Source organism: Myotis myotis, unplaced genomic scaffold (assembly GCF_014108235.1).
Source record: "Myotis myotis isolate mMyoMyo1 unplaced genomic scaffold, mMyoMyo1.p scaffold_m19_p_16, whole genome shotgun sequence".
Taxonomy (NCBI): Eukaryota; Metazoa; Chordata; class Mammalia; order Chiroptera; family Vespertilionidae; genus Myotis; species Myotis myotis.
This window is the reverse complement of record NW_023416320.1, coordinates 135,656-201,329: the sequence shown is the minus strand read 5'-3', so window position 1 is coordinate 201,329 and position 65,674 is coordinate 135,656. Positions and strand designations below refer to the sequence as shown.

At 67.4% G+C, this 65,674-nt stretch overlaps 7 protein-coding genes across 11 annotated transcripts in view; 1 reads left to right on the top strand and 6 right to left on the bottom strand.

The window, feature by feature from the left end:
• Positions 1 to 13,233: 13,233 nt before the first annotated feature.
• On the bottom strand, positions 13,234 to 16,931 carry ARC (activity regulated cytoskeleton associated protein). Of its 2 annotated transcripts, none has more exons than XM_036337617.1 (3): positions 14,976 to 16,931; positions 14,605 to 14,732; positions 13,234 to 13,946 (listed from the first exon to the last, which is right to left on the bottom strand). In XM_036337617.1, exon 1 carries the CDS (start codon positions 16,711 to 16,713, stop codon positions 15,493 to 15,495), a length of 1,221 nt encoding a protein of 406 aa, XP_036193510.1. In that variant the 5' UTR covers positions 16,714 to 16,931; the 3' UTR covers positions 13,234 to 13,946; positions 14,605 to 14,732; positions 14,976 to 15,492. The 2 variants fall into 2 exon arrangements, with proteins under 2 accessions (XP_036193510.1, XP_036193509.1); XM_036337616.1 differs by having other exon boundaries at positions 14,605 to 14,729.
• Positions 16,932 to 23,719: 6,788 nt separating this feature from the next.
• JRK (Jrk helix-turn-helix protein) lies at positions 23,720 to 29,973 on the bottom strand. Its single transcript, XM_036337574.1, has 2 exons — positions 29,921 to 29,973; positions 23,720 to 28,663 (listed from the first exon to the last, which is right to left on the bottom strand). Exon 2 carries the CDS (start codon positions 28,230 to 28,232, stop codon positions 26,580 to 26,582), a length of 1,653 nt encoding a protein of 550 aa, XP_036193467.1. The 5' UTR covers positions 28,233 to 28,663; positions 29,921 to 29,973; the 3' UTR covers positions 23,720 to 26,579.
• Positions 29,974 to 34,879: 4,906 nt separating this feature from the next.
• On the top strand, positions 34,880 to 39,239 carry THEM6 (thioesterase superfamily member 6). Its single transcript, XM_036337572.1, has 2 exons — positions 34,880 to 35,964; positions 37,919 to 39,239. Exons 1-2 carry the CDS (start codon positions 35,452 to 35,454, stop codon positions 38,030 to 38,032), a joined length of 627 nt encoding a protein of 208 aa, XP_036193465.1. The 5' UTR covers positions 34,880 to 35,451; the 3' UTR covers positions 38,033 to 39,239.
• A 1,383-nt stretch (positions 39,240 to 40,622) lies between these two features.
• On the bottom strand, positions 40,623 to 42,403 carry LOC118670558 (ly6/PLAUR domain-containing protein 2-like). Its single transcript, XM_036337573.1, has 3 exons — positions 42,209 to 42,403; positions 41,133 to 41,252; positions 40,623 to 40,913 (listed from the first exon to the last, which is right to left on the bottom strand). The coding sequence occupies exons 1-3, from the start codon at positions 42,267 to 42,269 to the stop codon at positions 40,687 to 40,689; spliced, it is 408 nt and encodes a 135-aa protein (XP_036193466.1). The 5' UTR covers positions 42,270 to 42,403; the 3' UTR covers positions 40,623 to 40,686.
• A 2,806-nt stretch (positions 42,404 to 45,209) lies between these two features.
• LOC118670626 (ly-6/neurotoxin-like protein 1) lies at positions 45,210 to 47,652 on the bottom strand. Of its 3 annotated transcripts, none has more exons than XM_036337736.1 (4): positions 47,526 to 47,652; positions 46,549 to 46,744; positions 46,304 to 46,405; positions 45,210 to 46,106 (listed from the first exon to the last, which is right to left on the bottom strand). In XM_036337736.1, exons 2-4 carry the CDS (start codon positions 46,598 to 46,600, stop codon positions 45,910 to 45,912), a joined length of 351 nt encoding a protein of 116 aa, XP_036193629.1. In that variant the 5' UTR covers positions 46,601 to 46,744; positions 47,526 to 47,652; the 3' UTR covers positions 45,210 to 45,909. The 3 variants fall into 3 exon arrangements, with proteins under 3 accessions (XP_036193629.1, XP_036193631.1, XP_036193630.1); XM_036337738.1 differs by having other exon boundaries at positions 46,549 to 46,833; positions 47,526 to 47,627; XM_036337737.1 differs by having other exon boundaries at positions 47,402 to 47,539.
• A 4,495-nt stretch (positions 47,653 to 52,147) lies between these two features.
• LY6D (lymphocyte antigen 6 family member D) lies at positions 52,148 to 54,049 on the bottom strand. Its single transcript, XM_036337571.1, has 3 exons — positions 53,930 to 54,049; positions 52,957 to 53,055; positions 52,148 to 52,636 (listed from the first exon to the last, which is right to left on the bottom strand). The coding sequence occupies exons 1-3, from the start codon at positions 53,979 to 53,981 to the stop codon at positions 52,404 to 52,406; spliced, it is 384 nt and encodes a 127-aa protein (XP_036193464.1). The 5' UTR covers positions 53,982 to 54,049; the 3' UTR covers positions 52,148 to 52,403.
• Positions 54,050 to 60,820: 6,771 nt separating this feature from the next.
• The window catches only part of LOC118670541 (secreted Ly-6/uPAR domain-containing protein 2-like), a 5,360-nt gene continuing 506 nt past the window's right edge, over positions 60,821 to 65,674 (bottom strand). Inside the window, exons 2-4 of one of the 2 annotated variants that reach the window (XM_036337558.1) lie at positions 65,051 to 65,172; positions 62,714 to 62,812; positions 60,821 to 61,444 (exon numbers count right to left, since the gene is read on the bottom strand). In XM_036337558.1, coding sequence (XP_036193451.1) covers positions 61,233 to 61,444; positions 62,714 to 62,812; positions 65,051 to 65,102 — 363 coding nt within the window. In that variant the 5' untranslated portion in view covers positions 65,103 to 65,172 and the 3' untranslated portion in view covers positions 60,821 to 61,232. Of the gene's footprint in view, positions 61,445 to 62,713; positions 62,813 to 65,050; positions 65,465 to 65,674 lie in introns of those variants that run through there. The other variant, XM_036337559.1, reaches the window with a different exon arrangement.

Here is a 65,674-nt window from a genome sequence, read left to right as displayed (position 1 = left end):
CAGTCAGCGAGCGCTACCTACGCCCTGGGGGTGGGGCCTGGCGGCCGGGGGCATCTGAGGAGGAGGACGGTCAGGCCCGGGGTCTGCAGGGGCTCGAGTGGGGGCAGGTGGTGGACACCAGCCCCCCTGCTGTGGGCAAAGTTGAGTGTGTCCTTCCAACACCTGAGGGCAGGGAGGCAGCAGTGCTGGCGCCCCGCTCACCCGGCAACCCTGTGGGGTGGTGGGGCCCCCCTGGCCCTGGCCAGACCCCCTGGCCCCAGGGCAGCAGAGAATGGATTCCCCGAGCCCCGCGATGAGCGGCCACAGCCGGGGGACTTTGAGGACGTGATGCGTTCCCAGGGCTGGGATCCAGGACAGCCTGGCTCCCACCAGGCCCAAGTGGGCCAGGTTTTTCTCACTGTCATCTGGAGGTCACCAGAGGTCAAAGTCTCCAGTGCTGGCTGGGGAGGGCGGGAGGAGGAGCGGGGGGGGGGGGGGGGGGCGGGGCGGGGCCCAGGGGAGGGAGGGCTCCATTCCCTGGGTGCAGCCCTCTGTCCAGGAGGAGCGGCCAGCAGTGTGTGGGAGGTGACCCCGAAATGCGGGAGCATGGAGCCGGCTCCCGCGGGTGGGGTGGGTACCTCCTGAGAGACCCCCGTGCCGAGTCCGGTCCCGGGCTCCCTGGGCACTGGGCTCCGAGAAGGCCAGCCTGGCTGCCCTGTCCCAACAGTCACCGCCTCGGAATCACCCCCGCCAACCGCCAGGCGCGACAGTTGGGAACTCCCAGGCGGGCATCGTGGGCCACAGGGCCCCGGACCCAGGTGCCACCTGGGTTGTGTCGGGCCCCGAACACAGATCTGCCCCCCACACCACCCCTGGGGTGTCGCCTCCGCTCCTGCCGTGGCTGTGGGCTCGCTGGTCATCCCAGGAACACGGCTCCTCAGACCCTGACCCCGCGCTCAGCACCCAGCTCCCGCCGCCCAGGCCGTGCCCGGAGAACATGAAGGGTGTGGGCGCCGGGGGCACCGCTCCCGGAGGACAAGGGCATTTTCAGAGGAATTATTTTCACAACTTACCCTGATGGAGGGCAGCTGGGGGCGTGGCCAAGCCAATGCCACCCCCTCCTGTGGGGCCTGGGGGCTGCGCCCACCCCGTGGGCGTCTGAAAACTTAGCAGTAAACCCAGCACCCACCCAAGGGGAGCTCTGGGAGCCAGAGCCACTGCCGCAGGCCTCGGACGACCGTCCGTCCGTCCGTCCATCCTTCCCTCTGTGACCCTGTCTTGCGCACAGCAGCCTGGGTACCTCCTGCCCAGCCTGTTTTCAAAGGATTTTCGCCTCCGAGAGGTGCCTCCTGCCAGCGACCGCGGCCGGGGAGGAGCCTGAGGCTCCTGCTGGCGTTGGGGATGCTTTCAAGGGAATGAACCTCTGCCCACGGGGGGGGGGGGGGGGGGGTACTTGCTCCCTGAGGCAGAGGCCGAAGTCCCTTCGCCCAGTGGACACGCCACACACCTGGCCCAGGCCAGGCCCCCGCGAGGAGCCCAGGGGTGACGCCGGGTCGGGGACGGCTCCTCCCCTGAGGGCCTGCGTGCGGAGCTGGAGGGGCAGCCGGCGCTGAGGCCGGAGGCCGGGCCTACAGCCGCCCGAGGCCATGGTCAGTGGCCAGTGGCCAGGCCACCCGAAGCCAGGGGCGGAGAGGAAGGCCCAGGACGGGGGAGCCCTAGGGAGCGCTAGGCTCTCCACTCTCACCACGGGAGTGAGGCTGGGCGTGGGGACAGGTGATGCGGCCGTAGCCCGGCCCTGGCCCTGGGGTGCTGTGGGGACACGGGGCTCCCCCAGGCCCCATGAACCCCTTGGACTCGGAAGCATGACCTTTAGCCCTGGAAGAGGGGCTGGAATCGACTGGGAAGTACCAGGGGGGACTTGCTAAACACTCCAGCACCCCCAGGTCCCAGCGGGAGGAGCAGCACCCCAGGCGTCTGGGCACTGTGACCCCAGAGGGTGAATGGCCCCTCCATGTGGGGGCGCGGGGGGAGGGGCGGCAGAGGCCCGGGCTGGGAGCCCCGCTCGCGCCCCGTGGGGGGCTGTGCATTGGACCACGGTGGCCCTGCTCCCTGCTGCCCGGGGTTCACGCAGAACGCGCATGTTGGTGGATCCTGGGGGGCGGGGGGACAGAAGGCACGGCTCCTCTGAGCCCTGTGGAGCCCACGCTCCCGCGACAGGCTGCGCCGTCTGACTCAAGCATTTAGTCACCATATGGCGGCTGAGCAGCCAGCGCTCCGGAAAGGGAGGAGAAGGGGCCCACGGCCGTCTGTGCGCGGGGGCTCCGCTGGCAGGGACCGCCGGTCATCGGACATTCGGAAAGGCTGGTGCCCACTCCTGCCTGGGAGAACCAAGGCAGGCCTCCGGGAGGAGGGCACTGGGTCTTGGCTTGAAGCCTGCATAGGAGGGGCTGGCTGGTGAGGGGAGACCAGGCCCCGCAGCAGAGGGAGGGCAGAGGCGGGCGCGGGAGGGGGCCAGGGCCGCCGGGGCGGGTGTGTCTGCAGGGGGCCTGAGGGGGGCTCCTGTGGCCCGGGGAGTGGGTTGGTGTGCTTCTAAAAGGCAGGGTTCGGGCCCTGGCCGGTGGCCCAGTGGTTAGAGCATCCGCCTGTGGACTGAAGAGTCCGGGTTTGATTCCGGTCAAGGGCACAGGCCTTGGTTGCAGGCTCGATCCCCGGCCCGGGGGGGGGGGGGGGGGGGGGGGCGGGGCAGCCAATTGATGTTTCTCTCTGTGTGTCTCCCCTCTTCCTTCCCCCTCTCTCTGAAAATCAATGGAAAGATACTCCCGGGTGAGGATTAACAAAAATAAGTAAAAATTATAAAGAAATGCAGGGTTGGGGGGTGAGGTTTTGTCCTTTGGGAGGAGGTGCGGTCTGAAGTTTCACGCGGCACAGCGGCAAGCGGGGCCTGGGTTTTAGGAAGGTCAGGGCGGGCCGCGGGGACGATGCCTGATGGGGGAGGGGACCTGGGCCGAGGTGGGGGGGCGGGGGGTAGGGGAGGAAGAGCCCTGTCCCCTGGGCCCCTGGGTGGGCCTCACCTGCCCACCGGAGCCCTCCCCACCCCCCCACCCCCGCCCCCAGCTCAGCTCTGCCAGCGCCCCAGCTTCTTTCTCGCCCACGTGGCCGTGGCGTCCCCTCTGCACAGGCTCCGGCTCACTCTTGGGCACACTGTGATGCTCAGTGGGTGAGTGTTGAGTGAATGAGTGAGGGTATGGACGGGCCAGAGCTGGCAGCAGGCTCAGGGGCCCAGACGCGGCGGACAGGCCCCTCCCAGGCCGCTCCGGGCCCGGTGACCGCCAGGAGTGAGCAGGGAGACCTCTGGGCGCGGCCTCTGTCGCACTGCAGGAAGGTGGTCGCCGGGTCACTGCTCCCTGTAATGACGGAGAAAATCAGCTCTCAGAGGGGCAGGGCGGACGGCCTCCCAGCCGCGGGCAGCTGTGGCCCTCGGCAAACCTGCCTGGTCCCTCTGTGGGGGGCGAGGGCGCGGCCGCGGGGCTGGGAGTGCTGACGGGGAGGAGACTCATTTCTGTGAGAAGCAGGTCTGCTCTGGCCGTGCAGGGAGGGTGTGCGATGGCATGTGCGGCTCTCCTGGCCTCCGAGGGCGCAGCTCCCCGCTCCAGGGGGCGTCCCGCTTGGGGTCCCCATGTCCTGCCCGTCCCCCCTTTCACCCAGCTCCCTCTTCAGGTGGAAGTCCCAGCCCCCAGGAGGCCGATCCTGGCACAGGCCCAGCCATGATTCTGCAGCGTCGCCCTGTGGGGATTAGCAGGAAACAGCCTCAGGCGCTGGGTTGTGCTGCCAGGAGGCGGGGGGGGGGGGGGGTGCTGCGGGCGTCCTCCCCCCGAGAAGCAGGGGGGCCCGGCTGCAGGCGTCCTCCCCCCGAGAAGCAGGGGGGCTCGGCTGCAGGCGTCCTCCCCCCGAGAAGCAGGGGGGCCGGGCTGCAGGCGTCCTCCCCCCCGAGAAGCAGGGGGGCTCGGCTGCAGGCGTCCTCCCCCCGAGAAGCAGGGGGGCCTGGGCTGCAGGCGCCCTGCCCAGGGTGCCCTCGGTCACTCGCTGGGGCCTCGGCTGTGGACCAGCACCTCCAGACGCCCCTGGCATCTCCAAGGCTGGGCAGAGCCTTCCCCAGACCACGAGCCCTCCGGGACCCCAGGGCACCCTGGTTGACAGTTGGGGCACCCAGAGCCCCCCAAGGGTGGTCAGCTAAGCAGCCCCTGCTCCCTGGGCCTCCCCTGCAGGCCCTGCCCCCGCCCCGGAAGGAAGCCAGCTCAGAAGTGCCCTGGCCTCCCTCCCCGGGGGGCGCGGCCGGCAGCACCAAACGGCAGCAATGAGAGGAGCGCACAGTTCAGCGGCCACAATCGAAAGACGGGGACCTTTCCCTCAGTCCCGTGTTTTATTGGGCCCAGTAGACGCCGAAGACCACCCAGTGCGGAGAGCGTTCCAGCCGCGGGCCGGGCCAGGGTGCCACCCCCAGGTGCGCCGGCCCTTGATGGAGGAGCCTCCCCCCACCCCACCCCCGTCTGAGGGGAGGCCCGGCCGGCCTGGCGCCTGCTCGGTGGAGCCCAGGTCTCTGCCGTCGGTGAGCCCCCCACTTTCTGGCTCTCCAGAGCCCCAGCCCCGCCCAGGAGGTGCAGGGAGGCAGGAGGAGGGGGAGGCCGGCGGCAGCTTCCAGAGGCGGGGCCTCCCCAGCTCCCCTCCACCTGGCTCACTGGGACTCCAGGCGGTAGACAGACCGGGGTCACTGCCACCTCCTGCTCTCCCTGGTGGGGACGCTTAACTGTGCTTCCTAATAACCCCCCCCCCCGACCTCCAGACCCAGTAATGGAACCCCAGGGCCCCCATCCTGCCTCCCGACCTCCAGACCCAGTGATGGAACCCTAGGGCCCCCCATCCTGCCCCCCCGACACACACACACACACACACAGAGACACACACACAGAGACACACACAGACACACACACAGAGACACACAGACACAGACACACACACACACACACACAGACACACACACAGAGACACACACACAGAGACACACAGACACACAGAGACACACAGAGACACACACAGACACACACAGAGACACACACAGACACACACAGACAGACACACACAGAGACACACACAGAGACACACACACAGAGAGACATACAGGGACACACACACACAGACACACACACACACAGAGACACACACACAGACACACACACAGACACACACAGACACACACAGAGACACACACAGACACACAGACACAGACACACACAGACACACAGACACACACAGAGACACACACAGACACAGACACAGACACACAGACACACACAGAGACACACACAGAGACACACACACAGAGACACACACAGACACACACAGAGACACACACAGAGACACACACACAGAGACATACAGAGACACACACACACAGAGACACGCACACAGAGAGACATACAGAGACACACAAACACACACAGACACACACACACAGACACACACACACAGGTGCCCCTGGTCCTGCCCACCCAGGATGCTGTGGGTAAGCCTCGTTGCCATAGTAACGCCTGGATGGTGGGGGAAGGGAGTGAGCACACAGGAGGCAGCAGAGAGAACAAGGTCACAAAGTTAGCCTCCAGGGGATGCAGGTGGAGGGAAGGCCCAGCCCCGGGCAGGCGAGGGAGCCGCACGGCCAGCGCGGTGGCAGGAGGACACAGCTGGCCGAGGACGGGCCCCGGCGGGGTAACTGAGTCCCTTGGTGGGGTGACCAGGCCAGCATGTGGGAGGAGTGTCTCAAGGGGCCAAGTGCCAGCCTGGGGGCCTTCTCCTGTTCTTGGGGTGGGGAGGCCTCCAGGGATGGGAGCAGAGCTGCGAGGCGGGCAATGTCCAGGCTGGTTCATTGCGAGGACTCACCTGGATGAGAGCAAGCATCACGGGGGCTTCCTGGAAGAGGCAGCCCACAAACCACCTGCAGAGAGTGGAGGAGGTTGGCCAGGGCCGGTGAGACCAAGCAAAGCAGTTTGGAGAGCGTTTGGGAGTCCCTCGTGTGGGCTTCCCCAGGGGAGGGCGCAGGCAGAGGGCCTTGAAGGCCGGCTGAGGGGGGCCGGAGGAGGCTTGGGAGCAAGGGAACCAGAGACGCTCACAGGCGATGTGAGGGAGGTCTGTTCTGGGGGCCGGACCCTCGGGCAGCCCTGCCCCCGCGGGCTGAGGAGCCTCACTCCGTGTCCCCCCTTCCGTGGGCGCCTGCCTTCTGCACAGGGCAGACTGAGAAGCTGCTCCGTGCAGGCACCGCGCCCTGGGGGGGGGGCGGGGGGGCGTGTCCTCGGTTCCACGCAGGCCCCGATGGAGGCAGGGCTCCAGGAGACATGGGGTCTGCGTGGGCCACAAGCTCTTGCTTCATCCAGGGACAGGGCGAGGCAGCGTTTCTGCTCCCCAGGGCACCCCTCCAGCCAGGACCCCGTCTGGAACCCCCAGCCACCCTCCCATGCCCGGCCCCTCTGCCTGGGGCTGTCAGAATGCCCTGCAAGGCTCTCCTGGCCTCTATTACGTAGACCGACAGAGCCCCCAGGGGGCGGGCAGAGGACGCTCTGGGGGACCCTTCGCCCCTGTCTCCCCAAGTGTAGGGAGAAGCCTGACATTTCTCGGCAGAACCAGGCGCCGGGACCAAACAGAGACAAGAAAACTACGGGGATGGCAGAGGCTAAAAATAGCCCCCCACACGCAGGCTCCTGGCACCGGAGACGCCGGGAGCCGGGAGCCGGGAGCCGGGAGCCGAGCAGGGAGCCCGGGCCTCCAAGGACCGAGGCCTCCGCAGGGGAAGGGGGGAAGCCAGGGCTGGCATGGGGTCCCTGTCTTCAGGGAGCACCAGGCAGGTGCCAGGAAGGGGCGGGGTGGGAAGGGGCCGCAGAGGTGACGCCAAGGGTGGTGTGCAGGGCGATGTCCGAGGAGAGGACGGAGCAGGGCTTTGCGGGACGAATAGGAGTTTGGCAAATGGCGTCCGTTCCCTGTGGAAGGCGTGAGCGCAGTCCCACGGGCGCGTTGGGCCTCCCAGAGGCGGAGCGGCCTCCGCGGGCCTTGGTCCGGTCACTCCTCCGGAGCCGATGGTTACCCTCAGGGCGGGGAGCCCACTCCTCTTGGGGTGACTGTTGTTTTGGGGGTAAGGCCTCTAAGCAAGACCTCCCTCCCTTGGGCACCCCAAGCCCAGGTGTCTGGGACTGACCCTGCCCTTGCCAGCCGAGCCCCCTGACGCCTCTGCGGCTCCTCCCTCGGCCAGTGCCCAGCCTGGGGCCCTGCTGTGGACGCCAGAGGGACTCCCCGAGGTGGGGGTGGAGCCTGTGCCCGAGGTCCGGGGCGAGGAGGGCAGGGAGGAGGGAGGAGGATCCTGGCTGGGCCTCGGGCAGGGGCGGCGGGGACAGCTGGGCGGGGACAGCTGGGCGGAGGGAGGTTTGCTCCTGAGGGACTGTGCGAGGGCAGTGCCCGCTGGGTGAGGCTGGGCGAGGAGGAGACAGAAGTAGAGACAGGGGTGGGTGGCGGCGGAGGAGGGACAAGGGGGACGGGGACCTAGGGAATGGCATCACCACCGGCTGTGCAACAGGGGCTCGGGGCCCTGGGCGCCCGCTTGGGATTTGGGCTTTATGGGGGCGGAAGGGGGGGCGGAAGGGGGGGCGGAGACACTGGGGGCGAGGGCCCAGGAGCTGCCGCATCAGCAAGTTTTTAAAGATCTTTTTATTCCAGGAAAGAAGCCTCATCTCGGCTGCTGCTCGGGCCCTGGGTCAGGCAGGCACCAGGGCCCCGGTGGCCCGACACCTCGGGAGGCGGGAGGGACAGGCTGCAGCACTGAGGTGCCTCCCTGGCGGTCCCAGGACCGGGGAGCCTGCAGGGCTGAGGGGGGGGCAGGGGGCGGAAGTGCAGCGCCAGACAGACACGTGGGTGCAGAGGAGAGCAGGGCTGGGGGGAGGGGAGGGGCTTGCTGAGCACAACCCCCCCCACTCTGACCTTGGGGGTCCAGCTGTTGGCAAAGCCACCCCCACCTGCCACCCGCAGCCCTGGGCCTGGCTCCAGGTCCAGCCACCTGGCCGCACACACAGGTCCCAGGCCGCCTGGGAGGCTAAGGGAGGGAGGTTCCCCAGGTGGAGCCCCATCCTTTGGGGTGACAGAGGGCAGGACAGGTGGGAGAGGACAGGTGGGACCCCAGGGAGGGGCTGAGGACCGCACAGGCGCTGCCTGAGGCTGGCAGAGGCGTGAAGGAGGCTGCCTGATTCCCCTGGGACCCCTGCCTCTCTCAGGCCTCAGTTTCCCCATTCCGCTCTGAGGCTCCCGCACGGCCAGCAGTGGTGGCTGAGGGCCAGAGGACCCCTGCGCCTACTACAGCCCCACAGCCGGGCCCCAGAGCCAAGGGCTGGGGCTGGGCTGCCTGGCTGATGGGGGCACCCAGCTGCTGGGAGCTGGGCGTGGAGCCCCGGGTGGTGCTGGGCATTGGGGGGGCAGGGAGAGAAAGAGGGCAAGGAGCACAGTGGGGAGCCCCCTAATTCAGCCTCGACTGGGAGCAGGTGGCTCCTTGGGGAAGGGCTGGGCTGGCCCTAAGGTGAGCCGTGCCCCCTGCCCCTCCAGGCACATCCTCCTCACTCCTGCCCGGGCCTTGGCCCTTCTCTCCACAAAGCACCCCCATCCCCCCCCCCCCGTCCCTCTCTGCCCTCGCTGGCCCTCACTCCCTCATCCCCGGGCCTGCAGGGGTCCTTCCCACTCAGACCCCCAGGTCCTTCCCACTCTGTTCTGCCCAGGGAGGGGGAGAGGAGGAGAGACAGACAGACAGACACAGACAGAGAGAAGCAAGACAGCCAGTGAGAGGGGGAGAGAGAGACACACACACACACACACACACACACACACACACACACAGACACACACACAAACAGAGGACAGACGCCGGCTCCGCCCTAGAAGTGTCAGGGAGCCCGTGTGCACCCATCGCAGGGGGTCACCTCTCGGTGGGAGAGAAGCACCCACCACCCAGCTCCGTGCGGCAGAGGCACTTCCGGGGAGAAGTCCCACCCCGCCCGCCGCCCCTTCCCGCCTCCCTGTTCCCTGTTGTCGCACTGTCACTGCTTAAAGGAAAGAAGGGGAGGGAGAGGGAAACGGCGGCCTGGGGGGGGGGGGGGGCGCTGACGACAGTCTGACAGCCCAGGTGGCAGGTGGTTCCTGACTCTGACTCATTTCCTGCCTCCCCAGGTGCCCCCCTCATGTCCTGTCCCCATGCAGGCTCCGTCCTCATCCCCCCCCCTCCCCCCGTGTCTAAGTTCTCGGCTGGTCGAGCTGGCGCCCCTGCAGCCACCCACCTGCCCTCGTACCCACCTGGCCCAGCACCCCACCGGGCAGAGCAGCCCCTGGGAGGGGGGATGGGCGGTTGGGATAGAACTTGGCTGGGTGCTGCCCCCCAGGCACCATCAACCCTAACCTGGGGGTCGCTGAGGTCTTGAGTGGGCGAGACTGCAGCTCACAGGGTGGACTTGAGGGACGACCCGGGCCTGGGCGGGCCTGGCTCAATGAGGTGGAGGAGGGAGCCCCTCAGACACACCCAGACACCCAGACACCCAGACACACACACACACAGACCCACAGACACACACACAGACACACAGACACACACACAGACACACAGACACACACACAGACCCACAGACACACACACAGACACACAGACACACACACAGACACACACACAGACACACAGACACACACACAGACCCACAGACACACACACAGACACACAGACACACACACAGACCCACAGACACACACACAGACACACAGACACACACACAGACACACACACAGACCCACAGACACACACACAGACACACACAGACACACAGACCCACAGACCCACAGACACACACACAGACACCCAGACACCCAGACACACACACAGACACCCAGACACCCAGACACACACACAGACACCCAGACACCCAGACACACACACAGACACCCAGACACCCAGACACCCAGACACACACACACACACACACACAGACACCCAGACACCCAGACACCCAGACACACACACACAGACACACACAGACACACAGACACACACACACACACAGAGACACACAGACCCACAGACACACACACAGACACCCAGACACCCAGACACCCAGACACACACACACACACACACACAGACACCCAGACACCCAGACACCCAGACACACACACACAGACACACACACAGACACACAGACACACACACACACAGACCCACAGACACACACACAGACACACACACACACAGACCCACAGACACACACACAGACACACAGACACACAGACACACACACAGACACACACACACACAGACCCACAGACACACACACACACACACACACACAGACCCACAGACACACACACAGACACACAGACACACACACAGACACACACACACACACACAGACACACACACAGACACACACACACACACAGACACACACACACACAGACCCACAGACACACACACAGACACACAGACACCCAGACACAGACACACACACAGACCCACAGACACACACACAGACACACACACACAGACCCACAGACACACACACAGACACACACACAGACACACACACACACACACAGACACACACACACACAGACCCACAGACACACACACAGACACACAGACACCCAGACACACACACACACACACACACAGACACCCAGACACCCAGACACCCAGACACACACACACAGACACACACACAGACACACAGACACACACACACACACAGAGACACACAGACCCACAGACACACACACAGACACACAGACACCCAGACACCCAGACACACACACACACACACACACAGACACCCAGACACCCAGACACCCAGACACACACACACAGACACACACACAGACACACAGACACACACACACACAGACCCACAGACACACACACAGACACACACACACACAGACCCACAGACACACACACAGACACACAGACACACACACAGACACACACACACACAGACCCACAGACACACACACACACACACCACACACACAGACCCACAGACACACACACAGACACACAGACACACACACAGACACACACACACACACAGACACACACACAGACACACACACACACACAGACACACACACACACACAGACCCACAGACACACACACAGACACACAGACACCCAGACACAGACACACACACAGACACACAGACACACACACAGACACACACACAGACACACACACAGACACACACACACAGATAACACACACAGACACACACACACACACACACACACAGACCCACAGACACACACACAGACACACACAGACACACACACAGACACACACACACACACACAGACACACACACACAGACCCACAGACACACACACAGACACACAGACACCCAGACACAGACACACACACAGAGACACAGACACACACACAGACACACACACACACACAGACCCACACACAGACACACACACAGACCCACACACAGACACACACACAGACCCACAGACACACACACAGACCCACACACAGACACACACACAGACCCACAGACACACACAGACACACACACACACACAGACCCACACACAGACACACACACAGACCCACACACAGACACACACACAGACCCACAGACACACACACAGACACACAGACACACACACAGACACACACACAGACCCACACACAGACACACACACAGACCCACAGACACACACACAGACACACAGACACACACACAGACACACACACACACACACACACACAGACACACACACACACACAGACCCACAGACACACACACAGACACACAGACACCCAGACACAGACACACACACAGACACACAGACACACACACAGACACACAGACACCCAGACACAGACACACACCCAGACACCCAGACACACACACAGACACACACACAGACACACAGACACCCAGACACAGACACACACACAGACCCACAGACACACACACAGACACACACACAGACCCACAGACACACACACAGACCCACAGACACACACACAGACACACACACAGACACACAGACACACACACACACACAGACCCACAGACACACACACACACACAGACCCACAGACACACACACAGACACACACACACACACAGACCCACAGACACACACACAGACACACACACACACACAGACCCACAGACACACACACAGACACACACACACACACAGACCCACAGACACACACACAGACACACACACACACACAGACCCACAGACACACACACAGACACACACACACACACAGACCCACAGACACACACACAGACACACACACACACACACAGACCCACAGACACACACACAGACACACACATGTCTGGGTGTGTGTGTGTCTGGGTGTGTGTGTCTCTGTCTCCCTCTCACTGTCTGTCTTGCTTCTCTCTGTGTGTGTGTCTGTGTGTGTCTGTGTGTCTGTGTGAGGGAGCCCCTTGACACAGACAGCCTCCCCCCTACCCACACCCACCCCCCACCCCGCCGCGTGGGCCAGCTCCCATGACAGGCCTCGCACTGTCCCCCCCTCCAGTCCCGCTTCTCATTAGACACTGGCTGGCATGCACCCCCCAGGCTACTCTCCCTCCCCCTCGGGGACCTGGTGTTCCCCTCAGACGGGTGAGCCAGCCTCCCCCAGGGCATCGGTGGCCCTCGTTTCTGAGTTTGTGTGTGAGCCCACATGAACTATGTTAGTGACGGTGCCCGTTTTGCAGGTGAGGGGACTGAGGCTGAAAGAGACCAAGTTCATGAACCTGCAGCCAGGGCTCGCCAGGGCCCCTCCCAGCAGGGAATTGCCTTGCCTGGGTCCCCGGGGCTCCAGGGCCTGAGAAGTCCCCTCGGGCCCACCGGCTGCTGTGTGGGCTGAGCCCTGGGAGTTCCCCGCCCCCCACACACACACCCCGGCGGCAGGGGGAAGGGGGCAGCCTCGGCCTCCTCCCAGCCCCTCCGCCTGCTGCCGGCCTGGGTGGGGGGGCTGCAGGGGGCTGGCTTCTGTAAGGGGAGCCCCTGAGGCCCTTCCACCCTGAGGATCCAGGGCCCTGACAGCTGCCCTGCTCCCCGAGTTCCCAGAGACCCCGCAATCTGGACTTCGGGCCCGCCCTGGGCTGCCTCCCTCCGCAGCTCCATTCCGGCCAGAAACAGCAGCCCGCACACTCCGCCAAGTCTCAGTGTTTTATTAGCAAAATCTTACAAAAGAGTCTGTCTTCAGGGAGGGCCCTGCAGCCTGGGACATGGGTTATGGCTCATGTGCAAACTTAAACCTGAGGGTGGGGGTGGCAAGGGCACGGGGTGGAGGGGCTGAGTGTCACCTGCAGCTGTCGGTCCCCGAACCTGGGAACCCCCAGTGGACAGGCAGGAAGGGGACCCCCAAACAGGACCCGCTAGGCAGACACAAGTCGCGGGCAGCACCAGGGTGTTGGTGTCGGGGAGGTGGGGGTCGGGCCTGGGCAGCAGCGGGGCCTGGCAGAGCGCAGCTTGAGCCCCAGCAGCAAAGGCTTGGGGCGTCCTGGGGCCACCGGCCGGGCGCAGGAGCGGAGGCCGCGGCCTTAGCCCAGGGCGGGCGGGAAGCTCAGCGGGAGGGGAGCGGATGGCCACGCAGTGGGCGGGTTCCTAGGCTGGAGGAGTCGGGCCTGGGTAGCGAACTCCAGCTCCAGCCGCAGTGGCTGGGGCCCGGCGGGCTGGCGGCCGGCGGGGCGGGCACGTGGCAGCCTGGCCCTCGCGCCGGCCTGTCTTCAGCACCGCTCTCCTCGGGGTCCCCTCTCCGCAGCCCCCCTCGCGGGCCTCAGGCGTCTCCTCCTGGCGGGCAGCTTGTGGAGGAGAGGGGGGCGGGCAGTGCCAGGCGCAGCAGCCGGGGCTCCGGGGAGCCTGAGACCTGGAGGGAAGGAAGACACTGGGCGTCAGGGGCGGGGCGGAGGGCGGGGCGGGGCGGAGGGCGGGGCGGAGGGTGGAGGGCGGGGCGGGGGCGGAGGGCGGGGCAGAGGGTGGAGGGCGGGGCGGGGGCGGAGGGCGGGGCGGAGGGGTGGAGGGCGGGGCGGAGGGGCGGAGGGCGGGGCGGAGGGCGGAGGGCGGGGCGGAGGGTGGAGGGCGGGGCGGAGGGCGGAGGGCGGGGCGGAGGGCGGAGGGCGTGGCGGGGCGGGGCGGAGGGCGGAGGGCGGGGAGAGGGCGGGGCGGAGGGGCGGAGGGCGGGGCGGAGGGGTGGAGGGCGGGGCGGAGGGGCGGAGGGCGGGGCGGAGGGGCGGAGGGCGGGGCGGAGGGTGGAGGGCGGGGCGGAGGGGCGGAGGGCGGGGCGGAGGGGTGGAGGGCGGGGCGGAGGGGCGGAGGGCGGGGCGGAGGGTGGAGGGCGGGGCGGAGGGGCGGGGGGCGGGGCGGAGGGCGGAGGGCGGGGCGGAGGGCGGAGGGCGGGGCGGGGCGGGGCGGAGGGCGGAGGGCGGGGAGAGGGCGGGGCGGAGGGTCTGTAGGAAGGGCCTCGCAGGCCCCTAGTGAGGACAGCAGAGGGAAGGTCCTGAGCGGGAGGGCTGGGGCTCCCTTACCTGTGGTCACTCTCCTGGCTCCGTGGACACGGCTGCCGCCTCAGCTGGTTCGAGGACTGGGGCCCGTGGGACCCTCTGCCCGCGTGGTGAGTCACCCAGCTGAGCTGGAGCATGAATCACAGATGCTGCTGGGGAGAGAACACAGGATCCGTGTGAGCTGGCTCAGCAAACTCCCCCGGCCCTGCCTCCCGCCTGCCCCTCTCCCTCACCCCGGGGTCTCTGCGCCCCCACTCAGCCCGGTGGCGGACTGGTTGGGGTGTCTCTAAGCCACTGAGACCATGGTGGTCGGCTCGCCCGGACCATGGACTTGGCCTGGGCCCTCCCAGCTCCACAGCGACCCCTGGTGGTAGTGCCCAGCTGCAGGGGCTCACCTGAGGGCCAGGAGGTGGGGGCCAGGTCTGCTGCTGCTGCTGCTGCGGAGGCTGGGGTTCAGCTTCAGTTTCCTCCAGGACGGAGCCCGGCTGTCCTGTGCGAGGCTGGCCGGCTGCCCGTGCGGCCACTGCCGGGAGGGGCCGCAGCCCCGCAGCCGAGGTCCCCGCGGCACGGGCTGTGTCTTCGCGGCGGCTCTGGGGTGTCCTGAGCTCGGTGCCCGCTGCCGTGCCGTTCGGAGGGGGGAGGTGGGACTCGTCATGACCTGAGTGTGAGTGTGTGTTGGGGGGTGAGGGGTCTGGAGGGGGCAGGCCCAGGCCCCAGAAGACAGACAGCGGGAGGTGGCAGGGCAGGTCCTGCAGGGAGAGGGGACACTGTCCGTAACTGTGTGTCCATGTGGATCAGGCTGGGAGGCCAAGGGCTGTCCCCCGAGGAGTCGGCCCAGCTGGGAAGTCCGGGTTGGCAAGGGCTACTACAGGCGGGCGTGGCGGGCGGGCGGGTGGGCCGGCCCCGGGCCCTCTATTCGGGCTGGGTCCCATCACTGGCCACGGACTCGTTGGTGAGGGCCGGCGTGAGGGCTTCCTCGGCCTCAGCCTCAGCCTCGGCCTCGGCCTCAGCCTCCTCCGGGGCGGGGCGCGGGGGGCCGGCGGGCTCGGCCTGCGCCAGGCCGCCCTGCACCTCCAGGCCCCGCTGGATGAGCTGCTCCAGGGTCTTGGGCAGCGGGTGGCACAGGAAGCGCTTGAGCTTGGGCTGCAGGGTGCCCACCACGTATTGGATGACCTCCTCCTCGTCCGCGTCCACGTACAGCGTCTGGTACAGGTCGCGCTTGCGCCAGAGGAACTGGTCGAGCGGCTCGCCCTGCTTCTGCGGCAGGTCCAGCTCCCGCTGCATCGCCTCGCGGGACAGCGTGCCCTCGCTGTACTGCAGGAACTCCTTCTTGAACTCCACCCAGTTCTTGACCGAGCCCTGCTTGTACTCCCACCACTTCTTGGCGGGCCCGTTCATGTGGTTCTGGATCTGGGACAGCCAGTACTCCTCGGTGCCGCCCACCTGCCGCAGGTACTCCTCCAGGTGGCTGAGGAACTCGTGCGGGTCCTCGAAGATCTGCGTGTCCACGCCCGGGTGGGGCTGCCCGTCCTCGCCGGGCCCCCAGGGCGGGTACTGCTGGGCCTCCTCCAGCTCCTGGCCGGGCAGCTCGCCCGCGGCGGGCGGTGAGGTGATGGCGTAGGGGCTGACGCTGTAGTCGTAGCCGTCGGCCTCCTGGCTGCAGCTCTCGGGGCCCCCGACGCCCACGGAGACGGTGTGGCGCGCCGGCTCGCTGCCCACCGGGTACTTGGCGCCCATGGCCTCCAGGCGGTCGGCCCAGCGCTCCAGCCGGTAGAAGACCTCGCGCCACACGTGCATCTCGCGCTTGACCCAGCGCTCCAGGTGCGCGATGGTCTCCTGGCAGCGGCACAGGCAGGCCTTGATGGACTTCCGCCAGCGCTGCGAGTCGCTCGTGGGCACGTAGCCGTCCAGGTTGCTCTCCAGCTTGCCCACCGACCGGTGCAGCCCCTTGAGCTCGCGCTCCACCTGCTTGGAGACCTCGGCCAGCAGGTGCCGGTGGGTCCTGCGCACGTGCTCCAGCATCTCGGTCCGGCACTTACCGATCTGCAGGATCACGTTGGGCTTGGCCACCGGCCCGCCCCGCGGCCCGGGGTAGGCGTGGAGGCCTCCGGTCGTCCTGTGGTCCAGCTCCATCTGCGCGCAGGTGGCCGCGGCGCTCGGACGGGAGGGAGGGGCGCGCTGCGGAGTCCGCTCGGGGCCGGCGGGGTGCGGAGGTGCGGGCGCGCCGGTGCGGATGGATGGACTGCCGGCTGGCTGGCTGGCTGGCTGGCTGGCTGGGGCGGCGGAGCTAGGCTCGTCGTGCTGCACAGGGAAGCAGTGAGGAGCGGCGCCGAGCTCTGCATCCCGCTGCCGCGGCGCCCGCTCTTTATGCTGCCGGCGCCCGTGGGCGGCCCCTCGCCGAGCGCGGCCTCCCATTGGCCCGCGCCCCCCCCCCGGGTCCGCCCCCGCGCCACTCGCGCCCGGTGCAGAGCGAGGACCCACCTCCTGCACCCCGCCCGGCCTCGAGTGACTAATCCGCCGGCTCCGCCGCCCCCTCCCCGGCCCCTTCAGCCTGCAAACCTGGGGGACGAGCTGGGGACCCGCGACCACCCCCCACAACGGCGCTGGGCGGGGCGGGGCCGCTGGGCGCCCCGAGAGGCCGGACGGACCGTTAGCCTCCCGCCCTCCCCGCTCCCGCACGCGCGGGGGTAATGAGGGGGACCCTCCCAGGGCCTCAGGGCGGGCTTCCGGGGCGGGAGGGGTGAGGGTGCTGGTGCTGGGCTCTGCCTCCCGGGTCCTGCTGGCCGCCCACCCTGCCCAGTGCAGCGATGTTCGGCCGCAGATGAACCCTGACAACCGCCCCCCCTCCCCACTCAGACCCTCCTCCCCTGGAGCTGAAGGTTTCAGGGAGCCTCCGGGTGCCCAGCCAGGCGCACGCACACTCCCAGGGGTCAGGCCTGGAGCCCCTGCCCGCCCCTGCCCTGGGGGTCCTCCCCGCTGGGGTGGGACCTGCGCCCAGGCCTGGGCTCTGCCCGCCCCTGGCATAGGTGTGGGTGTGAGACAGCCTGGCAGGTGCTGGCCCACTCCCAGGCTGCGGTGAGGCCTGAGATTTCCCCAAGAAGTGTCCCCCAATCTGGAAGCCTGCGGGAGGGGTGGGGTAGGGTGGGGAGGGGATGGAGGATCTGCCGCCCGCTGCAGGGGGCTGGGCCCTGAACCCCCAGGCCAGGGGGAAACCTGGTCAGAAGCTCCAAGAGGCTGGAGAGGGAGAGGGAGGAGGGAGCGGGAGGAGGGAGGGAGAGGAGGGGCGGGCGAGGGAGCCAGCCTTTTGCAGCAGCACAGCCCAGCCAGCCGAGAGAGCGCCATATAAGGCCTGGGGCTCCGGAAGCTGCGATTCCCAGGCCTCCCTGGCAACAGTGCAGGGACGTCCTTCCCGGGTAACCCCGTGGAGGAGGGCCTGGGTCCCAGGTCCCCGCCTGTCACCTGGGCAAGGCCACACGCACCATGGCTCACAGCCAGGGCATGGACACCCCAGTGCCGGTGAGGAGAGCTGAGCCCCACTGCATGTCCCTCTCCCTCTCCCACCCCACACACTGCACACTCATCCCCCAGTCATCCCTCCCCATGCATCCCCCACAGACACCATCCCCCCACAGACATGCATCCCCCACAGACACGCATCCCCCCACAGACACCATCCCCCCACAGACATGCATCCCCCACAGACACGGATCCCCCCAGAACACTCAACCCCCAGTACATGCTCACCCCCAGTACAAGCTCAACCCCCAGTACACGCTCACCCCCCAGTACACTCACCCCCAGTACAAGCTCACCCCCCAGTACACTCACCCCCAGTACACGCTCACCCCCCAGTACACGCTCACCCCCCAGTACACTCACCCCCAGTACACGCTCACCCCCCAGTACACTCACCCCCAGTACACGCTCACCCCCCAGTACACGCTCACCCCCCAGTACACTCACCCCCACCCCCTCACCCAGCCCCTCTGTCTGAGTCACTCATTGGGGACACAGCTCCTGCAGGTGCCCACACTGGAGTCCCCACTCCCCCAGCCCCTTCCCCGAGCCCGGGGAGCCCTCCTCCCCACCCCAGCCAATCTGAGCTTCCGCCCCTGCTTTGGACGGGGAAAGTCTTTCTGGCAAAAATTCCCCAAAAATGGCTCTCCTGGCATTTCTAATTAAAGGCGAGTGGGTGGGCAGAGGAGGGGGCGGCAGGCAGCGCTTCCAGAGCAGGGATCCCGCGCCGCAGCCCCAGGCGTTTCCCGGAGCCGCAGCGGAGGAGGAGGCAGCCGTGGCCTGGGTGTGCAAGGTCTGTGGGGTGAGCGGCCGGGGTGCCAGCGGGCCTGGTCCCGGGAGCCTGGGTGGAGGGGCAGCCGTGCCCACTTCTGAGGTGAGCTCGGACTTGCCTGAGGGCCCTGGTTAGGGGAGGCGCCCCCTGAGCCGGCTGGGCAGGGACCGCGCTCGCCCACCCTTGTGCACACCACACGCGTGTGCAGCGGACGTGCCAAAGCCAGCACCCGGGTGGCCAGGAGTCACCCGCTGGCCCCCTCCACAGCGTACCAAGTCCCTGTGCCCCTGAGGCGGGCGGCACTCGGGCCCAGGTCCCCTGACCAGCTGGGTGGCCTGGGCCCGGGCGTGGCTCCGTGATCCCGGGACCCACAGTGGTCTCCAGCCTCCACCTGCCCCACCCACGGCAGCAGTGGGCTGGCAGGGCTTCCTGGAGGAAGCGGCGCCCAGCCAGGGCCTGGGGGACCAGGGAGGGGAGGGTGCCAGGGACTGGGGAGGGGGAGCCAAGGCAGGCGCGGGGTTAGCCGTCACCTTTGTAGGGCAGCCAGCCTGGGGGGTGGGGCCGGGGCTCAAGGTTAAGTTGGTGTCCCCCTTCCAAGGCCAGTCCCTCCGTGGCCAGGGGAGGGGCGATGCCGCAGAACCTGCGCGGAGGCGGCACTGGCGGCCGCAGTGACAGGTGACAGGCTGCGGCTCTTTGCTGGGGAACGTAATCACGGCCCAATTATCGCCCCAGAGGCCCCGCAAACCCCCCCCCCCCCCCGCACTGGCGCCTGGGGCTGCGTTCTTCCACCTCCAGGCTGCTCCACCGCCTGGGATGGGGTCTGCCCGCCCGCCCCTCTGTGCAGCCCTCCCCCCACAGAGAGCAGACCTCCCCCCCCCCCCCAGCCTCACACAGAGCAGGAGGGGCAGGCTGGGGAGGAGCAGGCGGAGGGAGAGCTGGACGTGCAAGGAGGGGAGGGCCTGGGAACCTCTTCTCTCCGAGCCCAGCTGGTCTGAGGCTCCCGGCCTGACAACTGCCCAGGCCTTGCCTTAGGGAGGGAGGGGCTCTGCGGGGGGTGGAGGGCAGGCAGGGATCCCAATGCTAGGATCCCAGCGGGACCCACTTAAGACCCTCCAGGCCTGGCCTGCTGCCCTGGGGCTCAGGTGGCCACAGCCAGGTGCTAAGATGCTCATCTCAGGCTCGGCCTCCATCCCAGCCTCAGGGCGCCCAGCCCACTGAGCCTTGTGCTTCTTGGGGCCTCGCCACCTTGCCACCTACACCACCTACCTGCCCGTGGCTGCCCTGTGACCAGCCCCCCCCCCCAGGCTCACACCCCCTCTGGGGACCCGCCTCCTCTCCTGTGGCTTCCAAACTCCCCCCTGGCTAAGGTCCGCCTTGGCAGTCGGCCCCTTCCCACCCGGTCTGGGCCTGTCATCCAGGAGCCCACCCTCCACGAACCACGAACCACGTCTCTGCCGGCCACCCTGTGGGGCCATCCGGGTCAGATGGCCTCATTCCATGGCCACCACGCCTGTGGGATCAGGGCAGAATGGACGGGCGGCCTGTCTGCCACAGGGAGCCCGCCGCAGGCCCAGTGCCTGGCTCGGCATTTGCTGGTGGGCAGCCCCCCTCCATCCCGGCCCAGGGGTCCCCGAGTGCAGGACCTGTGCCCCCCCTGCTCCCGCTGCCTCCCAGGCAGGGTGACTGGGCTCAGTGGAGTGGCTAGAGCACAGAGTGGGCCTGGCACAGAGCAGGCCTCCAGGCGGGTCAGGGGACAGACGGAGGCCCGGCCCTTCTCCAGCCATTTCTGGTTGGGAGACATTAGTTAGGTCACCTGAGCCTCAACTTTCCACCTGTGAAATGGGGCGACAGTGCCCGAGCCGCGTGTCCCTGAGGCGGAGGGGCTGGCCCCTCCCAGTCCCTGTCACAGTGTCAGTGCCGGGACCTGGGAGGGGGGTGTGTGGGGTCCCGCCTGTGGCCCCTTCCTGCCGCCTCCGCCTGCCGGGGCCTCAGAGACCCTCCGTGCAGGGCACCGACCATGGGCCAAGACCGAGACGGGGCGGGGGGGGGGGGGGGGACGGGAATGGGGAGGCAGTGCCAGCTGAGAGAACACTTCCTTTCTGAGCCCCCTCGCTGCTTCCTCCCCAGCTTGGCAGGGAGAGTGCTGCGTCCTGTCCCTGAACAGGCAGCCATTCCTTCTGGGCCCAACATCCAGACCCTCCTCCCGCCTCCCGCCTTCCGGTCCAGCCTCCAAGGAAAGTTCTGTATTTTCCCGCGATCCTGGCACCCGGTGCGGCACCAGCTGCTCCCCACATCCTTAGGCGTCCCCGCCCCCGGACCAGGAGGCTGAGCAGAGCCGCAGGCCTGGTGTGGAGAGCCTGTCCTCCAAGCCCCCCCCCCCCCTCAGCCTGTGGGAGAGGAAACTGAGGCCGAGGGAGGGCCGAGCCCCGCAGCAAGGAGGCCAGAGCCGGGCGGGAGGGGGAGGGCGCACGACCATCTGCCCGCTCAGCCGTGAGGTGGTCGGTCCTTCAGTCAACAAACAGTTCCCGGGGACGTGGCGAGGTGGGTGCGGGTGTGCAGACCGGCCCACGCAGGCCCTGGAGGACACGGGCCGCGCCAGCAGCAGCGCGTCCAGCCTCCGCTCACAGCCCAAGCTCTTCAAGGGGCCACCCTCGGCCTTCATGGGTCAGGCTGGTCCCCTCGGACCGGACCCAGGCAGGAGAGAGACCCCTGCAGCGGGTGGTGGGGATCCCACCGCGGTGGGGGCGGGAGCCCGGGAAGGGCTGGGCAGCTGAAGGGTGAGCAGGGGTGGGCTGCGTGCAGGGGTCTGGCTGGTGGGGTGTGGGGGCAGCTGGGTTCTGTCTCCAGGGGCAGAGCCGGGAGGGGACGGGCTGCTGGGCAGGGACACTGGGTCTGTGGCCTGGAGGGGCACAGGGGCCACAGGGGCAGCAGGTGGGGAGGCTCCCAGCTGAGAGCCAGGTGCTGGGGGGAGGGCTGCCTAGGGTTCAGGGACGAGGAGCCAGGGCCCGGCTGGCCATCAGGTGAGGGAGGGGGCGAGGCCTCGCCAGGAGCCTCCGGGTTTGGAGCCTCAGCTGCCCCTTCCCCTGTCCCTCTGGGTGCCCGTCCCCTGGTGCCCAGGGACCCAGATCCTGCTGCCAGGTCCCCACGCGAGGCAGCCCCGCAGCCAGGGTGGGGGTTCGCTGCCAGCTGGCCCAGCCGGACGCCCCGGAACTGCGGCTCCGGAGCCCAGTGCCAGGGACGGGCGTGGGCGCCTTCCCGCTGTCCCGGCGCCTCCCATGAACTCTCCCGCGTGCGGCTGCGGCTTCCGGAGCCATAAAAGGAGAGAGGAGCTCGGCTGAGAATAGCTGTGACGCGGAGCTTCCCCACGCAGGCGGCTCCGCCCCAGCGCCCGTGCCTGCAGGGCCCCGCCCGCCGGAAACGGGAATGGCGGTGGCCGGGGCGCCCGAAGCCGGGGTCCCCCACCCTCCCTGCCCTCCACTCACCAGAGCGTCTGCTGGGGACAGGCCTCCCGGAGCTGCAAGCCCTGCCCGCGGCCCCTGGCCTCCCCGAATTCCCGCGGAGGGAGCCTGGGCGCCTGCCGGGCTGTCGATAGGACAGCGGAGCTCCTGGAGCTCCTCCACCATCTTCCGGACTGGCCCCAGGGAGGGAGCTGGACCAGGGGCTTGCAGGGTGCGTTGAGGGGCGCAGGGCTGCAGCAGGGGTGACACGGGGCTTGCCCTCCCTCCCTCTGTGCCCCAGGCCCCCCCAGGCTCCCGGCCCGGCCACCTGTCTGACCGCTGGCCACTCCCTCCCTCCCCGGGGCTGGGCCTGGTCACCCGCCCTTCGCAGCTGCCTCCCCACCCGCCCTCTTGTACGGGTCTCGGGCCACCTAGTCCAGCGGCAGCCGCTCTCCTGGGCTCCTGCCCTGGCTGCCCACGACCTCCGGCCCTGACTCCCCGCCCTGGAAGCAGGGTGGACGCGGGGTTGTGGGTCCCTGGTCGCTGCCCTCCCAGCCAGCGGCCAGGCCCTCCTCCCCCCGACCCCAGCCAGAGGGCCATCGCCAGGGCACATCCATCAGCCGAGGGACTGGTCATTTGTGGCAGGAGCGGCTTGGGGCGCGGCCACCCCGGACTCCTCGGCCTCTGCTGGGTCAAGTGGCAATGGCCCTCGGGTCACAGCCCAGCCACCACCCGGGGAGACCACACTCCCTGGGCCCAGCGGACCCGGCGTTTCTACACACAAATACAAGGCCCCCAGGAGGCCCGGGGACTCGTGTCTGCGGGGGGCCCGGCTGGTGGGGGGTGGGGGGGGGCAGGAGGCGATCCCACACAGGGGGCGGGGCTCCAGGACAGCCTGGGCTCCCAGACCCCGTGGGGGGAGTGGCAGGTCCCTAACCCAGCAGGTCCCCAGCAGGAGGCGCTGATAGGAGATCCACTGCCCACGGTCCAGGACCTGCCCTGAGTTCCAAGTGTCCCTCGTACAAGCAGTCATACCATTGTCACAGCCACCCCCCCATCACCACCCCCACCCCCTCATCGCCACCATCACCTGCACCTTCACCACTATCACCCCATCACCATCACCTCCACTTTCACTGCCATCACACCACCCCCATCACACCACCCCCACCCCCATCACCCCCTGCACCCCCATCACCACCCCCACCCCCATCACCCCCATCACCCCCATCACCACCTCCACCCCCATCACCCCACCACCCCCATCACCCCCCCACCCCCATCACCACCCCCTCCCCCATCACCCCCATCACCCCCCACCCCCATCACCACCCTCTCCCCCATCACCCCCATCACCCCCTGCACCCTCCCCATTGTCCCAGCTGCTCAGGCGCCACAACAAAACACCACAGGCTTCGGGCTTAAACATTTATTTCTCTGTCCTGAGGCTGGAAGTGCCCCTGGCCCAGCCCACGGAGGGGCCCCACGGAGTGCCCAGGGGTCCGGACTATCCCGTCCTCGAGTCTCTAGAAGGTTCCACCTCACTGGAACCGTCAGATGCCTCGGCTGCACTAGGCCCTCAGCTGGAGAACCCAGGCAGCCTGCTGCGGACGGACGGCAACCACATGGGGTGAGGCCGCCCCGCCCTCATGGGCTCCGAGGAGGACAGCCCGCGGCCCCTGGCCAGCGTGTGGCACAGGCGGGCTGGCCGGAGGGCGGGGGCACTGGGGACCACGCCGGCCCGAGCCACCCACCCCTTCCTGTCCACCCGAGCGGCTCCATGTCCCTGACACAGGACATCCTCCGACTCCGAGATGTGCCTGCAGGCCCCTCAGACCCCGCCACTCGGGCCGTCAGTCTGTCCTTGTTCTCCCGCGCGGACCCCCTGGAGGGCCTGGTGGCCGCCGCCGCCCCCTCCACAGCTGGCAGCTCCAACCACCTCGCGGGGCCTGGGACCCGGTGCCGGTCGCCTGCCAGGGCGGCGGGTACCTGCTGCCCCCCACGCTGGCGGCCGCTCAGCTCCTCCCCATCAGAGAGTCAGGCCCTCTGGTCTGAGGGCTGCCCCCCACAGCAATCCCGGCCACCACGCCCAGCAGACCCCGCGGCAGCTCAGGGGCCTGCGGTGAGTCCTGGGGGCCTGGCCTCCCTCTCCAGGTGCCTGGGTCCAGCTTCTCCTCCCCTCCCCTCCTCGTCCCTCCCTGCCCCCCTCCTCCCTGGGGCTGTCCCGAGTGACAGGAGGGGCTGCCAGGAGGGGCTGCTCACTGCTCACCGGCCCTCCCTCCGGCGCTGACTCACCTCCGGGATCTGGGCCCCCCAGCAGCGGAGGCCTTTGTCTGGGAGGAAAGCACGTCAGGCCCGCGTCATCCCGACCCACCCTCATGCCGACCCACCCGCCGGGCCCTGACGCACCTGCCCAGCCCAGGAGCGACTCTGGGGACACACAGTGGGGAGAGGGAGAGGGCGGCCCCCACCTTCCGCCCCTCCCCCCACATCTCCAGCCAGGTGTCTGTGAGGCAGCGGCTTAGAGACCACAGCCAGGCACCTCTCTCCCTAAAACGTCAGGGTCGCCGATGCCGGGCTCCAAGGCCCTGAGTGGCTGACACTCATCCTTTCCACGGGTAGGGAGGCTGATGCCCGCAGGCCTCCGGGTCCCTGGGCCTGGGGGGCGGCCTCCAGCGAGACCGAACCCGCCACCAGCAGGCGGCTGAGCTCGCGGGGTCAGGGTGCGGCTGCCCTGGAGTGGCCAGTGAGGCCTCTGGGGGGCAGGGGTGGGGCAATAAATGTGGAGAGGGGACAGGACGGGTGGGTCAGAGGCTGCTCCGGACCCCCTGCCCCCAGCCGGCCGGACACAGGCCCTTGGCCCTGCCCCTCACTAGGCCTCGTCCTGCTCCAGCCGGGCCTGGCCCCACCACGCAGGCTGGGCACGGGGACCTGGCAACGCCTGGCACTGAGTGGGTGCTGAGGACCGGTGGGCGATGGGCAGGCTGAGCCCCCCTCCCTGCCCGCCCGCCCCCTCCCCGATTCCCAGGCGGCGGCGGCTGGGTCTGCCCCGGTGAGGGGGGAAGGGGGGACGAGGGGACAACACGGGGCCAGCTGCCCCCCCGACCAGCCCCGGAGGCTGAGGCTCTGCAGGCCCCCAGCCCAGTCACCAGTCCCATCGCCGCCCTCGGCCTCGCTGTCTATTGGGGTAAAACACCCGGAATGTGAACGTCGCGGCTTTGGCCACGGTGCGTGGACGGCTCGGGCGCCGAGCACATTCCATGTGGGGCAGCCACGGCCTCCACCCGGACTGCTCCGCCCCCACGTGGAGCCCTGTGCCCGCGGGAGGCCCCGCCCGCCCCGCCAGGGCAGGGCCACAGCCCGGTCCCGCCTGTGCCATCCTCAGCTGACAGGGGACACGAACGCGGACACTGAGGAGCAGGCGGCAGCCACGCGTGGCCAGCAGGCCAGTGGGAGACGCCGCCGCGCCCACCCGGCCGCCAAGCAGAGGCTGCAGCATCCCGTGCGGCTTCCTCTGAGCGCCTGTCCCCTGAGGGCGGACGCAGCTTTCCGCTCGGCCAGCACCCTCGGCGGCCAGGCCCTGCGTGGGCGGCTCTGCCGTGGCCCCCCAGAGGGACAGACGGTCGGTGCGCAGGGCTGGGCGAGGGAGGGGCAGGGAGAGGGATGAAAGGAGACGAGGTGGCACCAGGGAGGGCAGAGGGCTGAGCAGTGAAGTGAGGCCCGGCCCAGGCTGCCCGGGCTGCCGAAGGGAAGGGGGAAGGTGGGACGAGGGGACAACAGGGAAGGTGGGGGCGGGCCCAGCAGGGAAGGCGCTCGGAACGGCACGTTCCACCGCGTCCATCAGCGTGTGGCCCGCATCTCGGGGTCCAGTCCAAGGCGGGGGCGGGTGAGTGCCGGAAGCATGGAGATTCTTTCAGGAAAGACGCGGCCACGGCGGGAGACCAGCCTCCAGCGGGGCGGCAAGCAGGCTGCCACCCCAGCCACAGGCAGGCTCTGCTGGCGACAGGCACGGCCACCAGCCAGCAGCCCACCTGAGGGACAGCAGCGCAGCCATGGTGGCCTGAGGGCCGGCGTTCCCCTCTCCACGCTCGGCGGGTCAGACAGACAGCTCTGCGCTGGGTCAGAGCAAGGGTCAGCCCCGGGAGGCTGAGCTCCTCACGTTCACGGGGCGTGACCGGAACGCAGGTAACTGAGTGTGAGGGGCCGCGCCCCAGCACCCACTCCCCAGGGACAGCTCCTGCCGGCGGCACCAGGCAGCAGGCGGCCGGGGACCGTCAGTTCTCGCCCGCAGGGCACGGCGCGCAGGCCGAGGCGGCGCAGCCCCCTGTGCGCTCCCGGGGGCCCTCGAGCTTGACCACGGCCCTGAGGGGTGGGCGCCGCCACCGCCCCTGCTGCTGCCGCCGCAGGAACACGGAGCGCAGGGCCCGCAGCTGCCCCAGCTCCTGCGCCGTGAAGCAAGGCTGCCCCTCGGCGAAGCGCAGCACCGTGTCGAAGGCCGCGGCCGCCTGCTCCCAGGTCGCCTCCTCGCTCTCCCCGGCCGCCTGGGAGCCCCCACCCTTCTCCGCCTGCTCCGGGGGACCCTCGGCCGGACGCCCCGCTCCGGCCTCCTGCCCCGCGGCCGCGCTGCCCTGAAGCCTGCTGCTCATCCGCGACAGGGCCTCGCCCCCGAGCTCCAGGACGTGTGCGAAGGTCTGGTCGTGAGGCCTGGCTCCCGGGCGCTCGGGCTCGTCCTCGGAAGATGAGCCGTTGGCCAGCGCGGCCGCCCCGGGCCACAGCCGCCCCCAGGCGCGGCTGAAGACGGCGGCGGGCACGGCGTCCCAGGCGCAGGCCACACTGCAGATGGCGTCGCTCACCCCGTAGCGCGGGTGGAAGCCGGGCAGCGCCCCCGGGGGGTTGATGAAGTTCCTCATGAAGCTCCGCCGAATGCCCTGGTCCATGGGCTGGAGGAGGGCGGCCGCGCTGGCCGGCAGGAAGATGGTGAAGATGCTCCCGGCCACCAGCTCGGACTCCTGCGGGTGGGCCCGGGAGCCGTCCAGCAGCAGCACAGCCTTGCTGTCCTCGGGCAGCCCCAGGGCTCGGAAGTGCTCCCTCGCCGCGGGCACGAAGATGTGGTGGAACCAGTCGGCCAGCACGGCCCGGCCCGCCCACGCGTTCCCGTGCGCCCGGTAGGCCACGGGCAGGTGCTGGATGCCCCTGGGCGCCCGCGGGCCGCTGCCCTTCCCGATCACCAGGGGCTTGATCTTGTGGGAGCCCGTGGCGTTGGCGCACATGAGGACCGTCAGCCTGTCCCGGCTCTGCCTGCCGCCGGGCGCCGGCCCGCCCTCGGCGGTGGGACCGGGCAGGCACTGCCAGAAGAGGCCGGTCTCGTCGGCGTTGTACACCTGCTCCGGCGTCAGGCCGTGCTCCACCGTCAGGCTCCGGAAAAACCCACAGAACCGCTCGGCCGCGTGGCGGTCGGCCACCTGCTTCTCCCCGGCCGCGTCCAGCTTCTTGATGCCGTGCCTGGCCTTGAACCGCCACAGCCACCCCCCGGAGAACACGCAGGGCTCGGTGAGCTGCATCTGCGCGTAGAAGTCCTTGGCCTTCTCGACGAGCATGGGGCCCGACACGGGCACGCCCTCGGCACGCCGGCCCAGGAACCAGTCGTACAGCGCCCGGTCCAGGTGCTCCAGCTTGGGCGTGTGCAGCGTGCGGCGCCGCTCCAGCGCCTTGTTGCAGGCGGAGCTGGCGAAGAAGCGCAGCAGCTGCGCCTTGTGGGCCCTGATGTCGTAGAGCGTGGACATCCCCACGTTGTACTCCTGCATCAGCGCCTTCCGGCTCTCGCCCTTCTCCAGCCGCGCGCACACGTCCATCTTCTCCTTCAGGGTCAGCACCACCCTCTTGCGCTTCTCCCCGGGGCCCCTGCCGGCAGCCTGCCTGGAGGCCATGTGGAGGGAGGCTCGTCCCGGAGGCAGACACGGGCAGACGGACGGGGGACAGGCACCCCTGCTGGAGGCCTCCCCTCCCCCTTCTCCGTGCCCCTCACTTTCTCGTCTCCCTGCCTCTGCCTGCCGGTCTGCCGATCCTCCTTCTGCCTCCTGCCTCCCTCTGGGTCCAGCAGCCTCGAGCCTCAGCGCTCCCCCGCCTTCCACTCCTGGCCACGTGGCAGCTCCTGGAATTCTCGACACGCGGCCCCCATGCGTCTCCGCGCTGCTGAAGCCCGCGGCCTCCTCTGCGGGATGGAGGCAGCTTCTCCCCCCAGCCCCAGGCCGGAGCAGAGGGGCCCGGGGAGCCGGCTGCGGCTCGCAGAGGCTGCGCTGCGGGGCCAGGGGGCCAGGCGTCCAGGCGCTCTCTCCAGGGCTCGCTGTGCTGTGTGGCCCTGTGGGGAGCAGAGGGAAGGAGAGGCCATTACCCACTCAGGGAGATGCTTAACAGGAAACCAGGAGGAAAGGGGACCCCACAGGAAGGGCTGGGGCGCCCGGAAAAGGTGTTCTGGAGGCTCAGCGCCAGGAACCCGTTCACGAGGGACGACGCCTCACGCCTGACATGCAGGTGTGCGCAGGGCGACACGTGACAGCTGCAAACACGGGGATCCGTCTCCTGAGGCAGAAGCCCGCTTTCAAGGTGGACTTCAGGTAGTGCCCCGGAAACGTCTTACACCAGGCAGTGCCAGGGCACGGCAGGAGAAACCACGCGGCTTCCGGCTCGCCCCCTCCAAGGAAGCACCGCCACCCAGGCCACGGGGCACCCAGAGCCGCAAACCTGTGATCCTCTTGTGCCGGAGGAACAACAGACCAAAGGGGCAGGAGAGCGAGAGGGGGCCCCTTATCCACATGGGCCCCTCCCTGTCCTCACAGAGCTTGGGGGCGAGCGGCGGTCTGTGGGGGCAGAGGGCACCATCAGGGAGGCAGTGTTCTGGCCCAGCTGCTGGCTCAGGGGTTGAGAACTGGCCTATGAACCAGGAGGTCACCGTTGGATTCCTGGTCAGGGCACATGCCGGGGTTTGGGGATCCTGCAGGAGGCAGCCGATCCACGATTCTCATCACTGATGTTTCTCTCTCTCCCTCTCCCTTCCTCGCTGAAATCAATAAAAAACATAAAGAAGTGTTCTGGAAACCGAGAGAGATGGAGGAAGTCTTGGGGGCAAGAAGGATGGGGTGGGGAGGGTAAGGGACGGAAACATCGGGGTGCACATCCTGCAGGGAGATCGGTGGGTGCAAACACAGCCCCTCCGCGCGGACCACAGGGCGAGGGACCCCGGGGCGGGGAGCCGCGCGGGCCACTCGAGGCGGGTGTGAGGCGTTTCTATCCCGGGGCCACGCGTGGGGCAAGGGCAAACCCAAAGGGGAAACAGAAAGTCAAGGCGCAGGCGGCTTCCTCGGGGGAAGGGAGGGCGACTCCGGGGGCAGTGGCCGGTGTCCTCTGCAGGCGGAGCCCCCGGGTCGGGAGCGGGCGCCGCCAGGCTCCGGGCGGGGGCTGCAGGGATGGCTCGGGGCGGGCAGCTCGGCCCGGTCCCCGTGGGGCGGGAGGCGGAGGGGCTCGGCCCGAACCGGGGTGCGGCTCCCGGGAGCGCTGCTGGGCGGGAGGGGATCAGAGACCACAGGGCGCCCGCGCTCCCCAGGCCCGCCCCACTCACCTGCCGGCGCCGGGCCGCCGCCGCCGCCGGATGTACCGGCGCCCCGCCCTCCGCCGGGCCGCGCCCCTCCGCTCATCACTTCCGGGACGCTCTAGGCACCCCGGAGGACCCGCGTCTCGGTGGCTCCGCAGGAGGCAGTGGGCTTGCAGATGGAAGCCAGGCATCCAGGGTGACCTCCATGGTGCGCCTCGACTTGTCCGTCTGTGGCATGGGCGCGGGGTGACTGCGCCTTGGGTTTCGTGATGAGCGGGGCCCTCGCAGTCCTGGGCCAGGGTCTGCCCCAGGCGGACAGGGCTCAGTGCCCCCTCCACCCCAGCTCCCACCCCCCACCCCCAGACCAGGGCAGCCTTTGACGGGCAGTCTCTGAGCCCCTCCCTTAGCCACATCCAGTGGCCACGCTGTGTCCTTCCCACCCAGCCTCTTGCTTAGCCTGAGCCTCATCCGAACCCGATGTTGGTGATTTCTATGATGAGATTTGAGGCTTTTGAGCGAGCGGGCAGGACTTGGATGCGATTTGGACCTGAGTTGGTGCTGTCCTGAGCTGGAACTTTGGGCGGCCTTGGGAGGGGTGGCTAATCTGCATGTGGAACCCATGCCCCCCAGCCCGCTGTCCACATCCTGATCCCCAGAACCTGTGAACAGTCCCCTCACATGGCAACCGGGACTTGGCAGGTGCGATTCCGTTCGGGCTCTGGAGATGGGGACGGTGCCCTGACATCAGGGAGGGCCCGGGTCGTCACAGGGTCCCGGTGGGCGGACGACAGTGTGACAAGGAAGCCAGGGGAGAAGGGAGACACGAGGACAGACTCGGGCTGCAGTGCGCCTGGTCGGGGAGGGAAGGGGCCACGGCCGAGGAGTGCAGACGCCCCCGCCTGCAAAAGGGAGGGAACGCTTCTCCCGGGGAGCCTCCCTCCCGGGGGCGCACGCCCTGCGCCTCCTTGGTTTTAGCTCCGGAGACTCCTTTCGGACGCGGCCCCGGAGCGTGAGCTACTCAGTGTGTGTTGCTGACCCCGCGCTCACAGTCCTTCGTCCGGCGGACGGGACCTGAGACAGGCTTTGGCCCCTCCGCCCCATCTCCTCCCTCGGCTCCCAGGACCCGCCCCGCCCCACCCCCTGGTGCTCCTGCCTCCTGCCTCCTGCGGACTCCTGACCCGCCGGGCCCACCCTGGACTGTCCACACCCACCCCCGGGGCGGCCGCCCCATTCTGAGGGCTTCACACACCGCGGAGGCTGACAGCCCCCCTTTCCGTCCACTCGGGCAAAGACAGTCACCCCGACGCTCGCTCCGTGCGCTCTGCACCCACACCGGTAGACAGGAGCCGGGCGGGGCCTGCCCTCCGCAGCCGCGACGGCTGCCCTGTCCTCTCTCCTGCCGCCTGCTCCCGGCCCAGACCTAGCCCCGCAGTCTCACTGGTTTCTGCTCCTGCCCCGAGCGCCGGTAGCAGCCATGACGTCCGCGTGCCAGTGCACCCCAAAACTTAGTGGCCTGGGCTGGCAGCCGCCTGGTTGCTCCTGGCTCCGTGTGGCGGGGCTGAGCCTGCTGCAGTGAGGCATGCTGGGCAGAGGAAACTGGGGCCCGAAGGGACTGGAACCCTGGACTCTCCCTTGGCGGGTCTCCCGGGACAGCGAGTGGGGTTGGCCCCGGGAAGGCCGGCTCTGTCCCTGTGTGACGGTCTGCTGGCACCTCGTGAACATGGCACCACATGCACCCATCGCCAAGACGCACGGGGATCCCCCAGGGTCCCCCACCATCCCTCTGGGACCTCTGGCCTCGCCTCGAGGACTGAGTCTGCTCTGCCAGAGGGAGGACGGGGACAAACACCCACGGGTGTCCTCAGTCCTGGGGCGGGCAGTGTCCCCCCGCCCCCCCCCACAGCTGGAGGCCCGCCGAGCCCCTCCCTCCCCCCCAACCCCCAACCCCCTGCTCTGGAGGCCGAGGGTGGGGACGCCTTGGCAGCCTGCCCCTGGGGTAGGGCCTCGGGGTGGTGAGTTTCTCCCAGCAATGAAGGGGCTCAGGCTGAGGGAGCTGGGGAAGCCTGCGCCCAGCTGGCCGAGGGGGGACCTCCAGCAGCGAGGGACCGGGCGGCAGCCCAGGAGGTCACACGGGTCTGTGGGCCAGGGCCTCCTGTGGAATGCCAGGTGTTCCCAGCAGACCCTGCCCGCCCCCGGGGTGGCCCACTGGTGGCAAGAGCAGGAAGCCAGGCTGGGGAACTGCCCTAGCCAGACCTGCTGCATGGGCTCGGACATCGGCCAAGGATGGAGGGAACAGAAAATCTGGAGCCCCAGGAGGTGACTGCAGAGCAGAGGGCAGGGGGCAGGGCGAGCCGCTGAAGCTGCACCTAAACTCCATCCCCATCAGATTGGGAGAGGCCTCCCCCAGCTGTGTCCCCTCCCGCTGTGACCCCCCCTCCCCCAGCTGTGTCCCCTCCTGCTGTGACCCCCCTCCCCCAGCTGTGTCCCCTCCCCCAGCTGTGTCCCCTCGCTGTGACCCCTCCCCAGCTGTGTCCCCTCCCGCTGTGACCTCCCTCCCCAGCTGTGACCCCTCCCCCAGCTGTGTCCCCTCCGCTGTGACCCCCCTCCCCCAGCTGTGACCCCTCCCGCTGTGACCCCCCTCCCCCAGCTGTGACCCCTCCCGCTGTGATCCCCCTCCCCCAGCTGTGACCCCTCCCGCTGTGATCCCCCCTCCCCCAGCTGTGTCCCCTCCGCTTTGACCCCCTCCCCCAGCTGTGTCCCCGCCTGCTGTGAGGCTGTGAACTGGGAAACGCCCGCCCTGCAGAGAGCTGGTAAGAGTTTCTTTGAGCCAAACTGGCGGCAACTGCCAGGAAGCGAGGCCTCGAGAGAAAATGCGCAGGAGAGTGCAGCGTAGGCCACACACCAGAATCCCAGGGGAGGCCAGGCGGTCACCAGGGAGGCGGGAGAGAGCAACGGGAAACCGCTGGGATCCGATGGACGTGCTCGGGAGGCCGGCCGGCGGGGGCTCAGTGGCCGAGCACGTCATCTTATGAGCCGGGAGGTCACGGTTGGATTCCCGGTCGGGGCACACGCCTGGGTTGTGGGCTCCATCCCCAGGTGGGGGCCTGCAGGAGGCAGCCAATCAATGACTCTCTCATCACTGATGTTTCTGTCCCTCGCTCCCTCTCCCTTCCTCACTGAAATCAATAAAAAACATTTAAAAGTAAAATGAAAACATTACTTTAAAAAATGTACTTCTTTAATGTTGGTGGGAAGGGTAGTGTGGTTCACTTTTAACGTTTACAGCGTACAGACAGGATTCGGAGAACAAGACAGCAGTGGGCTCTGCGGCCCCCGCCCTGGTGCGGGGTGACCCTGAGGGCCCGGAGAGGACGGTCCCTCTGACACCCCAAAGATGTGTCCTCCTGGACGCAAAGCGCAGGAGAGACTCGCTGCAGGTGGAGCCGACCGCAGGGAAGCCACGCGACGCCCACCAGGCCCCACTCCTAGTTGGGGCTCCCTTCGGTCTGAGTGTGGAGGGCCCACCACACTGGCCCCCTGAGCTTGTCGGGTTGGGTCTGTGGTCCCTTTGTCATCCACTCTGTGAAGCCAGACAAGCTGTGTGCTTCTGATGACGCGGGGGGGGGGGGGGGGGGGAGGGGAGCAGAGCGGGCATCTGGGCAGCTACAGGGAGACACCAGAAGGCAGGACGGGCGGCGGGTCCCAGGGCTACGGGGTCGGGGTTGGGGGCCTCCTGCCCCTGCAGTTCTGCCTGACCCTGGGGCAGGGCCTGGCTCCTGGACGGGTAGACGACAGAGAGATGCCTGCGGGTGGGCAGGAGGCACAGGGGCACACAGCTGCAAGTTAAGCAGTGCCAGAGCCCTGGCTTTTGTCTCAGTGGCTAGAGCGTCAGCCCGCACACCGATGGGCCGTGGGCTCGATTCTGGGCCAGGGCACGTACCTGGGTTGCAGGTTCAATCCCCAGCCCCAGGCAGGGAGCATGCAGGAGTCTACCCATCGATGTGTCTCTCTCTCCCTCTCCCTAAAAATCAGTGGGAAAATTATACTTAGGTGAGGTAACCAAAGAAAGTGCCACCGAGGGAAGGCAGGACGAACGGAAAAGGGCAGCGGTGGAGGGACCTCTGGGGGCTGTCTGTGCCCAGAGGACCGGGGTCCTGCCCCCCAGGCCCAGCCCTGGCTTCTGCTTTGGGCAGCAGGGTCCCCAGGGGAGGGCCCGGCCTGTGCTGCTGCAGGCGGGACCCCAGGCCTGGCTCAGGCTCTCCTGGCCCAGGGTCCCAGGCGGTCACTCACCCGATCAGAGCCTCAGCTTTCCTTCTGGAAAATGGGTCACGACAATGGCCCCCAAGGCTGCCAGGCGTCGGCCGGGTTCTGTGGCGGCTGAGCACAGGGCTGGCGGCACTGGGGGCTCGGATCCCTGCTTCCTCCATCTTGGTTCAGATACTCCACCCCAGGGCTTCCAGGTCCGAGGTGTGCACAGCCGCCCGGCTCGCGTGGGGCCGCGGGGTGGGCCGCCCGGGGAAGCTGCTCCTTGGAGAGGGCGGCTGAGAGCCCTGCCGCCCTGGAGCTTCTCAGAGCGGCCGACAGCAAGCACCAGGAGCTCCAAGCCCAGGATCCAGCGCAGACTGAGGGGCGCCCTCCGGGTCACTGCCAACACCGAGACTTGAGAGCCCAGGGGCCTGCGCTTCTCCGCTCCCCTCCCCAGCCTGGCAGCGGAGGGAGAGGCCGGGGAGCCGCTGGCTGAGTCCCAAGTGCGATGCCCTGAGCCCATTGCTGAGTCATGAGCGTCCCCGCCTCCTGCCCCCCCCCCCCAGGCGTGATCTGCTCCAGTTTCTAAAGGGGCACAGGGTGGGAATGCCTGGGAATAAAGTTGGGGTGTCAGGATCTTTGGGGGGTTGGGGTGAATGTGGGTGGGCAGGAGTAACGAGGCTACAGGCTGGGACTGAAAGGTGCATTGGGGTCAGACTGTGATGTGCCCTAAATCCACCGCTTATGCTTTGGGGGTGTCGCCCTGCGGAAGTGGGGAGCCCCCCGAGGCTCAGGAGCCTAGGAAGGTCGGCTTCCAGCAGAGTCTCCAACGAGCGCCTGGGGGCTGACTGTGCCTATTTCTCTGGCGAAGTCCCGCGGCCTGGGCCGGGGAAGCGCTGGGCCCTTTGACTCCCCTCCAATCAGGGGCCGAATCTCGGGGGCCAACGGGACACCCGCGCACCTGGCCAGGCGGGGACCCTGCGGGCGACGGTCCGCGATCCAGCCCGCCACGCGGAGCGCGGCCGCCAGGTGCCGCTGTGGTGCTCCGCGCGCGCCTCGGCGCCCCACCCTCCCGGAAAGCAATAACCGCGCCGGCGGCGGGGCGGAAGGGACCACTGAGGACACGGGGGTGCCGGCTGCGAGGGGCGGGGTTCCTGCCTGCAGCACCCGCGGCCTCGGGCGCGTCCCCCCCTCAGCCGGCTTCGCGCGGTGGTTCGCTCCGGCCGCGCGCGGCGCTCGCCGGTTCCGGGGCTGGCGGGCGCGGGTGGCGGCGCAGCGCGCACCGGTGGCCCTGGCCCGGCGGCTCCGTCGCGATGCTGCAGCTGGTCGTGGCGCTGCTGGCCTTGGCGCTCGCCTACTTCGCGCTGCTGGACGGGTGGTACCTGCTGCGCGTCCCGTGCGCCGTGCTGCGCGCGCGCCTCCTGCAGCCGCGCGTCCGGGACCTGCTGGCCGAGCAGCGCTACGCGGGCCGCGTGCTGCCCTCGGACCTGGACCTGCTGCTGCACATGAACAACGCGCGCTACCTGCGCGAGGCCGACGTGGCGCGCGCCGCGCACCTGGCCCGCTGCGGGGTGCTCGGGGCGCTGCGCACGCTCGGGGCGCGCGCCGTGCTGGCCGCCTCGTGCGCGCGCTACCGCCGCTCGCTGCGCCTGCTGGAGCCCTTCGAGGTGCGCACCCGCCTGCTGGGCTGGGACGACCGCGCCTTCTACCTTGAGGCGCGCTTCGTCAGCCTGCGCGACGGCTTCGTGTGCGCGCTGCTGCGCTCCCGCCAGCACGTGCTGGGCGCCTCGCCGGAGCGCGTGGTGCAGCACCTGTGCAAGCGCAGGGTGAGCCCCCCTCCCGGCGCGTCCCGGTCCTTGCCCCGCCCCCGGTGAGACCCCTTCCCTCTGGGTGCCCGCCCGGCAGCGCACCGACCTTCCCTTTGGGCCCAGAGCCTCCTTCACTGATGCCGTTCTTCCTGGGGCTCCCACGGTCCCGAATCCACTCCATACCCAGACTGTGCTTGCCCCTCCTGCCACTTCCTGGCCTGACCCCTCAGGCCTCCAGTCCTCTCCCAGGCTCTGCTGTGTGTCTTGGAGTGTGGAGCCGCCCTCTCTGGTCCTTGGTTCTGAGCATAGTGTGTGTGGGGAGGGGTGTCAGTGAGCGGAAGTTGCTGGGAGTTCTGAGACCCCCTCAGGAGCTCAGAGCTGAGGGCTGGGTCGCCGCCCCCTGGGACTGGCACTGGTGACGGAGCCCTGGAGAGCTGCAGGCCTCGGTGTGTCCAGTTGGAGAGAAGAAGCCGCAGTGCGGCCTGGGGCTCAGGGTCCCTCCCCAGGGCCAGCGGCCAGCTCCTCCCGGCACAGCGCAGCCCTCCCTCCACCCCCCAGCCGCCTGGCAGCCTGGCAACTAGGCCCTGGGGACGGCCAGGGTGCTGCCGCCTCGAGGTTGGCAAGGGCAGACTCCGGCTGCAGGCGGGTTCCCGAAAAGGCCTGGAGCTCCCGTGCCCACGCCGGGCCTGTCCCCACCCACGGTGCCCTCAGGCAGGGCGCTGCCCTCTGAGAACAGGAGGGTGGGACTCGGCCTCACCTTCCTGGTCAGCGTCTCCCCACATCAGAGATGGGGAAGCAGGCCCAGAGAGGGATGGTAACTGCCCAAGGCTGCACAGCGAGCCCCAGGAGCACAACCTGAGGGCCTGGGTCTCCCCCAGCCCCTCAGGGGCAGAGATGTCCTGTGTGTCCCTTCAGGTGTCAGGAAGCCGGCAGGGGGTGGCCAGCAAGGCTGTAGGTTCCTGGGCTGAGAGCTGGGAGCGGAAGGCAGAGGAGGGGAGTCTGGCCGCTGCCCTGCAAGGGACGCTGTGATGCGGTCAGGCCTGGCTGGAGGGCACTGAGCTGGTGGGGGTGGTCCCCACGAGAGGTGGGCGGCCAACAGCACAGCACGCAGGCACGTGCCGAGGGCACCAGCCAGGGACAGGAGGGCCAAGCATGGCGGGGGGTGCCTGCTCTCCAGCCTGAGCCCCGGGAGCCCTAGGGGGAGCCTTGGGTTTAGTGTGGGGCGGGCCAAGCCCAGGGCCCAGGAGTCCTGCCTGCTGAAGGCTGGCGTGGGGTGGCGGGGCCTTGGGGGACAGCGGCTCCCGAGAGCCCGAGCCCGACTTGTGCTGACACGGCAGCTCCCCGTCTGCAGGGGAGGCTGGGCCTCTGGGTGCTCTGAGATGGTGGCATGTCCCTGGGGCCTCGCCTCACCCCTGGGAGCTCCCAAAGCCAGTCAGCACGGCCTCTGACCCCCATCTGGCCCACCACCCCAGCACAATAACGGGCCGGTGGGGCGGGAGGGAACTCAGCAGTGAGCGGGGGGGGGGGGGGGGGGTCGGAGGACAAGCTCAGCCCTTGATGGCGCCCTCAAGAAAGAGGGGGGCTCAAGACAAGCCCTTGGGGGTGCTCCCCCGGTCCCTCCGCCCTCCAGCCCCTGCTCTGCCTCCGAAGGCCTCTGGCTCCCCATCTCCTGTCACCTCTCTGGCCAGCTGGCCTCAGAGGTTTTGACCTGATTTTGGGGACACACGGAGGGCTCAGGCAGGCCCTGGGGACGCAGGCCTGGCGAGGATGGGAGAGGTTTAGCCACTGAGGGCCCAGGACGGGGGGGGGGGGGGGGGGTACCTGGGAGCGGGAGGAGACACCTGGGCCTGGAGGGGTGGCGGCAGCACCTGGCCAGGCTGGTCCTCCCTGCACCCCTGCTGGTCGCCATGGCAGCTGAGAGCTCAGGGAGCCAGCCTCACCTCTCCCGCTCCCCCTCCCCCTCCCCCTGCAGGTGGAGCCGCCGGAGCTGCCGGAGGACCTGCAGCACTGGATCGCCTACAACGAGGCCAGCAGCCGGCTGCTCCGGGCCGAGAGCGGGCTCAGCGACGTTGTCAAGGACCAGTGACCATCCCTGCCCGCCAGCCACTACCTAGGCAGTCACCCGCCCGTCCCCGCCTGCCAGGAGGCAGACACTGCAGAATGGGGAGGCAGCCCGGGCTCTCCAAGCTGAGGTAGCCTGTGACCAGCCCAGCCCCCTTCACTCGCTCGGCCCTCCCCCCACCCCCATAATTGACGCCCCTCTGAGAGCCTCCCCACTGAGCATGGGATGGGGTGACCTAGGCGCCCTGACCTATCTCTGTCCCGCGGGTGGAGGCGGTGAGTGAAGAGGGAGGCCCAGGGTCCTGGGCGTTGGGACTGGGTTGGGGGGTGCCAAGCTTCCATGGGCCCGAGTCCAGAGATCGCTCAGAGCTCAGGGAGCACCTGGAGCCGCACTGAGCTCCGAGCCCACAGTCGGAGATGGTGGGGGAGGGGGGCCCAATTCGGGCACCTGAGGGGCCGCCAGCATCTCAGGCCCGTCCCTCCCTCCCTCGGGCTGCAGGTGAGGGGGTGGCAGGCCGCGGCGGAGTCTAGCGGGTCAGAGGGGGTGGGGCTTCTGTGCAGGTGGCGAGCTTCCTGAAGCTGGGGGGTGCCCTCTGCACCCGCCCTCACTGTCTGCATTCCTTGGTCCCATTGGGGTGTGCTGTGTGCCCACGGGTGGGGCCCTGCCCTCTCTGGCCCTACCACTGGCTGGCCTTGCCTCGCACCCTGTTCTGCTGCCCATCTCCCCTTCTTCCTGGGAGGGGCCGCCTCCCTGATGGGCCGGGGCTGGGAGGGGTCTTCTCGGTTCCACCCCAGTGGCCTGGCCCGGAGCTGCCCTCGGGGCTCCCCAATGGAGCCACCCACCTGCTGGGTGTGGCCAAGCCCACGCGCCCCCCCCCCCCCCCCCCAGCCTAATGCCTCAGCTGGAGAGAGGCAGGAACTGGCTGAAACCAACAAGCAAGAAAGCCCGGCCCGGGATACGGGTCAGGGCCCAGGATGCGTGACTGCCGCCACCTGTGTGTGTGGCGCTGCCCCCCCCCCCCCCCCCCCCCCCCCGAGCGCACGGGCGGGCCAGGCAGCTGGAGCCCAGAGCCGGGCCTCGCCACCCAGTCTGGGAGGCCCCCACCCCCGCCTTGAAGCCAGGAGCACAGCCCGCCTCATGCCTCACGCGCACACGGTCGCCTTATAGCCGCTGGGAAGCTGCAATGTGTGTTCTGCTAAAGGACCCGAGATTAAAGGGTCTTCGGTGTGAGTGTCTGGGTGAGGTCCTCATTTGGAAGCGCCAACCCCACCCCCACCCCGAAGCAGCGGGCACTCCCGGGTGTGTTGGGGGGGCGTCCCGGCTTGTTGGATTCCTGTGAACGGGGAGGGGGCGCCATGGGGGGGACCGGCTGGCGGGGCAGGACTGGCCCCGGTCCACAGAACGCGGGGCCGAGGGCAGGAAGGAGTGGCCCCGGCTCCGGCTTTGTCACCCCCAGACCTTGCTGGCCCGTGTCCGGGCGCCAGGCTCAGGTGTCCAGTTTGGTCCCAGGGTCAAGTCCCGTGGCCCCCAGGGTGCGCGGGAGGCTGTGCCCGGCTCCGGTGGGGGAGGGAGAGTTGTGATGAGTGTAAGGCTGTCCTTGGGCCCCTGGGCGGGGAGGGGCCGCGTCCCTGCTCTGACCTGCCCAGGAGGGCCTGGCTCTGGGCCCGGGACAGGATGGCGGCTGGAGAGCTGGGTTTGCAACTGGCATCCAGCTGGGTGCGGGGCGGCTGGTGGTTTGCCGCCTGGGGCCAAGCCTGGCTCCTCACCTCCCCTGGCGGCCTGCGGACAGCAGGGGCCGGGCCGTGGGCTGGGCAATGTGTGGGACCGGGAGAGATGCCAGGAGACAAGGAGGGCATGTTTGCAAAAGGAGAGAGGGTCCCGCAAATCAAACCGCCTGGCCGGCCACGTGTGGCAGGGAGGGCGCTCCCGGTGGGAGGCACACAGCCCCGCACGCACACACGCGTGCGCGCAGGTTGCCAGTCTAGACAGGGCAGCCCTCTGGGGGTGCTCTGGGGGTTGGTGCCCGCCCAAGTCCAAGGTGAAGTGAAGGTCCCTCTGCACTGGAGCCTGGGTTTCCCTGGACACTGGGAGTGGGTCCTGGAGAAGGGGGCGTGGACACTCAGGGGCTCCCCCACACCTCTCAGCACCCCCTGCCACAGGGGGACCTCGTCATGGGCCTGGCCGTGGGCCGGGTGAGTGACAGTGGGTGCTTCCCGGAGCCGTGCCTGGTCCTGGGTCACTGCTGGCCGGCCTGGCCCTTCCTCCTGGCCTGGCGCCCCCTCCACCCAACCTCTCCGTCGTGGAAGGCCTTGCCCTGCTGCCTCCTCCTCCGAGAAGCCACCCTGACCTAGCACTGGTGGGTGCGGTGTTCCCCCTGCACCTGGGGTCCCATCTCCGACCCCCGCCCCCAGCCAGCAGCCAAGCCCCAGAGGTCTGTGCGTGCCCCGGCCTGGTGACCATCCTCGCTCCCAGGGGGGGCGGTGGGGAGGCCGTGATGTGATGTGACTGGTGTGATGAGGAGAGAGCAGTAGGTGGGGGCAGAGGGGGGCACAGGCTTCAGGTGACGGCCCGAGACGCAGGTGGAGACGCCCCAGAAGGAGACCAGGAGGCCTGGTGCAGGTGGGCGAGCTTCTTCAAGGGCATTCCGGCCAGGCGGGGGGTGGGGGGGTGGGGGGGCACTAGAGGGGGAGGCTCAGGAGGGAGGCCAGCGTGAGGGCCAGGGCCAGGGCCAGGTCACAGGGGCCGTGGGGGGTGGGTGCCCTGCCCGCCGCGCCCACGTCCACATTGCACAGATCAGTGTTACAGCAGGACACTGGCCGTGTCAGGCCGATGCCGTCCACGTCCGAGGGCACACACTTGCTGGCGCAGGACTTGGTCACCGTGACGTCCCCCAGGAAGGGGTACACTGTGGGCGGGGGCACCCGCGTCAGGCTGGCCTCGCACCTCCGGCAGGACCCACCACAGGTCACCACCCTGTCTCCCTCCCTCTGTGACCTGGCCCCCTGTCCTCCCACCAGCACCAGTGGAGTGCCCACTGTGCCAGCACACGGCCACCACACAGGGGTCCTCGCCGGGGAGGCTGCGCTGACCCCGGCACAGCCTGCCCGCCCGCCCAGGCACTGACCGATCTCCCGGGAGTAGAGTGTGGTCTTGCACATGGTTTCGTTGGCCTTGCAGGTGGCGATGAGGACGCAGCTGAACACCCCCGAGGGCTCCTGGCAGGTGAAGCATTTCAGGGCCACGGCTGGGGTGGTGACAAGGGCGAGTCAGGCAGGCCCCGCCGATGCCCCCCAGGGCCCAGTTGCCCAGTGAAAATGGGGAACCCTGAGGCAGCCTGTGCCCCGGGGCGGGGACAAGGCAGCCCTGGCGGTGTCCTGGCGGCACTGGTGTCTGTCGGGCGGGGGATGGGGGGGAGAACGGGCCAGGCAGGGACCCAGGCCGGTCAGGTGCACGATGCAGGGGTGGGGCCCGGCCGCTCCCCTTCCCTGCTACCTGCCCCACCCCTGCCCCGGAGCCCACTGACCCAGTGAGGTCACAGGCTTCTCACCCGCACTGGGCTCGCTGAGTTCCTCTGGCTAGCCTCAGTTTCCCCCTCTGAGAAATGGGCAGAACCATGTCATCTGGCTCAGACCCAGCTCCTCGTGCAGTTGGATGTGGGAGCCCGAGGGGCTGGGCTGTCCCCTCAGCTGTTTTCTCAGGTGCCCACCCTCTCTGTCCGTCCTCTGCTGCCCCCAGCAACTCCCTGGTCTGGCCCACACCCTGCTGAGGGTCCCCGGGAAGGGCAGCCCCCTGGTGGGCACCCAGGGCCTCTGCCCGTGACCCTAGCACCCTCACTGCACACTCTCCTCACCCTCAGCCCCTCCAGGCTGCCCCGCGCCCTCCATCTCCTCCCACCGGGGGACACCACTCTCCTCAGCCTCCCCCTCCCTCCTCTCTTCTCCTCCCTCCTTCCTCCCTTCCTTCCTTCCTTCCTCACTGGAGGACATGTTAGAGGGAGGGGGACGGAGATGAGAGAGAAGCAGAGATCGGCCCCCTTCCGCGCCCACCCTGACGGGAATCAAACAGGCGACCTGTCGCGACGCTCAACCAACTGAGCCACTCAGAGCAGGCACCGCGCGGGCACACACACACACACACCCCCGCACTCGCTTTCTTCCTCCCCTGCCCCCCCCCCCCCCCCCCGGCCATCCCGCCTCTCACCGAGCCGACCGCAGGACGACGCCAGCACCAGCGCCACCAGCGCCAACCGCGTCCCCCGCATGGTCCAGTCCCGCACCGCCACTGGCCACTGCGCTCGTCCTGGGCCTGCCCGCGGGGATGGGCACCAGCACAGCCCAGACCGGTCGGGCGGATTAGGTGCGAGAGCCGCCCCGCCCGGCCCTCCCTCCTGCCCCTTCCTCATTCCTCCACCTCCCGCCCTGGTGACCCCCCCTTAGCGTCTGGGTCCTTCTCCCTCCTCTACCAGGAAACACCTGTGCCTGGAAGCCCCGCCCCCCCGCCCCGCCCCAGGCTGCCCAGAGAGCGCAGGGGGCTTCCCACCCCCACTCCCACCTCCGGGCACCCCCTGCCTGCTGCCCACTTCCAGCTCCAGGGCAGATCCCTGGTCTGTGACTCTGGGCCCAAGTCCCACCCGCCACGCCCCGGGTGCTAGGGCCCCCCTCCCAGCTCCTCTGAGGGGGTCACGGGGCGGGGAGGGGCAGGTTGGGTGACTGGGCAGGCTGCTGCCTGGGCAACTGGCCACAGAGTGTCTGTGGGCTCCAGAGACAAAGGGGAACACGGATCAACAGAGGTCCTGGCCGGAGGGGGGAGGGGGGGAGCCAGGGTCACCTTGGGGCCGCCAAACCTTACATCCACCTTGACCTCCAATGGCTGCCCCTCAGCCCCCGCCCCCTCCCCAGGCTGGGAGATAGATGGGAGTCCCTGGGCCGAGGTCAGGCAGGAGAGGGGCACTGGGGTCTGACGATGTAGTGTGGCTCCAGCCACTGCTTCCCACCACACAAGCGTGTGCGCACACACAGGCACACACGTGCATATACGCACACGTGTGCACACAGGCACACACACCTGGGTGCCTGCACCTCAGCCTTCCAGGGTGTGCCTGCCTGTGACCCTGTCACCCCCACTTCACCCAGAGGCCAGGGCAAACCCGGGGTGGGTTGTAGACGCAGCGCTGGGGCCTCTGGCAGAGGGGTCAAGGCCAGGGTCTTGCGGGGCTGTGCCCAGACCCCCTCGGGGCTCACTGCACCCACCAACTCCAAATCTGCACCCCTCTCTCTCTCACACCACAGAGGTGCCCTTCCCCCGGGTTGAAAGTCTGTCTTGTCCTGGTTGCCCCCTCTCCCCGCTTCCGGTGGGTCCCATGTCCTCGACTGGGAGGGCCTGTCTCATGGGCGCCGGGTGGGCCCGAGGGTGGGCACCCAGGTCTCAGCACTGCAGCTCCGGGTACCGCCCTCAGCCTGTGCCCAGATGTGGGACTGAGGCCCCGGCAGCGGTGGGCCACCTCGGAGCTGCACCGGCACTGGGGCAGGGAGCTGGCGGATTAGACTCCACCGCCTCACACCCTCATGCCTCTTGGTCCCGCCCAGCCCACGGCCTGCCTGTCCTCAGACCCGGGGGCTCCGCCCTGCTTTCCACGGGAGCACACACCTGCCCGGGCACACACTTGGCCCGAAGGGGGGCAGGCATCCCTCTTAGAGTTTCTGCCGAGCCCCTGGGAGGCCTGGGCTGACCTTCCCTGCGAAGTTCAGTTCCTGCTTAGGTGGGAGGGGGTCGCCCAGGAGGACCTGGGCTGGCGCAGTTGAGGCTGCCTGCCTGCCAAGAGGCCTCGCCCTTCCTGGGGCCCACCAGTGTGTGACCAGGGTCAGGGCTGAGTGTGACCAGGGTCAGGGCTGAGTGTGACCAGGGTCAGGGTGTGACCAGGGTCAGGGCTCAGGGTGTGACCAGGGTCAGGGTTTAGTGTGACCAGGGTCAGGGCTCAGCGTGTGACCAGGGTCAGGGCTGAGTGTGACAAGGGTCAGGGCTCAGAGTGTGACCAGGGTCAGGGCTGAGTGTGACCAGGGTCAGGGCTCAGTGTGACCAGGGTCAGGGTGTGACCAGGATCAGGGCTCAGTGTGACCAGGGTCAGGGCTCAGCGTGTGACCAGGGTCAGGGTGTGACCAGGATCAGGGTTGCTCCATCTGCCCACATGGCCTCCCCCGCCTGTGGGTGGTCTCTGGGCTGTAGGTGGGAGGTGTCCCCTGGGGCGCCCAGTAGTGCACAGAGGCTCCCCCAAGGCAGCTGCTGAACCCCTTCCACGTCATTCCGGATGGACCCCGGCCTGGCTGTGTCCCCAGGGACCAGCACCTCTGGACGAGGCACTTAGGTTGCTGGGATCACGGAATCAGGATGCCATGAGCACCTTCTAGTCCGTGCACTTCCCCGGGGAGGCGGGCCAGGGGGGCTCCTTGTCGTTGGGGCTTCTTTCCCCGCCCCCCTCCCCATCACCACCGCCCCACCTTCCCTCCCAGGAGGGCCACACAGCACCCAAGGCCCCGGTTCCTCTGGGGAACCATCAGGGCAGTGGATGCCCACAGCTCAGAGTGGCCTCCGCACCTGCACCCCCTGCTGGGGCCCTTCCAGCCTTCGCCCACCCCACCCACACCTGCCATAGCAGATGCCCCAGGCTCAGGGGCGGGGAGGGGGCTCTGTCTCACTCAGTGATGGACAGAGTTCCCGCCCTTCGGGGCAGAGTCGGGCCCACGGGACCCTCGACCCTCAGACTGGCCAGCGGGGCCTTGGGGGTCAAGGCAGGGATCCCACTGCGGGCCAGGCCGGGCTGCGGAGGGACGCAGTCACCCCGAGGGAGGGTGCGGTGCGGGAGCGCGATTCTGGGGCCTCCTCTCCTCCCATCAACCCAGCCCGCCCTGCCCAGCTCCCCGTGAGGAGCCGAGCCCCCTCCCCCAGGCTGTCCGCCCTGGTTGCACTCATCCCTCCCAGTGGGATCAGAGCTCAGGCCTCTCATAAGGCCCGTGTCTCCATGGAGCCTGAAAACCAGACTGGAGCGGCCCTTCGCTTATCTCCTTGCTCTCCCGGCCCAAAATAGCCCTGGAGTCAGCTGTGGGCGCCGCCAAATATAACCTTGCCTGGCAGCCCCCCCCCCCCCGCCCCCCACGTTACGGAACTCAAGGCTCCCGCCGCTTGGCCGCTCTGTTGGAGAACCGGCCTGGTTGTCTGGGAGCTTTATTTGCTTACAAGGGAAGGAGGTGGGCTCATCTAGCCCCGGCTCCCGGCTCCCGGGGAAGGCTTGGCCGGCGCCTGGGCCCACTATTTGGTCAGTTCCGGGCGGGTTTCCTGTTCGCAGGTGGCTGAGCGTACCCCGTGGTTCCCGGCAAGCTCCCCCTTTACAGCTGCGTTACAGCTGCATCTGCAGACACTGTGCTAGGCGTTACATTTAGTGAGAGCAGCACTGAGTAATCTCCCCCCCCAACCCCAGACCTTGAGCCCTCGTCCTGGCTGACCCCAAGCTGACACCCTCCCTGGACAGCTGGGGACCGAGGCCCTCCTCCAAGGGCCCTCACTCCAGGGCTGCGAGGAAGGGGGGCCCACCGAGGACCCCATACACAGCTCGCATGGCTGGGCGCCCCATCCTGGGACGGAGGGCCGAGCTCTCCCACCCGGCCAGACGCCTCCAGAGAGCCAGGCCCGCACCCGCCTTTTGACGTGGACAGGCCGTGGCCGACGTGGACAGGCCGTGGCCGGGGAGTGAGGCCCGAAGGTGGGGGGAGCTCAGGGGGCCCGGGGCCTCGCAGACAGTCCTGGGCGTGGCTGGGGGGCGGCGAGCGGCAAGGGGCAAGGTGAGCGGGTGGCGTGTGCCTCTCCGAGCTTCGTCCTTGATGGCTCCTCGGAGAGGGGCAGGCAGGGGTTCAGAGCAGACCCCAGAGGGCGGCCAGGAGCACGGGGACCAGGGCCGGGGTCCCCGCGGCGGCGAGGCCGGCGCCGTTGCAGAGGTCATACTGGCAGCAGACGGTGGTGGAGGCGTGCTTGGAGTAGCCGTCGTACACGGTCTCGAAGCAGCTGGGCACACACGACTTGCTCACCTTCATCTTGGTCGGGGTGAAGTCTGGAGGGCGGGAGGCGGGCTGACCCGAGAGGGGCCGCGACCCCGGGCTGCCCCACCCCAGCAGGCAGGGCCATCCGAGCAGGGTCCCTCAGCTGGAGGCTCCCAGAAAGGACGGTGGGGCACCCCCTCAGACTCCCCCACACCCGGGAGCCTCCCACTCAGCGTCCCCAGGAGGGGCCGGGGCCTTCCTGACTCACAGGTGCGTGTGGTCATGCAATAGGTGACCATGGACGGGCAGCGCATGGGGTTGAAGCAGTTCTCCCCGTTGTAGGCACACACGTGGCAGTCCAGGGCCTGGGCTGGGGGCGGGGGTGGGGGGTGCAGTCACAGACAGGGAGAAGCCCTCCTCAGGCCCATCAGACCCCCAGTCCCACCACCTTCCCAGGGCCTCCCTCCCCACTTCCAGCCCCTCCCACAGCGTCCGTCCCTCCCTCCATCTTACCCAGAGGCAGGCCCACCAGGGCCACCAGGAACAGGGCGAGCAGGGGCGCCATGGCTGGGGCCAGAGGGCAGAGTGGGCCTGGGGCGTGGACAGCAGCCGGCCCTCGAGTCCACTCAGGCGGGGCTGGGGGGGCACAGAGGGGGCCAGACAGCCCCCTGTCCTCCGGAGCTGCTGGTCCGCTGGTGGCACCGCAGCGCTGCACAAAGGGGGCAAGGATGGGCACCTGGGCGGGCTGCCAGCGGGCAGAGGAGGCGCCCAGCTCAGCCGGGTGTCAGGGAAGGCCTCCTGGAGGAGGCGTCAGGGATGAGTGGAGCAGGGGTGGGACCTGTGCAGGCGCGAGGGGGTGGGCAGGGGAGGGAGGCGGAGGGGCCCTGAATGCCAGGCCCAACCCACATGCTCCCCAGGGGTGTCCACGCAGGGGCTGCTGGGAGCTTGGCAGGCAGCCCTCTCCCCACCCAGGCCCTGGGTGCAGGGTGACTGGCCAGGGCAGCTCCTCCTCCGTGCCCCCTTCCTTTCTCGTCTGTTCCCGGGGTAACCCTGCGTGTCCCCCAGTTCCTGATACTCTGCAGGCCCGGGGGGTCCCCTCTCCAGGAGGACCCCCAGCGCCCGCCCTGGCTCTCAGGCCGGCGTCCCTGCCGCTGCGGAAGCCTCTGGCCCGGCCGCATTCCGGGGGGGGGGGGGGGGGACGCCGGGCGGGAGACGCCCCCCTTCTGGGAAGGCCTGGGTGTGGGGGGGTCGGGACAGCGCTTCCCCTCCCCCCGCGGCGGTATTCGGGCTCCGGCCCCGCCCCAGGGCCCCGAAGCAGACTCCCCGTCCCAGCCCCCGGGAACAGCCACCCCGGCTCCCGACCTACTTGTGGGGCGTCACCCGCGGATGCCCACGGCCCTGCCCCGCCCGCCCCTCGCAGACCCGCCCCCCAGGCGCAGGGCCCAGCGGGTGGGTGTCGGGCGCCCTCCGCCGTGACCTTCAGCCCTCACCGCCGCTCGCCGCCTCGGCCGAGTGCGCGCGTCCGTGCGCCGGGGAGGTCCACGCCGCCTCTGCGCCCGCCCGCCGCGCGTGGGCTCCCGCAGCCCCGCCCCCAGCCCGCCCTTCACCCGCACGGACTCGCCGTCGGCCCCGCCCCGGCTCTGCAGGCCCCGCCCCCAGCCCGCCCGACACCCGCACGGACTCGCCGTCGGCCCCGCCCCGGCTCTGCAGGCCCCGCCCCCAGCCCGCCCTTCACCCGCACGGACTCGCCGTCGGCCCCGCCCCGGCTCTGCAGGCCCCGCCCCCAGCCCGCCCGACACCCGCACGGACTCGCCGTCGGCCCCGCCCCGGCTCTGCAGGCCCCGCCCCCAGCCCGCCCGACACCCGCACGGACTCGCCGTCGGCCCCGCCCCCAGCCCGGCTCTGCGGGCACCACCGCCCCGCTGGCCCCGCGGGCACTCGGACCCCAGCCCAGCGTCAGGACGCTGCGGCACCGGGACAGCCGGCCGCTCCCACAGACGCAGCGGCCCCGCAGTGACATCCACGCGACCCTCAGACGCACGTCCTGCGCCCCGACACGTCACGGGCCATCTCCCGGGGTCTGGCCGCTCCCACAGACGCAGCGGCCCCGCAGTGACATCCACGCGACCCTCAGACGCACGTCCTGCGCCCCGACACGTCACGGGCCATCTCCCGGGGTCTGGCCCCTCCCTCTCCTTCCGCTGCCGCATGCGGGGGGTCACACCGCGCCCTGAGCGCCCCCACCCGCCGCCCTGCCCCTCCTTCCTGCAGCCGCCTCGCCTGCTGTGTGACCCCGGCTCGTGACCCAGCCTCTCGGGGCTCAGTCCCACCCCGGGTCCCAGCGCGCAAAGTGTAAGAGCAGCCGGGAGGCCCTCCCACCGGGCAGGATCCCTATTGAATAGTGTTTTTGCTATAACTTTACTAACGTTTAGCTTCTGTTCTATTTTAGGCAAAATTTAAGATTTTCACGGGCCCCAAAAGTTTCGTGTTTTTTTTAATGTGAGAAATAAAACACAGGCCCTGGCCGGGGTCTCGGTTAGCGCGCATGTGATGGGGCGGGGCCACAACATTAGTAACAAAGAAACAGAATTTCCGGAGGATGAGGCCCAGAAATCAGGACTTTAAAAAGATTCCCGGGTGATTCTCATGTGCAGCCGAGGCTGAGAACCACTGGATTAGAGAAAAAAATTGTTGACCTTAAAAATAAAACAATTCGCCGTGAAAATGGGTTTATTCCGGACAAGCAAGCTATAGCAAAAGCCATGGGGCGTCCATGACACAGGAGAGGAATCGTCTTTTATGGAGAAAAAGGAGGGAGTTGGGAGGGATTTTTCCGCACAAAAGTCCCTGGGGGAAAGGCGAGAGCTCGCGGCTCGTCACTGGCTGAGTTGTGGGGTGGACGGTTTCTTTTCTTTCTTTTCTTTTCTTTTTTTCTAGATAAGTCTAAGTTTACCTACTTTGGTTTTTGTGGGGTTTTTTCATCTTCCTTGTTGAAAGTATTACTCACGTCCTCTTTTCCCCTCATTAGCCTCCTCCAGCCCGCCCCCTCCCTCTCCCCCCGCCCCCGCCCCCGCCCCCGCAGGCCTTCATGGGCGGTTGGCTGGGAAGATGCCAGGCGCATCTTTCCTGCTGGACCAGTGACTGAGGATTCTTTCCGGTTGACGAGTCCTCCCGTGATTGACACGCGTGTCCGGGGTGAGAGCGCCCCCTTCTGGCCTCCAGGCTACATTTTAGTAAGGCTCCTTTTCATTATTCTCAGTCCCAACACAATGGTTCAACTCCTGAAACTAGAACAAAAAAGGCAAATCAAACCCAAAGTAGGCAAATCAAGAAATAATAAAAGAGAGCACAAAAAAATCAATAAAATAAAGACAATAAAGAAGCCCTTGCCGAAACCGGTTTGGCTCAGTGGATAGAGCGTCGGCCTGCAGACTGAAGGGTCCCAGGTTCGATTCCGGTCAAGGGCATGTACCTGGGTTGCGGGCACATCCCCGGTGGGAGATGTGCAGGAGGCAGCTGATCGATGTTTCTCTCTCATTGATGTTTCTAACTCTCTATCTCTCTCCCTTTCTCTCTGTAAAAAATCAATAAAATATATTTTTTTTAAAAAAAAAAGAAGCCCTGACTGGTCTGCTTAGTGGTTAGAGCATCGCCTGTTGATCAAAGGGTCAAGGGCACGTACCTGGGTTGCAGGTGTGATCCCGGGCCTGGTCCGGGCGCATGCGGGAGGCAACCAATCAGGGTGTCTCTCTCACATAGATGTTTCTCTCTCTCTCTCTCTCTCTCTCTCTCTCTCTCTCTCTCTCTCTCTCTCTCTCTCTCTCTCTCCTCCTCCTCCTCCTCCTCCTCCTCCTCCTCCTCCTCCTCCTCCTCCTCCTCCTCCTCCCTTTCCCCCTCCCTCCATCCTTCTACTCTCTCTAAAAAATAAATGAAAAAATTAGCCTCGGGTGAGGATTAACAAAAAATAATCAACCGACAAACAACAAAAACACAGTAGAGAAGATCAATCAAACCAAAAGCTGATTCTCTGAGAATATGGTCAGGTTTTTAACCCGCACGCCAGGTTGATGGGAAAGAAGAGACGCGACAAATCGAAGGCATCGGGGACGAGAAAGGACAGCGTGACAGGTCACCCTGGCGTGACGAGGAGCGTCAGGGACACTGTCAGCCGCACCCCGATCCGCGCTGCGCCCGGTGACGGGGCAGAGCCCTTCAGAGGCAGAGCTGGCAGTGCTCACCGAGGAGGATCGGGTGGGCGGGCGGCGGGGCCAGGAGCCCGCGCAGCGTTGGCGCCCGCATGAACCCGTGTCAGTGGTTGCGTTCTTTTCCCAACGCGCAACTGTAAGCCTGCTTTTGCCCACCTGTGTATGAACGGATTATCCCTCTCTTTTGAAGACTTTGAAATTGTGTTTTAAAATCTCCCCACGAAGAACACACCAGTGAATCTACAAAACACTTTAAAAAAAGGGTGATAGCGATTTCATACAGTCCCATCCAGCAGCTGAGGAGACCAATAGCACTCCGACCCTAAGCCAGACAGACGTCCCAGGAACAGCACCGGCAGACCAGCACCCTCATGTGCACAGCCGCCAACATTAAAACAGCCGGGCCGGCACGGCTCCGGGTTGGCGTCAACCCAGGAAGCAGAAGGTCAGGGTTCGATTCCTGGTCAGGGCACAGGCCCGGGTTGCGGGCTCCATTCCCAGGAGTCAGCGATCCATGATTCTCTCTCATCATGGATGTTTCTCTCTCTCCCTTCCTCTCTGAAATCAATAAAAATATATTTTTTGAAAAAAACATAAGAAAGTGACCCTGTGGCCAGCCTCTCCGTCCAGTCACCGGTCCGAGGAACCCGTTCCTCCCTTTGAGATGGGACCTGGTCAGAGTCAGGCTGGGGTTCAGGCTGGGTCTAGGCTGGTGAAGGGGGGGCTGCCCAGGGGGGTCATAGACCCCAGCCAGGAGGGTGGAGGTGGGATGGGGACCCTGGGAGGCTGGAGGGTGGAGGGCTGTGATGGGCTGGGAGCCATGCCTGTTCTTGCACTTGAAGTTGTCCCTGGAAGGTCACCTGCAGCCTGTGGCCTTCAGCCTGGAGTCCTGCCAGGCCATAGACGGCGCTCTACCCTCAGGGGCGGCTGGTCCTCCCTGGAGTGTGCTGGTGCCTCCTGGGGCCCACGTGGCTGCCCCTGATCCTATAGCAACCACACTCTGTGGATGGGGCACACCCTCTGTCTGTCTGTCCATTCTGCAGCCCTGAGGGGGCTCCCCGTGAGAGAACCAGGCAGCGGGCCCAGAACCAGGCAACAGGCCCAGAACCCAGGCAGCAGGCCCAAAACCCAGACAGCGGGCCCAGAACCAGGCAATAGGCCCAGAACCCAGGCAGCAGGCCCAAAACCCAGACAGCGAGCCCAGAACCAGGCAGCAAGCCCAGAACCCAGGAAGCGGACCCAGAACCTGGGCTGTGGGGCTCAGAGCCCGGGCAGTGGGCCCAGAACCCAGGCAGTGAGCCCAGAACCCAGGCAGCGAGCCCAGAACCCAGGCAGCAAGCCCAGAACCCAGGCAGTGGGCCTAGAACCCAGGCAGCAGGCCCAGAACCTGGGCTGTGGGGCTCAGAACCCAGGCAGCGGGCCCAGAACCCAGGCAGCAAGCCCAGAGCCAGGCCCCCAGAGGCTGTGGTCTGTTGGCACACAGCTCCTCTCCTCCCGCCTCTCTCCATCCAGGTTGAGGTGGCCAATGGGGCTGCAGGGCTCACCTGCAGGGACTGACCCAAATAACGGGGTTACCTTGGCCCCGGCGAGGCCGTCAGTGTCGGCACAGCTCCAGGCGCAGCAGAGCTGGGGGGTCCCAGGACGTTCCAGGTGAGGGTGTGTGTGAGGGGCGGCCCCTCCTCCCTGAACCCCTGTGGGAGGGCCTGCCTTCCCTCTGCCCTGTGCTCTGCCCTCGGCCTCCCAGGAGCGCCCCTTCTCTTCTGGGGGTTAGAGCAGGTGTCTGGGGAGGGCCCTGCCCCTCCGAGGATAGGGGGTGACGGTGGCATTTCAAGTGCAGCCATGCTTGGCCCAGGCCTTGAGGTCCTGTGTGGCCTCCCCCCACCCCTGGAACAGCACAGACAATCACACGGGTTTCAAGCATTTATTCCGATGGAGTTTTGAGTAGAAAAATTAATGGGAACCAAGCAGAGTGGACGAGAAGTCAGAGGGGTCCGAATGCCCTCCCCTGCCAGGGCCCTGGGCTCTCATGGTGGGAGGGCGGCGCTCATGCCACAGGACCTGGCCCGGAGCCTCTGAGGAAGCTGCCAGCCCAGGGCCCGGACCCCCGTCACGGGTGGGGGGCCGTGGGAGCGCCTGGGAACGGAAGGGAGGCTGGCCCGGGGCTCACAGGCGGGGGGCCAAGGTGAGGGCCAGGAGGCCCAGGGCCAGCCCCAGGCCCAGGGCGGTGCTGGCGAGCAGGGGGCGGCCGGGCGCGCCGTTCTGGAGCCTCTCGTTGCACAGGTCGTTGTGGCAGCACCAGGTCACCGTGCCGCTGGTGACCTGGCCGGGCCGGGTGTTGGTGGGCGTGCACGTCTCCACGCAGTCCTTCTCCACCAGGTTCCCCGACAGAGGCTCCACTGGGAAGGGCAAGTGTGGTCAGGCCTGGCCGCCTCTGAGCCCCACGCCCCACCCAGCATGCATCCACGGCGCCCCGACATCCCCAGGACGGTCCCCCACCCAGGCATGGTCCCCCACCCAGGGACGGTCCCCCACCCAGTCATGGTCCTCCACCCAGGGACGGTCCCCCACCTGGGGACGGTCCCCCACCCAGGCACAGTCCCCCACCCAGGGACGGTCCCCCACCCGGGGACGGTCCCCCACCCATGGATGGTCCCCCACCCAGGCACGGTCCCCCACCCAGACATGGTCCCCCACCCAGGGCAGCAGGGACACTCACCCCTGGTCAGGGTCCGGCAGTAGCGCGCGCTGGCCTGGCAGCTCTGTGGCTTCTTACAGTTGGTGGAGCCGGTGCACACGTGGCAGTGGAGAGCCTGGGCTGGGGGGAGGGAGGGTTTGCAGGGTCTCAGCCAGGGCCGGGGAGACCCTTCAGGGACCTCCAAGCCCTGGGCTCACCACTGGAAAGGCCCCTCTGGACAGAGCCATCTGCCACCGTGGCCCGAGGCCAGCCCCGTGGGGTCCCCAGGACCTGCAGGGCCTGTCCTGCACCAGCCTCAGCAGGAGGGAGTGGCACCCCAGTCTGTAGGGCCCGGGCCCTGGGCTGGCAGGTCGGGCGGAACTGAGAAGTGGCCAGTAGGGGGTGCACTGGAGACTGGCTTCCCGGCCTCAGCGCCCCGACTCACTCATCCCGCCCCAGGGCTGTCCCCAGGGGCAGGTGCTGGACCTAAGGCTGAGCCAGGGCCACAGGAGCCTGTGGGGAGAAGGGCTGTCCTGGGAGGACCGTGAAGGGCCAGATGGGGGAGGCATCTCCAGGCGGCTGGCCGTGTCACTGCCCGTCAGGGGGCCGGTCCCAAGAGGCCATCTGCCTTCTCTGATTCCCGATGCTGTCAGTCTGAGCCGTGGAGATGGGGCTGGTTTTAAATTCTGAGTCCAGCCCGGCCGGCGTGGCTCAGGGGTTGAGCGCCGACCTATGAACCAGGAGGTCACGGTTCCATTCCTGGTCAGGGCACAGGCCCGGGTTGCGGGCTCCATCCCCCATGGGGGGTGTGCAGGAGGCAGCCCATCCGTGATTCTCTCTCATCATGGATGTTTCTATCTCTCTCCCTGTCCCTCCCTCTCTGACATCAATAAAAATATTTTTAAAATTAATAACAAATAAATTCTGAGTCCAGCACCCCCACCATCTCGGGATTCTGTGAGCCTCAGGCTCCACAACTCCAGGCTCCCGCCCCAGCCCCGCCACCTGCCCGCACCTGGGCCCACGGCCGCAGCCAGGACGATGAGCAGCAGCAGGACTGTCTTCATGGCGCGTCTTGGGGAGCAGTGGGGCCCCTCCTCTCCGGAGGCCTTATAACTGGGACAGAGGCTGTGGGAGGGGCAGGGTGGGCAGCCAGCCAGGCCGCGGGACTTACCCCTCCCGCAGCCACACCACGGCCGCGCGCCTGCCCCTCCCCCGGCCGGGGTCTGTGCCTGCCTCACTGGCCCTGCAGCGCCCTGTCCAGCCCTCTGTCCAGCCCTGGAGCACCTTGTCCTCACCTCCCACCGCCTCCCTGGTTCTCCACCCTCAGGGTCACGGCCAGGGTCTGTGCAGGTGCCTGCGGTGCCCAGAGCTGTGCCCATGGCCCAGAGGCAGGAGGGGTGCTGGCCCTGCCTTCTGGGGTTGGGCTCAGGGCCACTGGGCAGCCCAGGCAGAGCCTGGGAAGGACCTGAGGGAAGCCTAGTGTCCTGCTGAGATGGCAGACGGGGTGGGGGCAGGGCGGGCATTGGGGCGTGGCTGCTGGATGTGCTCAGAGGGGAGCCCGGCCAGGTGACTAGGGGCCTGCAGGTGCCCTGTGGCCCTCGGCTCCAGGCAGACCTGCGGGGGGTGTGCGTGGGCCCCGCTGACGCGAGGGGGTGGCCCAGGCAGCTCAGCCCCCCCCACCTTGCCCCAACGCAGCCCATCAGCCTGATGGACGCGCCAGCAGGGGGTCGGAGAGGGCAGCCTGAGGCTCCTGGGGGCCCGTGGGCGCAGGCTGCTCAGAGCTGGGCTCCAGACCCCCGCCCTTCCTCCCGGCGGCAGAGCCAGCCCCTGTGCCACGCAGTAAAGTCAGGGCCGCATCACAGTGCGGAGGCGAGGGGGCGGCCGACCGGAGCGCTCTGTGCGGTCACAGGGTGGACCTGCCCGAGGTGCGGGGCTGGTGCGGTGCCGCCGGGCCTGGCTCCCGAGGGCTTAGTCCGGGCAGCTGGGGTCTCGCTGGACAGGCTGGTCACATGGGGGTCCCCATGTCCTCCCCCAGAGAGTCACCCTGAGTTCTGAGGCCTCCCCGCACTCATGGGGCACCGCCATGCGGGCGGGCGAGCATGCCCGGGGCCTGGGAAGCAGGGCACAGGGCTTGGTGACGGGGTGCTGACTGGCGGGGAGGGGGGTGTGACTCATGGAAGCTGCTGGAATAACTGGTTGGGGGACCTGGCGGAACCCCAGGTCCAGGACATCGGGAGGAGAGAGGTCTGGGCCTGAGGCACCTGAGCAGAGGCAGCAGCTGGGTCTGGCTCGTGAGAGGAGCCTTTGTCCCTGACAGAGCTGCCCACGGGCACGGGGCCGGGGCTGCCGTCCTGGGGCCTTCGTCACAGTCGGGTCAACAACAGCCCCAGACACAGTTGACTTGTGGGAGGAAGTGGGTGATTCCGATGGCACGAGCTCTCACACATCTGGAGTCATTGAGACCGTGCAGTCAGGGAGGGCTTCCTGCAGGTGGTGGTGACCGGCTCTGCTCTCGAAGGCAGGAGGCAGGAGGCAGGGGACAGAGGAGCTGTCATGACCCCTTACACTGGCCCCCTTCCAGCACGCTTTACTGGTCAGGAATGAGGTCCCCAGGACTGGGGCAGCATCAGGCACGCCTTCCCCTCACCCTTGCCCCACCCCTCGCCTGCCAGAGAAAGTCACCGCTTTCCAGAACCCGCGCCCTCTCACCCAGCCCTGGAGGCAGCCCTGTTCCCAGGCTGGGCGGTGCCCGCAGAATGTTGGCATCGGGCAGAGCGGCACAGGCCTGGGCGGCTCCCCTTCCTGTGTCCCCCATCCCCTTCTCGGCAGGGCCCGGCCACACCCGAGAGTCAGTGCAGTGTCTCCCTGGGTCCTGCTCCGTCCCTCCCCGTCCCACACGGGCCCCAGGTACACGGAGAGGCGGGCCTGGCCAGGGGCAACCAGCCAGGGAGTGGGAGCCAGAGGCACCTTTTGCACATAGGGCCTCAGGCCTAGACAAGGCCCCTGTCACCTGCTCCTAGGGCCTAGCTCTCCCCTGGGACCTTAGCCCTTGTCCAGAGCCAACCTCCAGGATGCTGGAGCGGTCACACGCAGCCCTTCCCTGCCTCAGGGCGCAGCCCGTTCCCTGGTCACACGCAGCCCTTCCCTGCCTCGGGGCACAGCCTATCCCTGGGAATGCCCAGCGGAGCCCTGGGTTCCTCAGGCCAAGAGAAACAAGCCAGTTCCCAGGCCGGGCAGGTGATGCCCTGAGACCAGCCGCCCGGGGTCCCTGCCACACCAGCCCCAGGCCCAGCCCTGGGACCCTCCACAGAGCCCGCATGGCCTGGTGCTCAGCTTCGCTGGCGGTGGCCCTGAGAGGCGCTGGGGCTCGGGCTGGGGGACAAGGAGGGAACCCCCAGGTGTGAGCTTGTCCTCTGAAGTGGGGACCTGCAGGAGGGCTGGGCACAGAGCCTCAGGCCTTGGCAGCGTGGGCCATGGAACCTGCAGCCCCAGAATCGCAGAGCCCACGGCCCCAGAACTAGGGTTCCCCGAGGGGCTGGCTCCCCCTGAGTCAGCGCAGGCTCCCTGCTGTCCCAGAAGAACGGAGCCTTTGTCTCATGCTCTGCCCCTGCCTCTCCCTCCGCTGCTCACGGCGCCTCCTGTCGCCTGGAGCTGATGGCCGTGAGCCCTGGAGCTGCATGTTGCTGTAGGTTCCTGGGCAGTGAACATGGGCCTTATCCCTTTCCTCCCTCCCTCCTCCCCCTCATTTGCTCCAACTACCCATCCGCCCACCCATCCACCCATCAATCCACCCATCCACCCATCAATCCACCCATCCACCCATCATCCATCCATCCACCCATCCACCCATCCACCCATCCACCCATCCACCCATCCACCCACCCATCCACCCCTCAATTCATCCATCCACCCATCCACCCACCCACCCACCCATCCACCCATCCACCCACCCATCCATCCATCTACCCACCCATCCACCCACCCACCCACCCACCCACCCATCCACCCATCCATCCACCCATCCACCCATCCATCCACCCATCCACCCACCCATCCACCCATCCACCCATCAATCCATCCATCCACTCATCCACCCATCCACTCATCCACCCATCCACCCATCCACCCATCCACCCATCCACCCATCCACCCACCCATCCACCCATCCACCGACCCACCCATCCACCCATCTACCCATCCATCCACCCACCCATCCACCCATCCACCCACCCACCCATCCACCCATCCACCCACCCACCCATCCACCCATCCACCCACCCATCCATCCATCCACCCATCCATCATCCATCCCTCAATCCATCCATTTATCCACCCATCCACCCATCCACCCATCCACCCATCCATCCATCCATCCACCCATCCATCCATCCATACATACATACATACATTTATCCATCTGTCTATCCAGTCACCCATCCACCCACCTCCTCATCCACTCACACCACATAAGAGTCCTCCAGGAGTTCATTACAATGGTGTTTCTGCCTTCTCCTCCCTCTTCCCTTTCTTACTGACACGCCTGTCCCTGGTGAGAGAGCCTAGTGTCTCAATAACCATGGAGTGAACCCAGCGGGGCTCTGAGAGCCTGGGGTCCACAGGGGTGGTGGGAAGCTCTGGGATTGGCCAACCCGACAGGCAGACCCGCTCTTCTCACTGAAGATGATATGATAAGGGGGGACCCCAGAGGACACCACAGATCCCAAGCCTCAAGCGGGAAATAAGTCTCTTCCGTAGATATGTGCTCTGCCCGTCGTGTGTCCATCTCTGGCACCAGTGCCTCTTGCTCTGGGAGTGTAAGGCCCTTTCCCTGACAAGCAGCCTCCTGACCACTTTGTCCCCGTCCCCTGGGAACAGGAAGTGCCCCTCTCCTTGTTGGGCGCTATTACTCTTTTTCCTAAATATTTAAATACTAGAGGCCCGGTGCACAAAATTCATGCACAGAGGGGGGGTGGTTCCCTCAGCCCAGCCTGCACCCACTCCAATCGGGGACCCCTTGGGGGTTGTCTGACCCTATGAGTTTAGGCCCTGTGGGATTGAACCTAAACCAGCGGCCGGACACCCCTCTCACATCTGGGACCGCTGGCTCCTAACCACTCACCTGCCTGCCTGCCTGATTGCCCCTACCCTCTCTGCCTGCCTGATCGCCCCTAACTGCCCTCCCCTGCTGGCCTGATCTAGCTCCCAACTGCCCGCCCTGCCAGCCTGATCTCGCCCGTATCTGCTCTCCCCTGCTGGCCTGATCACCCCTAACTGCCTTTGCCTGCATGATCACCCCTAACTGCCCTCCCCTGCAGGCCTGATCTCGCCCCCAACTGCCCTCCTCTGCCGGCCAATTTGGTTCTGATTGGTCAGTTTTTCTATGCCAGTCAGCGTCAAAAGCTCCGCTTCCTAGGCAGCCATTGGCTCCTTACATTCACCCAGATTTGGTTCTGATTGGTCAGTTCCTATGCCAGTCAGCGTCTCTGGGCCTATCAATGGGGCCTGATCAGAAAAGCGGGGCTGATCAGCAGCCAGAGTGGAGGCCTGGAGAGAAATGGAGGCGACTGTTGGCCAGGCCGGGAGAGAAAGAGCAGCAAGTTCTGATCAACGGCTGCCCCAGAGGCTACGGATGAGACCCTGCCTCTCTCTGCAGGCCTCTCTCCGAGCCTGACCCGCAGCAGCCCCAGTCAGTGCTGGGTCGCCACAGCAACCCAGGACTGACTTCTAGTCTGGTGGAGCCTTCGGTCTTAATCAGTCATTACGACCCTGGCCCTTTAGTATATAGATCACTCTTGTTTTTATTGATGTCAGAGAGGAAGGGAGAGGAAGAGAGAAAAATATCAATGATGAGAAAGAATCATGGATCGGCTGCCTCCTGCAAGCCCACCACTGGGGATCGAGCCTGCCACCTGGGCATGTGCCCTGACTGGGAATCAAACCGTGACCTCCTGGTTCATAGGTCGATGGTCAACTGCTGAGCCACACCCAAACACTGCTGGACAATCTGGAACTTTAACAAGATGTTTACAAACAGCTGATGAAATTCCGGGATTGGGATACTGTCTTCCCAGGCATGTGAGCCCAGACCTCAGACGGGCACCGCCTCCCCCGCACCCTGCTTTGTACAGCCCAGGTTCCTGCCGCCCGTGCAGGTGCAGGGGAGGGAGCCGGCGGGGCTGTCTCAGCATCAGCCGGGGGCCAGAGACCCAGATGAGGGTCCTCACATGGCCGAGACCGGAGCCCAGGCAGCTGCCCAGCAGCCACGCTCCACTCGGTGGCCCCAGGGACCCGGCTTTGGCACCTGTTCCTGGTCCGAGGGGTTTGCGTGTTTTTGCAGCTGCTCTGGGTGTGGGACAGGCCCCGGGGGAGGGAGGTGGGTCCCAGCGGGCTGCCAGGGAGCTCTCCCCACAATCCCAGAGCTTAGGGGAGCACATGTTTGTGCCATCAGCCTGGGACAGTTACGCAAGCGGGAGCCTGGGTGGCTCCCGGGAGCAGGGCCTGCTGGGTGGAGGGACGGGGCACCTGGAGGCCCAGGGGCGCCTGGCCCCGTGCCCGGGACAGAAGAGCAGGCCCGACAGTGGGCCCCAGGTCACACGGAGCTGGGTGGGTGTGAAGGCGGGGGGTGGGGTGCTGTCACCCCCAGGCCCCATACATGCTGCTGCTCAGCCCAAGCTCTCTGCACCCCATCTTCCCAGGCCTCCCTCAGGCATTTCAGGAGTAACAAGTCCCAGCCTGAGCCCATGTGTGGCCCACGCCACCCAAATCTCCTACCCAGCAGCCAGCGGGGGGTGGGGAGGCACTTTGGGGCGAAGGCAACTCCCTGTCCTGCTGCCTGGGAGCCCAGCTCGGCGGGTGTACCCGCTGTCCCCTCTGGGCTCCTGCTTTGGGGGTCTCCTTGCGGCCCCCCAGCCCTGCCGACCTCTGGGCATTGGCACCTGTTGCCCGGCTGCCTTCCCGAGTCCATGGCACCCACCACCTCCCCTTCTGAGAGGCCGGCGACCCTCCACCCCCTGCCCCCTCCACAGCCCCGTCAGGCGCCCCCACTTTTTGGTCGGTTTGCCGGCTGTGGCCCCGTCTGTCCGGTCACTGTGGTGTCCCAGTGCCCGTGTGATCCTGGTGCTCAGGGCGCCCCCGAGCGCTGCTCTGATGCCCGTGGGGGACAGTGGCGAGGACCCGGCTTTATGGCAGACCCCTCTGCCCACCCAGGACAGCTCCGGGGCCTCGGTGTCCCCGGGTGCAGCAGGAAACCTCTGTCGTCATGGAAACCGTGCCCGTGCCGCCTTCTGAGCACAGAAGCTCTGGGGAGGAGTCAGGGGCTGTCACGTGGCAGCCCAGGGGGTTTTCCGTTGAGACTCGTAGGGATGAGGCCTGCCCCCCCCCCACCCCTCCACCCCCGCCCCAGCCAAGCAGGCAGGAGGGAAATTTCCACCATGCGGCCCGGTGGGGAGCCCAACCTGAGCCCCAACTTCTCTCCTGGGAGGGTGGCCACACCCAGACCCCGTGCCAGCCTCCTCCTGGGTCTCTGGAGCCCACAAGTCTGGCCGCAGAGGAAGATGGGGCTGGAGGCTGGGGTCCCCCTCCCCCTGCCGAGGGAATCCGGGTGCCTTGTTTCAAGACAGGGTGCCCTCAGGCCACCTGGGCCTCAGAAAGCCCCAGCCGGTGTGGCTCAGTGGATAGAGCGTCAGCCTACGGGCCAAAGAGTCCAGGGTTCCATTCCCGGTCAGGGCACATGCCCGGGTTGCGGGCTCGATCCCCAGTGGGGGGCGTGCAGGAGGCAGCCGATCCATGATTCTCTCTCCTCATTGATGTTTCTCTCTCCCCCTCTCCCTTCCTCTCTGAAATCAATAAACACATATTTTTTTTAAAAAGAAGAAAAACAACGCACCCATAGACAACCTCAGAGAAGGACAGCAGGGCTGCACCTTTATTCTCCTCTCGTGCCCTGGGCGCAGCGGGCAGTGGTGACGCGCTCCCCCTCGGAGACCCGGCCCAGACCTGCCGCGGGCAGCCGGGGCGCGGGGGTGTCCAGCCCGGCTCCAAGGAGGCCCCAGTGGCTGTGTGAGGGGCTGTGAGGGAGGGAGGCCTGCGCAGATGGGCCGGCGAATGGAGGGTGAATGGCCCCGGGAGAGACCCACAGGGAACCGAGGATCCGCCTCCCCCTGCACACGGCTCTGGCGCAGGGGGGTGGAGGGCTGGTGGTCATGGCGCAGGGGCTCCTTGGGGACAGGCTGAGGGGGTGGCCGGCTGGACACAGGCCACGTGCAGCCCGAGCCAGGCCGAGGGGGCAGGAGGGCCCGGCCAGCCCTCGGGCTGGCTCACCAGGAGGCCCAGAGCAGCGCCCACAGCAGGCTGCCCGAGGCGCTGGCCCACAGGGCGCCCCGGCCGCCCGCCAGGCCCCCGGCCCCGTTGCGGTTGCACTGGCTGCCCTGGCAGCAGAAGACGGAGAGGGCGCGGCCATCCGAGGACACGGTGCTGTTGGGGCAGGTCGGGGCGCAGGACTTCATCACCAGGATGCCGCCGGGGTTGGCTGTGGAGACAGAGGGAGGCCGTGGGTGGCACCCGCCCAAGCCCTGGGGCCTGACTGGTGTGAGGGTCCGAGGGAGCCTGCCCCGTGTGTGTGAGTGGAGGGGGTCCTTCCTGGTGCCTCTGGGCCCAGGAGGCCTGTCTCCCCTCAGACCAGGCTCCTCTCTGGCATCTGGGGCCAGGGAGTGGCCTGGGGACTCACACACCCCGTCTCTGCCCCTTTCCCTCTGACCGAGTCTGGAGTCTGGGATTCGGGCCCAGAGGATGGTCAGGCCCTGTGCTCACCCCGCCCCTTTCTGGGGCTGGAAGCCTTAGGAAACGGGGCGCAGGGCTATGGGAGAGCACAGCCTGCAGCAGCTCTGGGGCCCACAGGGGAACGGGGGGGGGGGGGGCGGGGGGCAGAGCTGCCCTGGGAAGCAGAGCCCTGGGAGGGAGCGGGCCTCAGCCACTGCCATCATCTGCCCCAGCCCCGCGGTGGGCGGTCAGGGCAGCTGGGAGGGTCCTGGGAGGACCGGCAGGCGCTGCTCCCCTGCCCCGGCGGCAGCTGGGCTCCGTAGGGAGGGGCCTGGCCTCCCTGTGCCTCGATGTCCCCTCCCGAAGTGTGGGTCACAGCAGAGCCAGCTCCGCGGGGTTTGGGTTAACGAGGCCGTGTGGCTGCCTGTGCGTTTCAGCCGCGGGCAGTGCCCGCGCACAGAGCCCATGGCCCACCTGAGGGGCCGGGCCAGGCAGCCGCCCCTCGCCCTCAGGAAGGAACGTCTCCCCAGAGGCCCTCCAGCCCGGCTCCGCTGCCCCGCCCACACCTGTTCCCTCAGGCCTACTGACCACGGACTCACTCTCATTTAAACCGTAAAGCCCAGCCCAGCCCGGCCCGTGTGGCTCAGGGGTTGAGCATTGACCTATGAACCAGGAGGTCACGGTTCGATCCCTGGTCAGGGCACAGGCCCGGGTTGTGGGCTCCATCCCAGTAGGGGGGCATGCAGAAGGCAGCCGATCAATGGTTCTCTCTCATCATAGATGTTTCTCTCTCTCCCTTCCTCTCTGAAATCAATGAAAAATATTTAAAAAATAAAAAACATACAAATATTAAACTCTAAAGCCCACTGTGGGGCTGGGCTGCTGGTAGAGCTGTGACCCTCACATCCACACGGGAGTGGGGACGGGTGGGCCCCTGCCCGCTGCAGCCCGGGGTGGGCCAGCTCGGGGTTCCTGCTGGAGGGTGTGCTGCCCTTGGGTCTGGCCCGGCAGGCGGGCGCGGGGTGGGCGTAGTACTCACTGGCCCGCGTGATCACACAGTACTTGTCCGTCTGGGCACACTCCACCAGGGACTCACAGTTGGCGTGGCCGCAGCACACGTGGCAGTGCAGGGCCCGGGCTGAGAAGAGGGAAGCACAGGCCCATGAGTGGCTGGGGCCGGGCCTGGCCTGGGCTGCCTGTGCCCGCTGGCCTCTCTCAGCCTCCCCGCTCCCTCCCCGCAGAGGTGCTCCTGGTCCCGGGATGGGCCGAGGCCTGGGGCCTCGGTGGTGGTGGCCCTGCGTGTGTGAGTCCCTATCTGTCAGCAGGAGTGAGGGTGCAGGGGTGGGGGGCACGGCAGCTGCAAGCAGCCGGCGACAGGATGGGACGGGGAGGCCCTGGGCAGCATGTGCGATGCGAGGAGGGTCAGCTCCCAAGGCCATCGGGTCCCCTCTCCCTGAGCCTCGGTGTCCTCACCCCTAAGAGACGCCCGATCTCACGGGAGGACCTGCAGCGCCCTTCACGGGCCGAGGCCGGGGCCTGCTGCCGGCCCGGAGGTCAGCTGTGCACACGGGCCCTTTAGTGAATCGGAAGGAACGGCCTTGCCCTTCCCCTGCGGGGCCTGCGGTGACCCAGCCCCTGGCCCATCACTGGGAGCCTGTAGCACAGGCCCTTGTCCTGCCCCCCTCCCCCGCCTGCTGGTCCCAGGGACAGGGAGATGAGCACAGGCTCCAGGGCCGGGGACCCCACCGGCCGCCCAGGGGACAGCTGGCTGAGAGGGATGGGCCGTGTGGAAAGGCTTCCTGGGTGGGCGGCCCTGGAGCATCCACGTGCTGTCTGGGGAAAGGGCCCTGGGGAGCAGGTGCCTGGCGGGGACCAGGCTGGAGGACCCAGAGCTTTGACGGGGCAGGGGCGCAGGCGGGAAAGCCAGGAGCCCTCCGGGTATGGGCCTGTGCTGCAGGGAGGAGCACCTCTGAGCCAGGGCTCTGGGGAGGCAGCCAGGTGCCCTGGGGGTTCTCGCAAGGGGTGCCCTGTGCCGTGGCCTGCAGGACGAGACGGGCCCGCTCTGACCCGGGGGCTGGCGCCTATGACATGGGTAACAGCACCTTCCCCAGCTGGACCCACTGATGTCGGAGCCCCTTTCCTGGTGTGCAGTGTGGGGGCGCAGGTGGCAGAACCCCGGGCCAGCAGGAGGGTGAGCTCAGCGCCCCCTCACCTCCAAATCAGAGGCCCTGCTTCCCAGGCCAGGGTTCTGGAACCTCCAAGAAGAATAGGCCTCACCCTAGCTGGTGTGGCTCAGTGGATAGAACATTGGCCTGCGGACTGAAGGGTCCTAGGTTCAATTCTGGTCAAGGGAATATGCCCGGGTTGCGGGCTCGATCCCCGTTGGGGGGCGTGCAGGAGGCAGCCGATCAATGATTCTTTCTCATCATTGATGTTTCTCTCCCTCTCCTTTCCTCTCTGAAATCAATAAAAACATAAAAATGTGAACTATAGATGCATTAGAAGAAACGGGCGTCTCTGTGCAGGGCCCTTTCTGCAGCGGTGTCCTGGGTGCTGCGGGCAGGGAGCAGCCTTGCTCCTCTGAACAGGAACCCGGCCGCGCCCCGGTGTCCCCGGGAGGCCCGTGGTCCCATGTCGGGGCTGTGCTGAGGTCAGTGGCTCACCTCTCCAGGTCCCCGAGCCGGGGCCCTTCACGCAGGTGCTGTCCCAGCCTGTGCCCTTGGGCACCAGCCCTCCATCTGCCTTTCCAGCTCCCCAAGCTGCCACCCACAGCCCCCCACCCTCGCCCCAGCCCCGGGGCAGGCAGACAGGAGGCTCATTCAGGCCCCACGCCCAGGGAGGCTGCGGGGGTAATTAGCCCTGGGTGGGGGGTAATTATCCAGCTGATAATCATGGGCTGACCCACTCACTCCCTCCCCAGGCCTCGTTTCCGGTGGCCTTGCTGCAGCCGCAGATGCTCACAGCCACACAGCCGGGCCATCACATCAGGTGGGGCACAGCGGGGCTGAGAGGGGAGCCACCCCTGCATTTTCCTGGTTTCAGCGCCGAGAGTCCCGCCTCCGAGGAATTCCTTTTGCACTCGGAAAACAGGACCCTTGAGACACCCCTGAACCTCAGGCCCCAGCGCAGCCCAGCGTTCCGCAGCCTCGGCCTGTCACTGGGAGCCTCACCCCCACAAGGACTAGGCTGACCAGAAACAGGGTCCAAAGGGACACAGAGGTCTGCACGTCGGGCTGGCCAGGGCAGCGCGAGGCCTCAGCCTCCGTCCCGGCAGCCCCCCATCCACAGGCCCTCGGCCAGGCCTGCCAGCCCCTGGCCCCTGCCGTCCTGCCGCCCTTACCCACGGCGTCCCCGGCGCCAGGCGGGCGGCCCTTACCCGAGTCCGCGCACAGCGCAGCCAGAAACAGAAGCACCAGGACTGGCCTCATCGTGGGGTGTCCGCCGCAGGGACTGGGCGCAGGCGTGGGGCGGCTTTATACAGCGGCCGGCGGGACAGACCTAGTAATTTAGCTGGAGATGAGCTTGGGGAGCGGGGCCACCTGACTCGGGCGCCCGGCTTGCCCCACCCCCAGCGCCCGGGTGCTCTCGAAGGTCACGGTGCCCCTCGCTGAGCCTCGGTTCCTCGCTCCCGCCATGGCCAGCAGCCCCCGGCTGGGTCGGGGAGCAAGAGGCAGGCGCAGCCCGGCTGGCGGGGCTCAGTGGTTGGCGTCAACCTATGAACCAGGAGGTCAGGGCACAGGCCTGGGCTGTGGGCTCGCTCCCCAGTGGGGGGCGTGCAGGAGGCAGCCGATCAATGATTCTCTCTCATCATGGATGTTTCTCTCTCTCCCTCACCTTTCCTCTCTGACATCAATAAAAAAAATATTTTTTTTTAAAAAAAGCAGGCACAGGGAGGGTGGTCTATGGGGTCCAGCCCACTCTGGGGCGGGGGATACGGCCCTGCCCTGCGTCTGTCTGCAGGACATGGGGAAACTTTAAAGGGGAAACTGAGGCACGCGGA

Bases quoted from the DNA above. Each gene is read 5' to 3' on its own strand.
- ARC (XM_036337617.1), bottom strand. From the start codon at position 16,713: ATGGAGCTGGACCACAGGACGACCGGAGGCCTCCACGCCTACCCCGGG.
- JRK (XM_036337574.1), bottom strand. From the start codon at position 28,232: ATGGCCTCCAGGCAGGCTGCCGGCAGGGGCCCCGGGGAGAAGCGCAAG.
- THEM6 (XM_036337572.1), top strand. From the start codon at position 35,452: ATGCTGCAGCTGGTCGTGGCGCTGCTGGCCTTGGCGCTCGCCTACTTC. The intron at 35,965-37,918 runs GTGAGCCCCCCT...CTCCCCCTGCAG, and splicing joins AGCACCTGTGCAAGCGCAGG to GTGGAGCCGCCGGAGCTGCC.
- LOC118670558 (XM_036337573.1), bottom strand. From the start codon at position 42,269: ATGCGGGGGACGCGGTTGGCGCTGGTGGCGCTGGTGCTGGCGTCGTCC. The intron at 41,253-42,208 runs GTGAGAGGCGGG...TCACCACCCCAG, and splicing joins GTCGTCCTGCGGTCGGCTCG to CCGTGGCCCTGAAATGCTTC. The intron at 40,914-41,132 runs GTCAGTGCCTGG...CCCCGCCCACAG, and splicing joins ACTCTACTCCCGGGAGATCG to TGTACCCCTTCCTGGGGGAC.
- LOC118670626 (XM_036337736.1), bottom strand. From the start codon at position 46,600: ATGGCGCCCCTGCTCGCCCTGTTCCTGGTGGCCCTGGTGGGCCTGCCT. The intron at 46,406-46,548 runs GTAAGATGGAGG...CCCCGCCCCCAG, and splicing joins CCTGGTGGGCCTGCCTCTGG to CCCAGGCCCTGGACTGCCAC. The intron at 46,107-46,303 runs GTGAGTCAGGAA...CCCGCCCTCCAG, and splicing joins TTGCATGACCACACGCACCT to ACTTCACCCCGACCAAGATG.
- LY6D (XM_036337571.1), bottom strand. From the start codon at position 53,981: ATGAAGACAGTCCTGCTGCTGCTCATCGTCCTGGCTGCGGCCGTGGGC. The intron at 53,056-53,929 runs GTGCGGGCAGGT...CCCTCCCCCCAG, and splicing joins GGCTGCGGCCGTGGGCCCAG to CCCAGGCTCTCCACTGCCAC. The intron at 52,637-52,956 runs GTGAGTGTCCCT...TGCCCTTCCCAG, and splicing joins CTGCCGGACCCTGACCAGGG to TGGAGCCTCTGTCGGGGAAC.